This window comes from Callorhinus ursinus, unplaced genomic scaffold, assembly GCF_003265705.2.
Source record: "Callorhinus ursinus isolate GAN/ISIS: 27379988/994484 unplaced genomic scaffold, GSC_fseal_2.0 scaffold2, whole genome shotgun sequence".
Lineage (NCBI taxonomy): Eukaryota > Metazoa > Chordata > Mammalia > Carnivora > Otariidae > Callorhinus > Callorhinus ursinus.
Genome location: NW_027397064.1, coordinates 4579187 through 4651275, shown reverse-complemented (window position 1 = coordinate 4651275; position 72089 = coordinate 4579187). Strand labels below are relative to the sequence as shown.

The 72089-nt window shown below is 45.9% G+C and overlaps 1 long non-coding RNA gene across 2 annotated transcripts; it reads left to right on the top strand.

Annotated features, from left to right (window-relative positions):
• The first annotated feature begins 32338 nt into the window (after window positions 1-32338).
• LOC112837101 (uncharacterized) lies at window positions 32339-60981 on the top strand. 2 transcript variants are annotated; one of them, XR_003211634.2, is made up of 4 exons: window positions 32339-32648; window positions 40527-40703; window positions 59877-60060; window positions 60565-60981. It is a non-coding gene; the product is annotated as an uncharacterized lncRNA (long non-coding RNA). The 2 variants fall into 2 exon arrangements; XR_003211633.2 differs by lacking the exons at window positions 59877-60060; window positions 60565-60981 and adding an exon at window positions 46161-47593.
• The last annotated feature ends 11108 nt before the right edge of the window (window positions 60982-72089 follow it).

The following is a 72089-nucleotide window of genomic DNA, read 5'->3' as shown; positions in this document are numbered from 1 at the left end:
ACATAAAAATACATAAAAATAATATATATACATATAAATATATGTAGGGTATGTTTTATATATATATATATATACACTCTTTGATAAAATTTATTGTAAAAAGTCATCCTTGTCTAAGTTGAACTAGGAGAAACAGAGAAACAGTTACGGAGACCTAGAGAAATCAGGGCACTTGTCCAGAGCCGGGGTGCAGGGCACAGCTAACCCCCGCTGGGTTCAAGCTGGGGCCTGAGGAATCCCGTAGCTCATGGAGGTGGCCAGGACACTGAGGGCTGGGCTGGGCATGGCTCCAGTCTGCATTCCTGTCAAGATGAGAGTGATCCTGCCCCCATGTGACCTCGTTTGCTGATCCCACCAGGCCAACCTTTTTGGAATAAATGCCACTCTGTCAAGTACTGGTCATGTCCTGGCCTCTCAAGAGACTGTGGGTCTCTCCATGAGATGGGGGGGTGCCTGCCTGTCTGGGGTTGGCTACCCTCATTGGTCTCTTTGTCACTGACTGTCAAAATCATGGAGGTCTTGCTGTGTTACCCTTGCATGTGATAGAAAGTCACTGAAAACAGCTGAAGCTTTAGTGAAAAGTCACTTCTTCCTAATGTACCTGTTGACAGACACCCAGGGATGGATATAGACTGCAGCCAGCGGGACCTGGGTTCAAATCTCTGCTCCTCTGCTTATAGGTAAGAAAGCCTGGAAATCTTGGTTCCTTTGAGGGTAAAGATGCAAATGACAGCAATGCCAATACCAGAGGGTTTTGTGTGAGTTAAATGACAGAATCCAGTGTAGAGTGTGTACCACTGGGTCTGACATGTAAAAAGCATCATCATCATCATCGTGGAGTGAGTTATGGTGACTCTGGGTGGGAAGAGGCCACAGAAAATGTTCCATTAACTTCATGAGCTTAGGACATTTCAATATGAATTTTGAAACATCAGCCATCACAACACTTACCAAACCCTTACCACAGGCCAACAAGATTCAAGGGTTTGGGCAAGAGAGTTGGTGTCCTGCCCTCAGGAAGCTTATGTAATAATACAATAAAAAAAAAAAAGAAAGAAAGAAAATTTAACTCAGGTGAAGGTTCAAACCCTCGGGCATTATATCAGGAATGATTTTTGCGAATCCTCTCTAGTGACTACGCAACTTAGCTCTGGTCTTGTCAGGAACACCGGCTTGTGTCCTTATACGGAATTCCTTACCATCGAGGCTGGAGGTGTGGAGACAGCACCCCTAGACGCTGCCAATGGCGGGGGGGAAGGCCAGGAAGGGTCCAGCCTGTGTTTGAAGAGCCATCTACCTCCAGCCAGAGCTGTCTCTCGGCAATCGCCATTGCCATAGTGAAGAGGGTGGAGGTGAGGATGTCACCCCATGGGGAAGAGAGAGTGTCAGCTCATAGCCAGCATTTCTGACGTCTTTGGGGGTTCTGCAGAGGCATAATGCTCTCTCAAAGTGGAGGGATGAGAAAGGCAGTTTTCACCCTGGCTTGCTCTGGCACTTTTTTTTTTTTAAGACTTTATTTATTTGACAGAGAGAGCACAAGCAGAGGGAGAGAGAGAGAGAAGCAGGCTCCCTGCTGAGCAAGGAGCCCCATGTGGGACTCGATTCCAGGACCCTGTGATCATGACCCGGGCCGAAGGCAGCCGCTTAACTGACTGAGCCACCCAGGCGTCCCTCTCCGGCACGTTTTAAGGAGCATGTGTGGGATCCGTCTCCTGACAAGGAGGATGCTGGCACTGGCCGAGCACGTTCGGTATGGGATGGTCTGTGTGACTCACATGCAGGTCCTGCGAGTCACAGATATGAAGCTGAGGGGAGGTGGAGGGCAGGGGTCGGGGGAAACACCGAGAACGGGCAGCAAAAGGCGGAGGGTACATGTTCTTTCACTGGGCGATTTTCCAACGACCTGGATCAAGTTAACGAGCTGCTTTCCCTAGAGCTCTGGAAGCCCTGGGTCCTTTGACTGGGGGAATCCAAAGACGGAGCTTCAAATGACAACGCACATTTTAATTTGTCATTTGTAATTTGTCCCAATCGGTCTGGGTCTTTGAATCATGGCAAGAAATGATTACGTGTTGGAAAAGCTATCGTTCGCAGCAAAAGGAAAGGAGCTTTTTGGCAAAACTTCAGTTACTTCAAGGAGGCGTCATTCACCCAGAATCGTCTTTACTAGCAGGGAGGGACATGTGCCCAGACAAGCCCTGGGCTGGAAGAAGGAGCATGCGGGTGTTGGACCTGCCCCATGCTTGCCTGTCCCAGGAGCAAGGCATGTCCAACCCCTCGGCCCGTGCCCTTCCCACCTGTGGGAAGGTGGGGACACTGTGGGGACCAGGTGAAAGAGGGCCTTCGAAATCCACGGTCACAACAGGAGAACGGAGGGCTCAGTACACTTGAGTTTTTGTAGTGCCCACTGATGGCAGCACCATACCCAGAGGCCCACGCACTTTGGCTCTTTGGGGCTGACACAGGGAGCAGGGGAGAGACAGACATATGTGGAAGATGAAAGGGGTAAGAAGGTAAGTTGGGCCTTTTAATCAGAATAAATATGAATTTGTCTGATCGTTATTTGCATCGTCTGCAAACACTTCCTTGGGCTGTTGTGTTCTCTGGGGTGACTACGGCCGAAGCAGACGCAGGCCCACCTGTCAAGGCATTTATCACACGGTAAAGAACGCACCTGTGTGGAGCACAAGCCCTGGGAGCAGGATCACTCGGGCCACTGCCACCAGGAGTAAAGACGCTCCCAGGAGGGGTGTCACTGCCCTGGGGGCTCTCAGCAGCTTCTTCCTGCGGGCTCTGGGCCTCCTCAGGTTCTCCTTGCGTGTTCAGAAAACTTGGTCCCTGGTCTCCTGCTTGAGGTCCACCATGTGCCCCCTCCTGATGAGCTCTCCGGGCTGTTCCTGCGGTGGTTCCGCTCCCAGTGCCCACAGGAGACACCTGCAGAGAGGACATCCATGACTTCCATCTGGGGCCTCTCCCACCTCCCCCACCCGTCTGATAATTGGATCATTTTCTTTGGGAAACCGCTCCCTCCTTTACTGTAGCCAGGTCACTGTGGTGGGGTTACCGATTTTTGACCTCAACCCTCTGGCTGCATTGATTGCTCTGTGCGGGGCGCAGGGGTCCTTGTCAAGCCAATCCCATCCCTACATGTACTGAAGTGTGCAGAAGGCAGTTCTCTTGGGGGCGCTGAGCTGGGATCCCCACTGTGTCCACGTCTCCTGCAGCATAAAGGGAAGCACATTGCAGGTGAAGTGAAAGAGCACAATGCAGGGAAGGAGGAGAACGGAGACACAGTCATACCGAGGATATCATTTGCCTGCTGGGATCGGGCTTTCCCAGAGACCAGCCCCACCTCTGGCCTTCCCAGATGTGTTGGCCAATACATCCTCCTCTTCAACTTCAGCTGATTCAACTTCACTTTCTTGCATTTCCCGTCATGGTCTCTGCTGCCACCGGATGACCTGGATGTCCCCCCTGGAGCTGTCAACCCTGACACCCAGGCCTCTGAGGTCTGCGCTCACCCCTCGGGGCTGGTCCTCACCCATAAGGTCAGCTGTGATGCAGCTGGAAATATTTTCACGGATTCTGATGCCCAGATGCCTGGTGTCTTCAGACCCATTGTCATTGACCTCTTGGTGGCCTCAGCTCTCTTCCCGTGGGATGAGTTCTTGCTAAGAGGCTCCACAGTCTCCCAGATAGATAGATCCCTGGTAGCTTTTCCCCCTGTGCCCTGAAGACACTCCCTGGCTGGCTGAAGACCAAGATGAGGTGGCTCAGGCCTAGGATGGGAATCCTGGTGCAGAAGGAGCGCTGTGGCAGTCAGAGGAGAACGAGGAATGATTTCTGAGGGATAGGAATCTGGTGGCCTCATGCTTCCTGGAGGATGTGGCATTTGCAATGAGTCTGAAGGAAAGATAGCATTCTCCCACTTAAGGCATGAGCAAAGGAAAGTGGGGATATATTGTAGCAACCTGGACAAAGAGCACTGTGGAAAATACGGAAGTGCCCGATCACAGCTACAATGTGGAAGGCCTAGAATGCCATTTGGAAGGTTTGGGTGGTCTTGTGTGGGTAATGGGGAGCCATCAAAGGCTTTAGGAGAAGGCAAGGTTACCAGAGGGGAGTTGGGGAGGGTGAAGTTATCAGAGCTCTGTTTCAAGCTCACAAGCTCACAAGGCTTTGGTTGCAACTTGACCCGAGTCAGCCTCTGGTCAGACCCATCACCTCCCACTACTGGACCTTTTGTCCTAAGCCAGCCACCTCAGTCCAAGTCCAAGCCCAAGTCCAGGGGGCAGCCCACAAGGAGGGAAGGCTTGCACAAGGGGACTCAGTGTTGTCCAGTTTCCTCCTGTAGGAGCGGGTGGATCCAGGATGCAGGGTCAGCTTTCACAGGGCAGTGAGGATGAGCCCAGAGACGGGCTGAAGAGCTGGCATGTTTCTGGAGGCGGCCAAAGCAACATGTCCAGAGGGACCACTGGCTTGAAAAGAGCCATCAGGCAGTGCTCAGATTCCTTCCACCTGTTCTCCCTCAGGACCTCACTCTACTGATATCTCCTTCCACTTCTGTACCATCGACGTTCCCTCTGCTGGTTCTTTCCAGTTACCATTTGAGTGTATTTAGTTCCTCTCCTGAAATAAGTGGAAATAAGTTCCTCTCCTGACTGCCCACACCTTTCCCTCTACTTCTTAGCACACTGTTTCCCTTGGCACTCTTGAGAGGGGTATCTACACCCCCTGTCTCCACTTCCTTATCTCCCATTTGTTCCTCAGCTCTTACAAGGTGGCTTCCATTCCCACTAGCCCTTATAGAACCAAAATACCAGTTACACCCCTTCACTGATTTTTACAACATTTTCATTGTATGCATTAGCTAGTCTATAAAATCAACAACAAAATCTTGCTTTAGGAGTTCAGGATCCAGGACATTCTCATCAAGGGTGCTGCTGACAAGCAAGAACACATCTGGCAGCCTACTTCCTAAGTCCTGGGGATAAATTATAAGTCAGGGCTGTCACTGTTCTCTTCAATTCTTACTTTTGCCTACTTACCAAGCGACATGTCTCTTGCTTTGGAATTAATCTTTTTGGCATGATGACTACCTCTTCATATTTCAGAAAGTTAACTCGGATCCTACTGCAAGGCAAGCCTACATGTTCCCAGTGTACAGCACCATTCCTTCCCACAATCGCCTCCTTGAAGCTCCAGTGGGCAGTGGTGGAAGTTTGGTGGGGGTGAATGAGAGTTCTCAAGTTTTACACTCCAGAAGCTCCTGATATGTTTCAAAGAACGTTAGCGGTGGAGCATGTCTCCACCTGTTCCCCTGTCACTGCTGCAGGCTCTGGGGCTAACTGTGGAGCCTTGGACATCCTACACTGAAGATTCAGCCCCATCCCTGCCCTCTCCTCCTTCCTGCTTCAAGAGATGAGATGTCCCTCTTTCTGTTTAAGGCCATTGTCTCCACCTGTGCTTTGGACCACATCCTCTCTGGGAAGATGCTCCATAGGAGGGGTGACCACATAATGTATTATCCAAATGGGGACACTTTGGGAAGTGAAATATGGTGCCAGCTCATTTGGATGCTGTGGTAACAGGTGAATCTGAGGACGGTCCCAGGAAACTGGGATGTGTGGCCACCCTATCCAAAGCAATCTCTTCCCTTTTTGGTGCCTACAGTCTGATCTCTAAACAGACTCTTTTTCCTTCCATAGTTGAGTGTGGCCAGACCACTCGCACCTTTGTGCCTCTGTTCTCTCTCCCAGCCCTTTCTCTTCCTCTTTTCATCCAAACTTTTTGGCCCCCTTTCAGTGTCTCATTTCTTCAGCTCCTATTCGCTCTATAATCCAGAGCAATTTGTTTTCTGCCTCTACTGCTCCTTAAAACTGTACTTACTAAGGTTACAAATCATATTCTAATTGCTGAATCAAGCAAATTCATCCTTTTCTCACTGAGTTTGAGACTACTGCGCATTCCTTTCTTCAGTCCAGACACTCTCTCACCCTTTGCTCCTCACTGCATTTGCCGTCCCTGCATTCTCTGCGACCCACCGTAGCTGCTCTGCTAGGAAAGTAGGGATCCAGTTCTGCTTTCTCTTGCACGGAGAACCGGCCGTGTCAGCACTGTGTATTAAGCAACGAGTGCTTTTCTGACACACTTGTCATACATTTAGTTCTCAACTGTACTGGAATCTATGACAAAATTTGCTATTTTCTTTTACTGATCTTTTCTTTTTTTAAAAAAGATTTTATTTATTTATTTGACAGAGAGAGAGAGCACAAACAGGGGGAGCATCAGATAGAGGGAGAGGGAAAAGCAGGCTTCCCACCGAGTGGGGAGCCTGATGGGGGGCTCAATCCCAGGACCCTGGGATCATGACTTGAACTGAAGGCAGGTGCTTAACCCACTGAGCCACCCAGGCGCCCCTCACTGATCTTTTCATTCTTTTCTTAAATACTCTCTTATATATGAAAAATCTCAATACATCCCCCCAAACAAGAATGATCTACGTTGTCTAACTATAATGCAAAAGAAGATCAAGAATGACCAATAAACTACCAATAATAAAAATATAAACAATTGGAGAAAAAACCTGTTCGCATCAAAGAGAAATCATGATTTCAGTGCAAATATGTAGAAAATATTAACCAGAATACTACATATGAAATAGATGTAATTCAGCCAAAGTTGTTCCTAGAGATAAATTCATAGCATTCAACATGTTCATTAACTTTTAAATGCATTAAAAATTACACACTCAACTCAAGAAGTGGGAAGGCAGTAAGAACAAAACAGAAAAATCAATAGGAAAGCAGAATTGATGAATAAATTTAAGTGGTGTTTCTTTGAAAAAATCAATAAAATAGAAAAACCAACATGTATTCTAATAAAGAATAAATGGAAGAAGAACTAGTGATTGTTAAACTTTCTTGTCTTGCTTTTTTTTTTTTAAAGATTTTACTTATTTATTTGACAGAGAGTGAGAGAGAGCACGCACAAGCAGAGGGAGTGGCAGGCAAAGGGAGAGGGAGAAGCAGGCTCCCCGCTGAGCAGAGAGCCGGACGTGGGGCTCGATACCAGGACCCTGAGATCATGGTCTGAGCTGAGGCAGACACTTAGCCGACTGAGCCACCCAGGCACCCCTTTTTTTGTCTTTCTTAACTATTATGTAAAGTATTAACCAAGTCCTGCACAATACTTCTTAATTAGGAGCACAGCACTTATTTTTAAAAGATTGATTGGTTCGTTGCTTTATTACATCTCAGTACTGGGAATGGTGTCTCGCACATAGTTGGAGCCCAAGAATCAAGGCAATTTCAGACAAATGAGCACCTCCAATTGCTCTGCAGAGTGGTAAGTCCTGACCACCTAAGCAATCATTGCCTTTAAGATTATAGACTAGCTCATGCACACAATGACAATGTAAAAACCAGTGAGGGGAAAATCCTGGGAAAGTACGTGCATCTCTAAGAGAAGAGAATGAATGAATTACTGTAGAGTCAAATAGAAGAACACGATGAAGCCATTAAAAATGAGGAAGATCGACACACACTGGTCTAGAAATAAGCCCATGATGTTAAAAAAAAGTAATTCTATTTGTACATATGCAAACATCACACACATACATACACACACCCCCCCACACACACATCATGATTCTGTTTTATATAAATGTGTCTGCCTAAGAATATAAATAGATCTGAATGAATTTAGGCCGAATTCAGGAAGGCTACCCACCACCTGTTAAGAGTAGCTACGTGCTAGGCAACAGATTGGAAGGGTGAAGCATTTTTTTTCCACTTCTTACTTTCTATGACTAAATTTGAAAACAAGAAGAGGTACGATGGCTGATCTTCAAAATAAAAGAACAGAAGTAGATGGAGATGGGTCAGGCTTCAAAAGAGGAGCTGCTGCTAAGCCACATGACAGCCACGTGGGCCACCAGCCGCCACCTGTCCCTCAGAGGTGTGGTGCTAAAAATGCCCCCAACCCAGGCTCTCAGAAATCAGGTTTGGCAACCCCCCGCCAAGCTGGCCCAGAGTTTGACAGACTACAGACCCTCCATGAAGGCCAGGAGAGTGACAGAAACTGCGCACGTGGGCAGCAGTATGGGGGAAGAGCCTGGCACGAGACAAGGCTGTCCCCTCCCTGAGCTGGAAGTCCCTGCCCTCCCAGATCTCTGAGGCTTCTACCACCTCCTCCTTCCAGTAAGTGTCCCCAAGAATCCTGGACTGGAGGCAGAAGCAGCCTATTGATCCTCAGCGAACGTTAGCGATTCCATGCCCAAAACAGCAGGGGCAGACGGCTTTTCCTTGGAGAAATTCAGAAACAATGACAATTTCAAACGAGTCTTTTTTTCTTTCCTTTTATGCCACATCTTATCACATGAAAACCCTAGAGTTTTCAACACCAGAAGCTTCTTTCTTGGAATTATTTCCTCCCCTAAAATAATACCTTAAAATATCTCATGGCAGCACAAAACAGAAAAATAAATCCACACACCCAGCAATTAAGTGGGAAACTGGAAGAAAATGAAATTTACAGCGCGACTTCTTCCTGAGCACAGACCGCATGCGAGGTACTGAGGATGCTCATCACAGGGGTGAACGCTTTGCTCCTGAAGGAACCCAGACTTAAGGGTGGGCTTGTGAGCGGGGAATATGGCATCTGATCAGGTCACCACTATACCCCAGAGTTCTGGTGGACCTGCCGTCACAACACCCTCCCATTAGAAGGCTGTTAATGCGCACAGCAGACGAGCTAGCGGGCTCCAAGCCTTAGCAGATGGCACTCTGAGTTATAGATGGCACTTCACCACTTTCAAAATACAGGGGCGGGGGTGCCTGGCTGGCAAGCGGTAGAGTGTGCCACTCTTGATCTCAGAGTCATGAGTTCGAGCCCCACGTTGGGTGTGGAGCCTACTTAAAAAATATGTGGGCATGGGTTCTTTATTTCATCCCCAATATGAGGCTGTAACATGGGCAGGGAAGGTGTCCTTATCTCAGAAAACTTACCTTGCTTCAAGTTGCAGAACTAGGGGCTGTTTGATTAAGCTTTCTTCTTAGGACTTACTAGTGTCCGATTTGTCATATAGTGTTTTGTTTGTTGTTTATCTCTCCCATCAGAATGTGATGGCATCAGCAAGAACTTTATCTGCTTCACCCACTGCTGCCTCCTCAGCGGCCGGAATAGAACCTGGTACTTTGTAGCCAGTGAATAAAAAAATGTAGCTACTTCTGTTGCCAGTCTCAGTCATTATCATCCTGGTGGAGGGCTTTCTGCAGAAAAGTCATGTGAGCCGAGATGGAAGACCAGGGACAGGGAACAAGACCAAGGGGAATGTGTAGAGGCTGTCGGGCAAATGGACACACATATGTAAAGGCCCAGGGGCAAGGAGGAGCATGGAAGAGCAAGGGGCCCGGAAAGGCAGTGGGAGCCGAGATGGGGAGCACGGGGTCTCGAGAGGGGTGGGTCACCTCTGGGACTCCTCATCACACATTCTCCCCACAGCTGCTCTCCCAACACACACAGGCTGTGGCACAGGCTACCCACCTGCCTCGACCACCTCACACATCTGCCATGTGACCAAAGCTGACTTTTAAAAATTCAGACATATGCAAACCCCACTCTCCTTAATGTCCCTTCAGGCCTTCGTGACACACTGCATCAGGCCCTGCCAGGCCCGCCCCTCACCAAGAACAGCCACGGCAATCCTGGGGGACAGAACCGGGTGCCCGGCCACCAGCTCTCCTCGCCCACCAAGCTGTAAACAGGAGGATGGTATATTGACAAAAGAGAGGATGGACGGACGGACCGATGGGGTAGAATGAAGTTCAGAAACAGACCACACATGCACAGTCAATTTAATTTATGACAAAGGTGACATGCCAGGCAAGCGAATTGGGAGATTAATACACTTCTCAGTAAATTTTGATGGAAAAAATTAATCTTGACGCCTCTCTTAGAGCATCCATAAAAAATCGCTCCCAGACACCATTGCAGATCCACATGTGAAAGCTAATGTCAGAACATTTTGAGATGAACACAAGAGCACATCTTCATGGCTCTGGAGTCATCACGGATTTGTTAAATAAGATGGATAAAGCACGTTTTCAGCCCAGGGTCAAACACCCAGTAGCTTTAATAAAGACTGACTGATCACCTAAATGGTTAAAGAGATGATAATTACACCAGCAGAAGGGCTTATTCCTACATCTCTGGAGTTGTTACCAAAACAGACACCGGGGGGGGGGGGGTGCATCCATGTCCTAGGGTGGCGGGCGATCCAGGAGTACTGAGCGTAAACCTCGGAGAAGAGCCACTGTCAAAGAAATTTTGTGGTTAATTAGCACAAAGACAATTAGAATTTCCACGGCCCTTTGCCCAAGTGGCATGTGGAAAAGCTTAGTGCTTACCAAACTAATGCTTACTTTTTTGAAACCATTTAGAGCACCACGTGTAATATCTATCATTTCCCCACAGTCCTTTCATGGTTCAGATATGCTCTTTGTTTTCCAGAACATGCTGACAGCTCTTTAGAGCAGAGCAAACTCTTCTACTCAATTGTGACTTTTAGAAAAAATAGTCAGGTTTATTTTGCTGAATTTCTGCATGAAGCTATTCAGTGCACACATCTAGCTTGTGATGTAGCTGGAGCCATAAATGGCTCTTCACTCTATAGATAAAATGACCTCAGGTCCTGCTTCAAGTTTTCTGCCTAAAGCTCTTTGTCTGATATTAATTTTGCCATACCTGTCTTTTTAAAAATTATTATTATTATTATTATTATTATTCTGTTATTGCTGGTTTGGGTCTAGAGTTTAGGTTTAACCTTCTGTTTCTCTTAAAGGGATTTTTTATAGAAAGCTAGTTAATGAAGTTTTAATGATCTAATACAAATCATGCTATTCCATAAGAGAACAAAAGCACTTTTACTGCCATACTATTTTTGCTGGACCTTCTCTAATCTTGTGAATACGTTCTTGTTCTACCTTCTCACGTTTTTCCACCTTTTGTTACAAGCGCTATTCTATCTGCTTTCACTTCTGCAGCAATCTAGAAGTTTAAAATCTGATTTTAGTTTTATGAGGCTTTACTTTATAGCTTTGCAAAAAGGTCTGGAACCTAAGTTTAGGGATTTTCACACTGAAAAAGAAACCAAGCACATTTTCCTTTCTTTCATGGGAGATTGAAGATCATCAAGCTTTGACTTATTATTCCAATATTACCCAGTCTCCTGTGATTTTATCCAAGATTATAAACCACATCGTATCATTATTTAGATTTTTACAATTAGTTTTTTATTATTTTTATTGACTATTTGTTATGATTTCAAATTCATGCGCAAATTTAAAAAGAATTACCGTGATTTATCTATATGTTGAGTGGACTTTAATCCTTATCACCTACCCGATTACTTTCAACAAAACTTCATCATACTTAAACTTTCAACAAAACTTCATCATACTTAAATATGATTCTGTGTCTGGGGTCTTAAGAACATTTGTATGTTATTATTTTAGGAAGAGCATTATGATGTCTCATCACAGGAGAGGACATGTATGAAGAAGGTTTTTTGCCTTCTTCATTGCGAGCTTCCTGCTTGCAAATGTCAATCACAGATTCTCCAGACAAAAAAGGATTAAGGGTCACATCTTACTGTTGTTGTTGTGTTTTTTTTCCAAAGCAAATTAACTTTCTTGGCTTGAACTGGCAAAGAAGTTTGTGGTTAATCTGATTTCTATTTTTTGAAGGTAACACATTACCCATTTGGGTTTTTTTTCTCCTCCCTGGATATTTATAAAATTCTTTTAAGACCTTTGACTTTTTTATTTTATTTTATTTTTTTAAAGATTTTATTTATTTATTTGACAGAGACACAGCGAGAGAGGGAACACAAGCAGGGGGAGTGGGAGAGGGAGAAGCAGGCTCCCCGCCGAGCAGGGAGCCCGATGCGGGATGCGATCCCGGGACCCTGGGATCATGGCCTGAGCCGAAGGCAGACGCTTAACCAACTGAGCCACCCAGGTGTCCAAGATGTAAGTTTTTATTTAGCTTTTGATTCACATGCAGGTCCTATACTTATCTTTTTGTAATCCCCATTCTTCACAATTAATATAAAAATAAAATTTTCCTAAAATTTCTTTTGCTTTCCAATAAAAAAATGAGTTTATATTCGGAGGGTGCCCCCTTCTTGGAGAGCTGTACAGGTGCTACATAATCGCTGTGAATCAGTGTCTACGAGAGGCCCCTGATTTCCATGACTTCCCTTGTTAACGCCTGCAGGGTTCTCCCCGCAGCGGGACTGGGTATCCCGTCAGGACCCTTAACACAGTGAGGTAATGACCACAGAGCTCTCAGTTTGGGGTTTTAAAATTAATCTTTAAAGCAGAGGCTTCACAGATTGTATTTCCACTTCTCCAGCTATTTTTATGCTATTTGCACCTGCACAGATGAGGTGACCACTAACGTGTAGACTGTGGAATACAAACCGACTCGGCAATTTGCTGCTTCATGCACCTGCTACAACGTGAAGTGGTGGGCACATTGCTCAGTTCTTCCTGCTCTTGCCTTCTTGTTCTCAGAAGCCATTTGCCCTGGTTTTCAGGCACTGTGAAACATCTCTCTCCCCAGAAGCTTTTTCAAGGATTAAAAACCCTTTGCCGATGGGCATTTATCTCAAAGAAATAAAAATGTATATACACGCACAAACCTGTACACAAACATTCCTAACAGCTTTACTCATAATAGCGAAAGATTGGGAGCAACCCAGATGTCCTGCAATGGGTGGATGGTTACACAAATGCAATGCACCCATACCCTGGAGCTAGGTTCACCCATACCCAGAAGGGAGGTGCACCCACATCCTGGAGGGAGGTTCACCCATACCCAGAAGGGAGGTGCACCCACATCCTGGAGGGAGGTTCACCCATACCCAGAAGGGAGGTGCACCCACACCCTGGAGGGAGGTGCACCCATAACCTGGAGGGAGGTGCACCCATACCCTGGAGTGAGGCTCACCCATACCCTGGAGGGAGGTACACCCATACCCAGAAGGGAGGTGCACCCATACCCTGGAGGGAGGTGCACCCATACCCAGAAGGGAGGTGCACCCATACCCTGGAGGGAGGTGCACCCATACCCAGAAGGGAGGTGCAGCGATACCCTGGAGGGAGGTTCACCCATACCCTGGAGGGAGGTGCCTCCATACCCTGGAGGGAGGTGCACCCATACCATGGAAGGAGGTGTACCCACACCATGGAGGGAGGTTCACCCATACCCTGAAGGGAGGTGCCTCCATACCCTGGAGGGAGGTGCACCCATACCATGGAAGGAGGTGCACCCACACCATGGAGGGAGGTTCACCCATACCCTGGAGGGAGGTTCACCACACTCTGGAGGGAGGTTCACCCATGCCATGGAGGGAAGTGCACCCATACCATGGAGGGATGTTCACCCATACCCTGGAGGGAGGTGCACCCATACACTGGAGGGATGTTCACCCATACACTGGAGGGAGGTGCACCCATACTCTGGAGGGAGGTGCACCCACACCATAGAGGGAGGTTCACCCACACCATAGAGGGAGGTGCATCCATACCCTGGAGGGAGGTTCACCCATACCCTGGAGGAACTCCCATACCTTGGAGGTACACTCTACCATGGAATACTACCAGTGATGAAAAGGAATGAACTATCTATACACAAATAACCTGGATGAGACTTCAGAGAATTATGGTGAGTGAATAAAAGTTTATATACTATGATGCCGTTTATATAATATTCTTAAGATGACAAAATCACAGAAATGGAAAACATATTAAAGGTTACCAAAGGGCTAAGAATTAGGTAGGAATAGGAAGGAAGCAGGTGTGGCTATTAGAAAAGCAACACGAGGGGCTCCTTGTAGTGATGAAACGTCCTGTATCTTGAGCACATCAACGCCAATATCCTAACTACAATAGTAGACTATAGTTTTGAAGGATGCCATCACGGGAGGGCAGTTTTCAACTGCCTGAGAACCTACAACCATCTCAAGATAAAAAAAAAAAAATTTTTTTAAAAGACCCTTTGCCTAATGCCTTTCAAAGACTCCACATTTTTGGCGTTTTTATCCCCCATTTTCATTCCCATTACCCTAAAGATGTGCAATGAATCATAATCAACACGAATATAATCTGATTGAGTGAGTCTGATTCATTAGGATCCACGCCAACTACTCACTCTACCTCAGCATGTCCTTATGCATTTTTTCACGCAAGACGGCGCTGCAGGAGATGTGCGCCAGGCAATGTGCACAATGGTGCGGTCTTCTCTCTCAAGGAGCCAATGTTATCAATGGACCACAGGGTAATTACGTGAACCATTAGGGTGCGAGTATCACAGAGATGTCCTGTTCCAGGTATAGGGACCACAAAGCTGAAAGCATGAGTTTCAAATAGCGCACATCCTGAAATGGGCTGCCAATTCGGGAGGCTGCCAACTAGGCTTTTAAAGAGGTCTAACTGAGTCAGCCACAATGATGGGCTCCTGGGGAATTTAGTTCTCGAGGAAGGGTTGTTCCTCCCAGAAGGCTGGGCAAGTAGTGGACACAAAGTTCTGTTTGGCTCTGCTCTGGAGGTCAAGAGGTAGAACGATTGTCAGAGAGACTTACAGCAGGGCAGGCGGCCACCGTAAGAGCGTGCCTGGGGGAACCGATGTGGAGAAAGCCCAAGACTCTTTTCCCTTCTCTCCTGCCCCAAGGAGGAGGTGCCTGCAGCAGGGCAAGGACTGAAGAATTTCAGGAGGAGGAGGAGGAGCACCATGACTCACTTTGACTCACTTGGGCCACTGCTGTTCCGATTCAGCTCCCCAGATATGGGGGGAGAGAGAGTTCGACAAAGTGGAAACCAAGCCCAGATTGCAAAGAAGTAAGAATGGAAGCCAGGAAGACAACTGTCACCTTTTCTGTGGAGATGCGCTTTCTATGAACAGGAAGGAAGCAAAACAAGTGAAGACCCGGTGATTGGATTTGCTCTGAGGAAACGACTGAGGGGGCTTCTGAAGCTGGAAGGCATGAAGGAGGCCGATGCAGGGCTGAGGGAAAGAGCAGGGGGTGCAGCCCGTCCTGCAGGAGAGGAAAGCAAGGACTGAGGGGGCGTGGAGGGATTCACACTGGAAGTGATGGGGGCACCAGGGCGATTTGGATAAAGCCGCGAGTTGTAAGTGCGGGACCTGGATACCCATCCCTGCAGCTTTGTCTGAGTCAGAGGAAGGGAGAGACACCAAACTCGAAGAGAGTGGACAAAGTCAGCGGGCCACACCGGGCAGCCGTGGGCTCCGCAGTCAGACCTGTGGGCGCGAGTCTAAAATCTGCCACCAAAAAACTAGCTTGTCCTTGGACAGCTTAGTTAGCCTTTCGGGCCTTGGTTTCCTCGTTAGCAAGATGGGTACATTACAGGGTTGGCAGAGGATTCCGGTGAGATAAGTCGATAATATAAAAGCGGGCCTGGCACCTAAGCACTTGGCACACGGTGGTTCTCGGCTTCCTTCCAGGGTGCCGGCCTTTGCAGGAGAGTGGAAGGAAGGTGGAAGCCTCTGGCTCTTGCTGATGGGAGGGCGCCTGCAACACTGGCATGAATGCGGCCTTCCAATCACCACACTGCTATCGATTGTCTGGAGAGCGTTGACTGCGCACCAGATGGAGGCCGTTTGAACCGATTCCATCTTGCTCAATCCTTTGAAGGTCTGACCTCCTAGCTGCCACGTCAGGGTCGCCACGCTAAAAGGGAGCTCTAGAGAAATAAGGGAAAGAGGAAGAGATAAAGTCAAGAAAACTTTTAAAAGATGTCTCCAGGCCAAACCCATCTGCTGCCTGCTTCCTTCTCCGTGGAACCCGCTGGTTTGGCCCCGGCTGGGAACCCCTCCGTGGAGCGCCAAGCAGCACTGCGGTGCCGCCTTAGTAGTAGCTCCTCCGAGCAGCAAACGGGGAAGTCCCCTGGGGTAGAATTGCAGGGTCGTGGATCTCAGGTAAGGGCTCTCCTCTGTCCCTGGAAACCTTCAGGTCTGGATCACCCCTCTCTCAGGCCTGGGGCTCAAAGAGCCAGGTTGCTACAGTTGACACTTAAAAAAAAAAAAAAAATCTCATTGCATTCTCATCTTTGGATAAACACACAAAGAAGTAGAAACAAGATTGGAGCTCCGCCAAACTCACTTTGCCTGGAGGCCAGGGAGAAGAAGCCAGAGGGATTCTTTTCCCCATTATGTTGGTCCTTAATCTACCTCTTCATCTGCCTGAGGTCCCGTGGGTGGCCCTGGCATTTCCCCTACTCAGCCTCATATGTGTGTTTTGAGGCTCATTCCCTTCTGTGCCCCACGCTCCCTCCTACACCTCCGACTTTCTTTTGCTTATTTGATCCCAAATAGGATATTTCCTCCCCATTCAGCGTGTTCCTCTCCCCAACCCCCAGTGTGGCTTTCCCATTAAATAAGGTGAAGGACCAAGGAAGACATCACCTTAGTGGCAGGCGCATCAGGCAGGGGAGGATGCCAGACTGGACGGCATTGATCTTCTCTCTAAAGTGAGTGGACTTCCCAGGAACACCTGAAGGAAGGAGCCATGGGATGATCACGGAGCTCTGTGACAGGTGCCACCGCTATTGTGGCCTCTTAAGCTCACGTGTGCCCAGAGCCTGCCCTAGAGTGTCTTTGCACTGCTCGGATCTGAGACCCTGGGGCCACGGTCGCCTGATGCCGGCACTGAGTATCTTTTTTTAGGACATAAAATGTCCATTTTTCATCAGTGGGATTTTTGTCTGGCAGGGCCTAGGGTGGCACCTCGTTTTACTAGTGCAAGCCCTTGCCATCCCGGGCCTGTGTCACCTGCAAACCTCCACCCCTCCATGAGTGGAGTGAGTTCACTAGCAGCATGGCATGGAAGGAAGGATGTGCCGTGCCCGAGGGAGCCCGAGACCTGCTCTTCTGGACATTCCTAGGAACCTGTTCAGTTCCAGTACGTTAGAATTTCCAGCCTCCGCGGACCGATGTTGATTTGATCAAGAAATGGATGTTTGCAGGCCTGCTAATACCCTCTCTCCCAGCCACCGGGGAAGATAATTCTTTGTTATATCAGAGTCACCTTGGTCAAAACTGGACACATTCCATACTAAGGGTTGGTGACCACGAGCCTCCTTCTCAAAGCTGCTGACCAGGAGCCCAAGGACACTGCATTCCATGGTGCTCCCAGCAGTCCCGTCCCTGGAAGTGACCTCCTGCTCACTTCCACTCACCTGCAGGTTTCTTCTTGCCACTGCTTTGGCATCACGAGCCTGATGGGATGATGGAGACACGCAGTGTGCCAAATTTAGGAAAGTGCGTAGTTCTGGACTTCAAGAGCGAGCGCCTCCATCAGTGTGGTGCCCGGATGCCTCATTCATGCCATCCTAACCCTGACCCTGTAGGACAGCCTCCTCCTAGGTCTGCTCCCCTGGCTACCTGCCTCTGTTTCTGCTGAGCCCTCAGGAGCACTTTCTTATTCTAGCTCTGCACCTGAGCTGAAGCCAGGCTCCCCAGCAAACGACTGACACTCACCTCGGGAACACCGTACTTTCTGAAGCCAGCAGCAATGCATCTCCCTGTGCCAGGCTCTGCTAGAACCCAGCTTCTGCTCTGCCTCAAGTGGAGCCTGATTCCCCTCCCACTGTAGTCTAGGTCCTGTTTTGTTTGCTTGCAGTAATGCAGTCAAAGCCATGCTGACTTGGAGGTCAAGTCCAAAAAGATGATGCAGCCCCGACCTTGCTTGTTGGAAGACTCGTCACGGCCCAGGTGGCAGAAGAGCTGATGTTGGCTCCTTCGTTCTGCAGCTGCCTCTTCGTGGGGAGCCAGCACCTTCTGGGTCACCGCGCAGGGAAGCTCTCATGATGCTTCCTACTTCTGCCCGGAACTTAACCTCCATCTTCAGTAGCATTTCGCTCAGAGAAGGCACTCAGTATATTTTGTAGAATGAATGGATGAATTTTAGCTTCATAATTCATGTTAATATCTGGTAAAGAAACATATCCCTTTTATAATTTTTCTTTTTCAGCGATGTCCTGGCTATTCTATACATATTTCTTTTCCCCTACAAATAAAACCTAAAATTATTTGGCCAAGTTTCAAAAATTCTGTTGGGGTACTGATTGGGTCATATCTAACATAGGTGAGAATAAACAACATTTTTCATAATGTTGGGTTTCTGCTCTGTATTGATTTTATCTTATTTTATTATTTATTTTTTAGTAATCTCTAAACCCAACATGGGGCTCAAACCCACAACCCCAAGATCAAGAGTCGCATGCTCCACCAACTGAGCCAGCCAGTCTCTATCTCTATATCTCTTTTTAACAGGTTTTTCTCTGAATGCCCATCAGCAGAGTTTATATATAGTTTTCTTCATATAAATCTTGTACCTTCTTATTTATCTTATTCCTAATTATTCTGCTTCTGTTGCTACTGCGAATAGAAGTTGTCTCCTTAATATTTTTTTAATAATTTTTTATTGTTATGTTAATCACCATACATTACATCATTAGTTTTTGATGTTGTGTTCCATGATTCATTGTTTGTGCATAACACCCAGTGCTCCAGGCAGAACGTGCCCTCTTGAATACCCATCACCGGGCTAACCCATCCCCCCACCCCCTCCCCTCTAGAACCCTCAGTTTGTTTTTCAGAGTCCATCGTCTCTCATGGTTCGTCTCCCCCTCCGACTTACTCCCCTTCATTCTTCCCCTCCTGCTATCTTCTTCTTTTTCTTTTTTCTTAACATATGTTGCATTATTTGTTTCAGAGGTACAGATCCGTGATTCAACAGTCTTGCACAATTCACAGCGCTCACCATAGCACACACCCTCCCCAATGTCTATCACCCAGCCACCCCATCCCTCCCACCCCCCACCACTCCAGCAACCCTCAGTTTGTTTCCTGAGATTAAGAATTCCTCATATCAGTGAGGTCATATGATACATGTCTTTCTCTGATTGACTTATTTTGCTCAGCATAACACCCTCCAGTTCCATCCACGTCGTTGCAAATGGCAAGATCTCATTCCTTTTGATGGCTGCATAATGTTCCATTGTGTATACATACCACTTCTTCTTTATCCATTCATCTGTCGATGGACATCTTGGCTCTTTCCACAGGTTGGCTATTGTGGACATTGCTGCTATAAACATTGGGGTGCACGTACCCCTTTGGATCCCTACATTTGTATCTTTGGGGTAAATACCCAGTAGTGCAATTGCTGGATCGTAGGGTAGCTCTATTTTCAACTGTTTGAGGAACCTCCATACTGTTTTCCAGAGGGGTTGCACCAGCTTGCACTCCCACCAACAGTGTAGGAGGGTTCCCCTTTCTCCACATCCCCGCCAACACCTGTCGTTTCCTGACTTGTTAATTCTAGCCATTCTGACGGGTGTGAGGTGGTATCTCATTGAGGTTTTGATTTGGATTTCCCTGATGCCGAGCAATGGTGAGCACTTTTTCATGTGTCTGTTGGCCATTTGGATGTCTTCTTTGGAAAAATGTCTGCTCATGTCTTCTGCCCATTTCTTCATTGGATTATTTGTTCTTTGGGTGTTGAGTTTGATAAGCTCTTTATAGATTTTGAATACTAGCCCTTTATTTGATATGTCATTTGCAAATATTTTCTCCCATTCTGTCGGTTGTCTTTTGGTTTTGTGGACTATTTCTTTTGCTGTGCAAAAGCTTTTTATCTTGATGAAATCCCAATAGTTCATTTTTGCCCTGGCTTCCCTTGCCTTTGGCGATGTTTCTAGGAAGAAGTTGCTGTGGCTGAGGTCGAAGAGGTTGCTGCCTGTGTTCTCCTTTAGGATTTTGATGGACTCCTGTCTCACGTTTAGGTCTTTCAACCATTTGGAGTCTATTTTTGTGTGTGGTGTAAGGAAATGGTCCAGTTTCATTCTTCTGCAAGTGGCTGTCCAATTTTCCCAACACCATTTGTTGAAGAGACTGTCTTTTTTCCATTGGACATTCTTTCCTTCTTTGTCAAAGATGAGTTGACCATAGAGTTGAGGGTCCATTTCTGGGCTCTCGATTCTGTTCCATTGATCTATGTGTCTGTTTTCGTGCCAGTACCATACTGTCTTGATGATGACAGCTTTGTAATAGAGCTGGAAGTCCGGAATTGTGATGCTGCCAGCTTTGCTTTTCTTTTTCAATATTCCTCTGGCTATTCGGGGTCTCTTCTGGTTCCATACAAATTTTAGGATTATTTGTTCCATTTCTTTGAAAAAGGTGGATGGTATTTTGATGGGGATTGCATTGAATGTGTAGATTGCTCTAGGTAGCACTGACATCTTCACAATGTTTGTTCTTCCAATCCATGAGCACGGGACGTTTTTCCATTTCTTTGTGTCTTCTTCAACTTCTTTCATGAGTATTTTATAGTTTTCTGAGTACAGATCCTTTGCCTCTTTGGTTAAATTTATTCCTAGGTATCTTATGGTTTTGGGTGCAATTGTAAATGGGATCGACTCCTTGATTTGTCTCTCTTCTGTCTTGTTGTTGGTGTATAGGAATGCCACTGATTTCTGTGCATTGATTTTATATCCTGCCACTTGACTGAATTCCTGGATGAGTTCTAGCAGTTTTGGGGTGGAGTCTTTTGGGTTTTCCACATACAGTATCATATCATCTGCAAAGAGTGAGAGTTTGACTTCCTCTTTGCCGATGTGGATGCCTTTGATTTCTTTTTGTTGTCTGAGTGCTGTGGCTAGGACTTCTAATACTATGTTGAATAGCAGTGGTGAGAGTGGACATCCCTGCCGTGTTCCTGACCTTAGGGGAAAATCTCTCAGCTTTTCCCCATTGAGAATGATATTCGCTGTAGGTTTTTCATAGATGGCTTTTATGATATTGAGGTATGTACCCTCTATCCCTATACTCTGAAGAGTTTTGATCAAGAAAGGATGCTGTACATTGTCAAATGCTTTTTCTGCATCTATTGAGAGGATCATATGATTCTTGTTCTTTCTTTTGTTAATGTATTGTATCACGTTGATTGATTTGCGGATGTTGAACCAGCCTTGCAGCCCAGGGATAAATCCCACTTGATCATGGTGAATAATCCTTTTAATGTACTCTTGGATCCTATTGGCTAGGATTTTGGTGAGAATTTTTGCATCCATGTTCATCAAGGATATTGGTCTGTAATTCTCCTTTTGGATGGGGTCTTTGTCTGGTTTTGGGATCAAGGTAATGGTGGCCTCATAAAATGAGTTTGGAAGTTTTCCTTCCATTTCTATTTTTTGGAACAGTTTCAGGAGAATAGGTATTAATTCTTCTTTAAATGTCTGATAGAATTCCCCTGGGAAGCCATCTGGCCCTGGGCTTTTGTTTCTTGGGAGATTTTTGATGACTGCTTCCATTTCCTTAGTGGTTATAGGTCTGTTCAGGTTTTCTATTTCTTCCTGGTTCAATTTTGGTAGTTGATACATCTCTAGGAATGCACCCATTTCTTCCAGGTTATGTAATTTGCTGGCATAGGGTTGCTCATAATATGTTCTTATAATTGTTTGTATTTCTTTGGTGTTGGTTGTGATCTCTCCTCTTTCATTCATGATTTTGTTGATTTGGGTCATTTCTCTTTTCTTTTTGATCAGTCTGGCCAGGGGTTTATCAATCTTGTTAATTCTTTCAAAGAACCAGCTCCTAGTTTCGTTGATCTGTTCTACTGTTCTTTTGGTTTCTATTTCATTGACTTCTGCTCTGATCTTCATGATTTCTCTTCTCCTGCTGGGTTTAGGCTTTATTTGCTGTTCTTTCTCCAGCTCCTTTAGGTGTAGGGTTAGGTTGTGGATTTGAGACCTTTCTTGTTTCTTGAGAAAGGCTTGTATTGCTATATACTTTCCTCTCAGGACTGCCTTTGCTGTATCCCAAAGATTTTGAACAGTTGTGTTTTCATTTTCATTGGTTTCCATGAATTTTTTTAATTCTTCTTTAATTTCTTGGTTGACCCATTCATTCTTTAGTAGGATGCTCTTTAGCCTCCATGTATTTGAGTTCTTTCCGACTTTCCTCTTGTGGTTGAGTTCTAGTTTCAAAGCATTGTGGTCTGAAAATATGCAGGGAATGATCCCAATCTTTTGGTACCGGTTGAGACCTGATTTGTGACCTAGGATATGATCAATTCTGGAGAATGTTCCATGGGCACTAGAGAAGAAGGTGTATTCTGTTGCTTTGGGATGGAATGTTCTGAATATGTCTGTGAAGTCTATTTGGTCCAGTGTGTCATTTAAAGTCTTTATTTCCTTGTTGATCTTTTGCTTAGATGAATTGTCCATTTCAGTCAGGGGGGTGTTAAAGTCCCCCACTATTATTGTATTGTTGTCAATGTGTTTCTTTGCTTTTGTTATTAATTGCCTTATATAATTGGCTGCTCCCACGTTAGGGGCATAGATATTTACAGTTGTTAGATCTTCTTGTTGGATAGACCCTTTAAGTAGGATATACTGTCCTTCTTCATCTCTTATTACAGTCTTTGGTTTAAAATCTAATTTGTCTGATATAAGGATTGCCACCCCAGCTTTCTTTTGGTGTCCATTAGCATGGTAAATGGTTTTCCACCCCCTCACTTTCAATCTGGGGGTGTCTTTGGGTCTAAAATGAGTCTCTTGCAGACAGCATATCGATGAGTCTTGTTTTTTAATCCAATCTGATAGCCTATGTCTTTTGATTGGGGCATTGAGGCCATTTACATTCAGGGTAACTATTGAAAGGTATGAATTTAGTGCCATTGTTTTGCCTGTAAGGTGACTGTTACTGTATATTGTCTGTGTTCCTTTCTGATCTATGCTGCTTTTAGGCTCACTTTTTGCTTAGAGGACACCTTTCAAGATTTCTTGTAGGGCTGGTTTCGTGTTTGCAAATTCCTTTAGTTTTTGTTTGTCCTGGAAGCTTTTTATCTCTCTTTCTATTTTCAATGATAGCCTAGCTGGATATAGTATTCTTGGCTGCATATTTTTCTCATTTAGTGCTCTGAAGATATCATGCCAGTCCTTTCTGGCCTGCCAGGTCTCTGTGGATAGGTCTGTTGCCAGTCTAATATTTCTACCATTGTAGGTTACATATCTCTTCTCCCGAGCTGCTTTCAGGATTTTCTCTTTGTCTCTGAGACTCGTAAGTTTTACAATTAGATGTTGGGGTGTTAACCTATTTTTATTGATTTTGAGAGGGGTTCTCTGTGCCTCCTGGATTTTGATGCCTGTTTCCTTCCCCACATTAGGGAAGTTCTCTGCTATTATTTGCTCCAATATACCTTCTGCCCCTCTCTCTCTTTCTTCTTCTTCTGGGATCCCAATTATTCTAATGTTGTTTCGTCTTATCGTATCACTTATCTCTCGAATTCTGCCCTCGTGATCCTGTAGTTGTTTCTCTCTCTTTTTCTCAGCCTCTTTATTTTCCATCATTTGGTCTTCTATATCGCTGATTCTCTCTTCTGCCTCATTTATCCTAGCAGTTAGTGCCCCCATTTTTGATTGCACCTCATTAATAGCCTTTTTGATTTCGACTTGGTTAGATTTTAGTTCTTTTATTTCTCCAGAAAGGGTTTCTCTAAAACTTCCACGCTTTTATCAAGCCTAGCTAGTATCTTTAAAGTCATGATTCTGAATTCTAGGTCCAACATCGTACTAATGTCAGTATTGAGTAGGTCCCTGCCAGACGGTACTACCTCTTGTTCTTTTTGCTGAGGTGATTTCTTTCGTCTTGTCATTTTGTCCAGAGGAGAACAGATGAATGAGAGAACAGAATGCTAACAGGTTAACAACGTCCCCAGCAAATATACTCTATACAAATCAGAAAAGACCTGAACCCAGGGGACAAGAAAGGGAAAGAAAGAAGAGAAAAAAAAAAGGAAAAAGAAAAGGATAAAAACAAACAAAAACAGAACAAAACAAAAAAAAAACAGAATATGATCAAATATGATCAGGCTAGTGCATAGATCAGTGCCACACACTAGCTTTTGGGCATATTTTGGTCTGTTAGAAGAAAGTGCCTGCTAAAATTTTAAAGGAAGAAAGACTTATATATGAACAAAATAAGGGTTGATACAATGAAGGGATGGCAGATGACTGTAAAGATGAAAAGTATAAAAGATTTTATAAAAGGAATTGATAAGATAAGAAGTTGTTTTTAAAAAGGAAGAAGAAGATTTAAAAAGAAGAAAAAAAAAAGGGAGAGAATGTGATCAGGCAGGAGACTAGAACAAAGCCATACACTAGTGATTTAGGATATATTTTGATCTGTTAGAAGAAATTGTATCTCAAAATTTTAAAGAGAGAACAACTTATATATATATATGCCAAAAATAAGGGTAACTACTATGAAGGGATAAAAATATGACTCTAAAAATGAAAAATAAAAAATGTTTTTTTAAAAAAAGGGATTGATAAGATGTTGTTTGAAAAAAGGAAAAAGAAAAATTCAAAAAAAAAGTTAAAAAAATTAACTTTGAAAAACTAATGAATAATGGTAAAAAAGCCATGAATTCTATGTGCAGTATTCCCCTAGCACTGGAGTTCTCCCGTTCTCCTTGATCGGTAAACTTGGTCTTGGCTTGCTGGCTGTTCGTGCTGATCTTCTGGGGGAGGGGCCTGTTGCCCTGGTTCCCAAATGTCTTTGCCGGAGGTGGAACTGCCCCGCCCTTGTCGGTCCGGGCTAAGCAAGCTGCTCGGGTTTGCTCTCAGGAGCTTTTGTTCCCTGCAAGCTCTCGGTACAGCTTTGGAGGATGAGAGTGAAAATGGTGGCCTCCCAATCTCCACCCGGAGGAGCCGAGAACTCGGGGCCCCGCTCCTCAGTGCGCCCCCAGAGAAAAGCAGTCAATCACTCCCGTGTCCCCGGTCTCCGGCCGCACTCCGTGCTCACCCGGCCTGTGAGCGAGCGTTTCTGTCTCTGGCACCCGACCCCGGGTGGAGTCTCCAAACCCAGCAGGTCCCTGCGGTGCACTCCCGCGCCGCTCCTCCCGGGGGAGGAAGGGGAGTCTCCCCGGCTCTGCCGCTTGTTGGGTCCCTGCTGGAGGAGCAGTGGCCCGACTGGGCCGCGGATCACAGTTTATGGCAACCCCGAGCTGAGAGCCCGCGCCTCGGCTCCGTCTCTGCAGCCGGCTTCCCTGCTCCGATCCCTGGGAGCTCTGCCGCACTCAGGCACCCCCGGTCTTTCTGTGACCCCGAGGGTCCTGAGACCACACTGTCCCGCGAGGGTTCCACCCCCGCTTAGCCACTGCAGCGACGTCCCTCCGCGGAGCCGACTTCTAAAAGGTCCGATTTTGTGCTCCGCGGCTCTAGCACTTGCCAGAAGCGGCCGGCGGAGGCCCCTCCCCCGCCATCTATCCTCCCGAATATCGCCTCGGAGTCACTTCTCCGCACGTCCTACCTTCCAGTAAGTGGTCGCTTCTCTGTCCAGAGAGTTGTTGCTACTCTCCTCTTCGATCTCCTGTTGAGTTCGTAGGTGTTCAGAATGGTTTGATCCCTATTCAGCTGAATTCCTGGGACCAGACGACACCCAGGTCTCCTACTCCTCCGCCATCTTGCTCCGCCCCCTCTTTTTGCCTGGGTTTTGAGCTCAGTAACAAGCTATTGACTTTCCTGCCTATAACTGTTATTTTAAATAAGCACTCATGGGGGCTGTGGTCACAGCACATATTTATTCTTGTCTCCCCTGTCCTTTAATATCCCCTTAATGGGGGAAGATTTTCCTCTGCCTGTGAGAAACCCCTTGCGTGTTACGTGCTTACTCTTCTGTGAAGGTAGTCCCGGGGCCACTTTTAGTGAGAAGGCAAGTCGTGATTTAGAATTTAGGGTACCCTGTCACCTGTTATGGCCAAAACACTGACCTTGATTTAGAGACATCTGCTCCTCTTGACTAACAATGTTAAATAAAAGCGTAGGGTAGGTTGTTCGTATGGTGTTCTGGGCTCATTTTTTCAATTTAAAAGGAATGCTTTTAATATTTCCCCATCTAGGAAGACATTCGTTCTGTGTTTTTCATGCATACACATTATTACATCAAGGAAATATTCTTTGTTCAAGGAAAATAAAATCATGATTGGGTATTTTCATTTATTGTGATATTCCGAATTTACTGAGATTACCAGATTGATTTCTCTTTTGACGGATTAACATAGTCAATTCTATATGTGCCTCTTCTGATATCAAATCACTTTCGCATAACTGTATAAAATGCAAATTTATTGTGCTGGATCATCTTTATATATGTTCTTGGGTTCCATTTTCCAGTATTTTATGTCTACAGGCATAAGTACTTAAATAATAAATAATAAAGAACAGGATAATATTAATTAATACTTTAATAAGGAATTACATAAGCCCAAATATTCCCTTTCTGTGATGTCATTGAGTTGTATTAGCACCAGGTTATGATGACTTCATGAAATGAGTTTGGAAGTAATCTCTCTTTTTTTTTATTATCTGTCAGAATTCGTATAAAATTCGTTCCTTAAAGTTTTGGTAGAATCAGCCTATAACCACATGGGACTGATGTGTCCAAATTTTAAATATGTAAGCCTTTTGATGCAGTAATCCCAATTTTATTTATTTATTTATTTTTAAAAGATTTTTATTTATTTATTTGAGAGAGAGAGCATGAGAGGGGAGAGGGTCTGAGGGAGAAGCTGACTCCACGCTCAGCAGGGAGCCCGACGTGGACCTCGATCCAGAGACTCCGGGATCATGACCTGAGCCAAAGGCAGTCGCTTAACCAACTGAGCCATCCAGGTGCCCAACAATCTGAATTTTAGTAATCTATTCTATTGATATAAAAAACATGCTGAGCATCAAGGTTTGTGCATAAAGATATTTATTTCTAGAGAACACAACTGGAAATAATCTAAGTTGCCTCTATGCAGTGAAACGGTCACATATAGTATATTTAACCACAAATTATGAGACCACTACTATAAAGCATCTCTCACCTCTCTATGCTTACATCTGCAAAGATGTCCAAATACATTGTCAGGTAAAACAAGTAATGCTGCTATAAAGAAAGAGAAAAGAAAGAAAAGGTGGTCATCTGGACCTGCGTAGGTTCATCCACGTCTACGTGTGTTTATTTAAACAAAGAGCATTAACATCTGCAGAAAGTTTGCCCAGAAGGATTAGCAGAGGAGAGTAGCTGTGACCAGGGGCTCCGGATGGAGTAGCTGTGACCAGGGGCTCCGGATGGAGTAGCTGTGACCAGGGGCTCCGGATGGAGTAGCTGTGACCAGGGGCTCCGGATGGAGTAGCTTGGAGTAGCTGTGACCAGGGGCTCCGGATGGAGTAGCTGTGACCAGGGGCTCCGGATGGAGTAGCTGTGAGCAGAGGCTCCGGAATCAGAGATTGCTGTTGAGATCCCAGCTCGGACATGTCCTGACTGTGGGACCCCGGGCTTCTTACTGTCTTCTCTGTACCTCCATTCCCGTACCTGTGTCCGACTCCTCTACTTTGTGGATGAATGGACTCAGCTGTGTTCCTGGCACAGAGTAAGCACTTCATGAATGGTGGCATTTTTTATTATTAAAGTATTAATTAATATTATCCTGTTCTTTATTATTTATTATTTAAGTACTTATGACTATTTAAGTATTACTCAAGAGTTGATGGAAGGAGGGAATATCTGGCCTTTTAAATCCATTACTGTGGCTTTTTAAAAATGTCAGTGATTTACTTCTGTCACTGAAAAAAATAAATCAAATGGAAAGAAAAGGGCCCACCAAGTGTATCAAGGGTGAGAATGGTTTCTGGGAACAGCTGAATCCCTGGGCAGACAGATAAATCTGTGGGAGTTTTGATGTTTCTCAAAACGGAGCATTAAGCTGAGTCACAGCCTCTCCTGTAGCTTTGTATCATTCCTAAGTTGGAATCTGTCTCATTCCTACCCCAAATCATCAGCAATGACATGCTCGCTTCCTGGCATAGTAATTAGGAGCCTATATAAATAAGCATTTTTATTTCCCAAACGCTTGGCTCTGGGATGGGAGCCCTGAGTCATAATTCCTGACTCTGGGGTGACATGGCCTTTGGGGACACGGCAGTTGGAGTCGGACCACAGTGGTCCTGCCATGTTCGAGCTCCCGGCAGCTCACTGCGCCTGACAAACTGTGGTTTGGGGAGCTGTTTCTTCCTGATAGGGGCTGCAGTGAAAATTTCAGGAGATAAACGTACACTCAAGCTTTACAGAATGCCTGGCACAGGAGACTCACTTGACTCTGATGAAGATGATAACAGTGGCTGATTTCCAAGATTGGAACAGCATGCAAAAAATAAAATAGTAGATTTGGCTAAATAATAATTGAACAACGTTCATAATTCAAAAACATTTTAAATAAGAGGAAAAGACAAATAAAAATTTAAAAATGACTCAACAAAGCACTTGTGCACCTCAAGCTCAGCAGAAAGTGTGCACTAATAGAAGGACGGACAGTTGGCTGTTAAAAGCAGTAGAGAAGTGTGACCCCTCCTCACTCTCCAAACACCCTAACAGGGCGAATTCTCCCCAGATGAACTGATGTCACTGCAGCCCCTTCCTAATGCTCCCGTAAGAGAAGAGGACCGTTCTGAAAACTAAAGAGGGGTGCTTACTCACATGCTCCCTACTTCTTTTGGGGAGCCAGATGCCTACGGGGTGGGGGGACCCTCCTCTGTCCCTCCACGCTGAGACTCAGCAGGCAGTGCCCACGCCAGGGAAGGTCTGTCCCAGCAGACTATCCGTCCATCTGTCCAACTGGTACTACTCGGGATGCAGAGAAGTGGGGCTGTTGAATTCATAATGCAGTTCACAGCCATTGAGCCCTCACATGAAGCCGCCTCCTCCCTCTTCACCTTTGTTAAGAATAGAGGTGATATTTTAGCCCCTCTGTCCCTCTTAGGTCTTTCTGCAATTGTCAGACCGCAGGCAGGGGAAAGAGCTGCCATTTTGTGGGCTCCTTCAAGATTTCAGCCATACGTGCAGAAAATGTCCAACCTGACTGATAACCAAATAAATGCACCCTGAAACAAAAGCAAAACCCGCGGGCCCCTGGCCACCTGTCAGTGAGGTGGGGCGGGGAGGGGGCAGCGGGAGAGCTGCACATGCTCACACCTGCTTGGTACAGTTGGGCCATGACTGCCAGGAACTTTACAACTGTTGGGATCTTCTGACCAGTGATTTCATTTTCAGGACCCCACCCCAAGGACCAAGATTCACCTCCAAGCTTTTCCATATAGCACTGTTCGAAAGAATAAACTTGAGAACACTGGCAATGTCCAATAAAGGAGAACCGCTGTGTCATAGGCACCAGCTACGGGCCGCTCTGTGATAAGACCATTGAAGAATGTTTGGAAAAATCTTCATAATATGCTTGTAACATAATGTTAATTAACAAAATAGACGTTATTACTAAATTATAAATTCAGTTATGTACTTAAATTTGGAAGGAGATGATACAAATTATAATGGGATTTCTATCTCAGGGGTTGGACCACAGGTGATTTTTACTTTCTCTTCTGCATTTTTCTACATTCTCCACCTTATCTGCAAGGTGAACATACTTTTTTAATAAGAAGAAAAATCATTTTTAAAAAGTCTCAAATTGATCCGTTATGAAATGTGGGATATTAAAGGCCATGACTTGAACACAGAAGATGGGGCAGCTGGTCTGGGTTGGTTGCTGGGGCCTGCCAGGAAGAAGGACAGAAGGACGTGTGAGCGGAAAAAGAAAACGATTCACCTGTCCGAAGAAGGGAGGAAGGTTTCCCAGGGAGAGCCGGGCTGTGGAAGACACACGCGGGTGCGCCGGGACCAGCTGTGTGGGAGGAGTCGACCTCTCCTTCCGTTGAGGTAGAAATGTTCCCAGAGATTCAGACACACAGGGCTCTGTCTCCATGGCCAGAATCCACCTGTTGTAAGGACCCCATCGTCCAGGTCACACCAACCTGCCCCCTCCCTCTGGCTCCCAGCTCCGAGTCCGAGCCGCTGAAGGAAAGTTTCCTCTCTGGCCAGAAGGGGGCGCTGTGGAGCAGGACGCTAGTCCAAGTCTCCAGAGACAGGTTCAAGTTCTCATTTTGCCCTTTCCTGTAACCTGCGAAACCCACGTGGGGGACGTGGGATGATAATAAGGCCTTTATCACCGGCTTCCTATGGAATTAAATAAAGCAATATACACGGATGTTTATAAAGCAATTATACACAAAAGAATAAAAGATCTGCGGGTAGGAGGGGTTATTAATTCTTCAGTGCTTTCTTTGTGAGGGTTAGACTCTCTGTTGATACCGCCCGGGCTCCCCAACCTTTCACATCCCAGATACCTGTTGGCGTAGGCCTGCTTGTTGGGCTGTGACCCTGCCCTTGTTCTGCCCTTTGGGCTTTGGGGCCTGTGTGTTGCCAAGACCTGGTGAACGCTCCTCTTGACTCAGTCTGACCACCAGGCCAAGCTCTAGGTGCCCCCGACCACCAAGGAGGGATGACCGTGAATGCCTGGCCCAGGTGTTCCTGCGCTCAGTGATCAACATCTTGAGCCATGGCCTCCTGCAGAACCAACTGCCAGAAGAACCCTCCTCTCCTTTCTGGGGAGAGACCCTGCCGGCCACTGTCTGAGCTCCAGGGCAGCCTCCTGCTTTTGGTTCCACCATGAATCCAGCCTGTGCAATGGGACCTCCTTGTCACTATTGGTCTTTGCCCTAACTCTGGCTCAAAATCTCTCTGTATGGCTGTGTGGTCTGTGCACTGCACATCCCTAGGTGAAGCTGTTCATATTGCAGTCTGCAAGGAACAAGGCCTGAACAGCCACAAACAGCACCCCTGCTCCATTGCAGTGATCATGCTGTGATCCAAGTGCGTTGGTCTTGGTTTGTTCATGAAAGTTCCCGGCCTTTTCTAGCTGTAAGACAGAGACGACCTCAGAATCTCTCTGAACCTTGTTTTCCTCCACTGTGAAGTGTGGAGCTGGATTGGTTGATTTCTAAGCTCAATTACCTAGACATGCCAACCGGTACCATTTACCTGGTTCTAGAATCTTTCAAACCTACCTGCATCGGTCAAAATGGGTTCTGGCCAATGCCCTTGATGTTACCAGGTGTGTGCCAGTGCTCAGCCTCTGGATTCAGGATCCCAGCCCAGTCCTTCTCCAAATGCGGTCTTAAACTTGTTGTTGCTTCTGGCCCTGTTCCAGCACCTTCCACCCACCATCACAGGAAGCTCTTCCAAGGCCCCAGTAATAGACGTTTATATCCTACCAGCTCATGCCTTCATGCTGCACCTACTCTGGAGTGGGGGCATGCATAGCCTATTCATGGGCAAGAAGGAGCGGGGAGGGTATGGAGATTGTTGGGAAGGTTCGAGACAGTCCAACTGTACTGAATCAGAGAACTCATGGTAGATATTATGGCCTGAAGTCTGTGTCTGGACCACTACGCTTGCTCTTGTCAAGGTGATTTCAAGACTAGTAGGTTAGGAGGCAAAGATCTTTGGGGCAGGTGGCCTCTTGGTGGCCGGCAGTCACACATGTGACCTGCTCCCTGCCCCCACCCTGACAGTGAGAATGCACAGAGACAACTGCCATCCAGCAGATATTACACCCTGGGCGCTATGGGAGGAAGTGGAGCCTGGGTGAGGATACTCTCCCAATGTCATAAGACACTGGCAAGGATACCAAGCTCACATGCTCCCCATTATGAACTCTGGGGCTCCACGGAAGCCCTTTGAGTGGGGCTGGCCTGCATGTGTCTCATACCTGTAGCTGGAGGGTGGTCTGCAGAGGGAGGGGCTGAGAGGCTGGGCAGGTGCACGTAGTCAGGTCAGGGAGGGCCTTGTGCCTTATTCCGATTCTATCCCGAGGGGCCACTCAAGGTGTTAAGCAAAGGAGGGATCTTTTGAAGGGATCACTCTGGCTGCCTGCTGAAAACGGGTCTGAGAAGGGCCAAAGGGGACTCAACAAGATATTTGGGAGTGTGTGCAATAGTGCAAAGAGCGGGTGGCTACAACTGAGACACAAATCACGTGCACGGGGCAATGGGGACACCAGCTACATCATCCAGCACGTGCAGAGCGCCTTCCAGGAGTCAGGTGCCTGATGATGGAAGAGGTTGGGGCTCGGGGGTGCCTTGAGACCAGAGAGGCCCTGGCAGAGCCAGGAAGAGGCAAGCCTCTGGTGAGACTGCTCTCTGCCCCAGCAGCCCCCCACCTCACCCAGGTAAGGCTGCAAACAGACATGGAGCTGTCTCCACCAACCACGCAGCTAGGGCTGTGCATCTGCACTTGTCACAACAGTCAGGGGCTATGCTGATTAAACCGGCATCCTCTCCACACCGTCTGGACTGGATCGTATCAAGGTAAACAAGACTGTACTATGTTGCCGCACAGATCGCTCAGAAAGGATTCATCTTTCTCTCCTTTGAAATGATGGCAAACCTGCTAGGGGCTGAACAAACCGCATCCGGAGAGGAAATGATAAAGCCCAGAGCAGCGGTGACAATAACCATGGTGATAATCTTGCAATTTGGAGGTCGTAAATAAGAGGTGTGTTTACTTTGGAATTGCAACCCAAAAAGAGAAAGCCACAATGACAACAGCAAAGAGGCAGCCTTCTCTTCTGGGCACATCTATAAAGAAGAGACGGGGAAGGAACCGTTTCCCAGGGGCTGTAGGTAAATCCAAGATTTCCTTTTGACATTACAGTGTGAAAGGTCTTCAGTTAGGAAGATGAATCATTCAGGGTTTGGTTTGTTTTTGTTTTTTGTTTTTTGTTTTTTAGCTTTCTATTTTGAGATCATTTCAGATTCACGTGCAGTTGTTAAAATATAGTAGAGAGATCCCATAAACCCTTCCTAGTTCCACTAGTGATAACCTTCTGCAGAGCTATAGCATGACATCTCAACCAGGAAATGGACATTGACACAATGATTCAGTTTGGAAGTGCTATATTGTTACTTCTGAAAATATAAAAATATAAAACTTCTGTATTCAAAAAAAAAAATCAACCCTAAAATTAAATTACGAGATAACCAGACAGGGAGAAAAATGTTTTTACCTTAATTCTAGTAAGAAGTTTATGTCCATAGAACAGGCATGTTTATAAGAAAAATATTAAGTGGCCCTTGGAAACATTTTGATAGCCTGTAGAATTATAACCAGAAAGAATACAATACAGTAATATCTAAGGAAATTTATGAGTCATCATTGGATGCATTTACTTTACTTTAAGAGGTTTGGGGCACCTGGGTGGCTCAGTCGTTAAGTGTCTGCCTTCGGCTCGGGTCATGATCCCAGGGTCCTGGGATCGAGCCCCGCATCGGGCTCCCTGCTCCTAGGGAAGACTGCTTCTCCCTCTCCCACTACCCCCTGCTTGTGTTCCCTCTCTTGCTGTGTCTTTCTCTGGCAAATAAATAAATAAAATCTTTTTTTTTTTTAAAGAATCTTTAAGGTTCTTTAGAGGTATTACTGTTTATCTCCTTTCTGAAGTCTTTCATTATTCTCTTTTATATCTAGGAACCCACTAGTTCCTTCTAGTTTATTACATTGTAAATATCTTGTGTCTTTTGGCTGATTCATTCATTCAACAAATATTTATTCACCATCTGTTGTGGCCGGTTATTTTTCTAGGGTTAGGAAAACAGGAGTGATCAAAAAAGCCCTTTGATCAAAAAAGTTGACATTCTAATTGGTCCCCCCCATTTCATCTCAACTCTGATGGCCTTGTTTCAGATTCCATCGCCTTCCAGAAGGACCACTGTAGAAGCTTCTGAATCCAGTAGTCTCCATATAGTCTCCCTCCACCCCACCTCTGTGTTCATTTTCTGCTCTGCTGATCCTTCTTGGGACTGTCTCATTTCCACTGTGGCCCTAACTGTCAATAAAAGTGATGTTCTTTTTTTCTTCTTCTTCTTTAGAAGACACATCTGATTATGCACCATTCTCACTGGAAATCCAGTATTCTCATGCCTCCTGCCCCGCTCTGTACAGAACCAGTTCTAAAACCTTTGCAGCCCTTAGGGGTCCAGCCCCTGTTTTCCTGTCCACATTCTCATCCACCCACCTTCTCTCCAGCTCTCCAGCTGGCTGAGACCTCCCATCTTTGCACACAATCCTTCCTGGACTAGTGTCCTCCCCCGGCTGTTCTACCTGAAACAGTCCTGCTCATTAACCTTTTAGTCTTAAACATGACCTTCTCTGCTGAATGAAGTAGAGTAAATTCCATTTAGTAGGAGATTTTATTTACCTGGAGGTCACCAAATAACTACCAATTGATTGAGTTTATGTGCTGACACTCAGTTTTTTATGAACAAAGAGGTATGTTTGTCTGTTTCCCATTGTTGGTATCTTCACACCCTTATCCTGTTACCACATGGCAACAGTGATTCCCTTGGTGATGCGGAGAATGCACTTAGCATTTCCCATTTGTTTTATCAATCCTTTTTTTTCCCCCCTGAAGATAAAAGTCATTTGAAAATTAGAAAAGTATAGAGAACACCAAATATGAGATATAACACTGCAAGGTTTGGGTGTCTTTTATTTACTTTCCCTAGTATTTTTATTTACTTTATATTGATTATATGTACTGTTTAAACACTTGTGTTTTTTCTACATTTATTAAAATGCTTTGAGCTTTTGACACAAACAGCTAAATTTATTCTCAAAAAGATGGTTCATTAGATTTAAAAAATGCACGGCTTATCTGCATCTTTACAAACTCTAGTATTACTAGGTCAGGAGGCAAAAATTGGCCTTTATCTTCAACTTTGCTTCTCTTTGATTCTTAGTAAGATTGCCTAAATTGTCATTTGTTGGTGAGCTTCTTGTACTTACCTCTATGAGTTTTCTATGCGTTTTCTTTTCCCATTTCCTTAATGGAATATTCCAGCTTTTCTCATTGATTTATATGAGCAATTTATTTATTGAAGTTTTAAACCCTTTCTCAATATTGTGTATTTAAAAAAACCATTTTAAACCTGTAATTGGCTGTCCATTCTTTTGTGATGTTTGACATGTAATTTTTATATGAATTCAAATCTATCTTTTCCTTTTGATTGCCTCTCATTGAGTTTAAACTTAGAAAGTCCTTTCTCCATCCAAAAACCAAGGAGCTGTTTTTTTCCCCCCTATTTTTTTAAAATAACTGAGCTGTGATCAATCTGCAGTTTATTTTGGTGTGTGGTAAAGTTAGAAGCGGACATTTTCCCCAAATATCTTGCCAACTATGGTATCATCTTTGATTGAGAAATCTTTCATTTTCCATTGTTGAGTGACACCTCCCTTAACATATGTTAAATACTGATCAGTTTCTGGCCATTCACGGTTCATTGATCGGCTACTGCTTCTTCTATCAGTGATGCTCAGGATCACTTGTTTCAGGTTTATCACACGGTATAAAATCTAGTAGAACCAGTTCTGCTTCATTTTTCTTTCTGTAGAAGATTTTCTTGGGTGTTTCCTCTTATTTACTCTTCCAGTTTCAATTGGGAAAGGTATTCACTTTAAAACCTAGCATTTTTTTCCGGTGCAAGACATGGCTACTCCTTCTGAAAACAAAAATATTTGTCAGCTCGGGCGCCTGGGTGGCTCAGTTGGTTAAGCGACTGCCTTCGACTCAGGTCATGATCCTGGAGTCCCTGGATTGAGTCCCGCATCAGGCTCCCTGCTCAGCAGGGAGTCTGCTTCTCCCTCTGACCCTCCCCCCCATGTGCTTTCTCTCTCTCTCATTCTCTCTCTCTCTCTCAAAAATAAATAAATAAATAATCTTTAAAAAAAATATTTGTCAGCTCAATTTTTAGTTTTATTTATTTTGTCCCTTATATTTATTATTAAGGATATTCTTAGCTATTCTATTTGTGGGTGCTGTTATAAGTGGGATTTTTTAAATTATATTTTTAACTGGTTAAATGCTTCTAAACAGAAAAGTTATTTACTTATTTACTTTGGTGTACTTACAGTGATTTTGGGGTTATTTTATTAATTTCTATTACTTCATCAACTAGTCAGTGATCTCTTGAGTTTCTGTATATAGCTAGAAGAAACTGAGAGTGGAGAACTGGTATACCCCCAGGGCCAGGTAGACAGCATTCCAGCCACATAAATTGCAAAGCCAAGCAAAGCTGGTGGATAGTGGCAGAGGTCAGGATGGAGGCCGACTCTGGGAGGACGACAGGGGATGACGAGGAGGGGGCGTCTGTGGGGACTCTGTGCAGTTGTTCTGGGAGGTGCTTACACGAGGGTTCTCCATGTACAAAAATTCACTGAACTGTCCACTTATGATTTGTGAACTTTTACATGTATCCCTGTCTGCAGCGGGGTGGACAGTGGTCCTCACAAAGATGCGTCTAAGTCCTAACTGCCTCCCCACCAGCTGTGAATGTGACCTTATTTGGAAAATGGGTCTTGGCTGATGTAATCAAGTTAAAGATCTTGAGATGAGATCATTGTGGATTAGGGTGGGCTCTAAATCTGGTAACTAGGGTCCTTTTAAAAAAGAAGGAAAAGGCAGACACACAGAGGAGAGGGTGCTGTGAGGAGGAGACAGAGATGGAAGTGATGCATCCACAAGCCCAGGAGCACCGAGAACACGGGGGACTACCTGAAGCTAGAGGGAGGCGAGGAAGGGTCCCTCCCCTAGAGCTTTCGGAGGGAGCGTGGCCCTGCCAAACACCTTGGTTTCAGACTTCCAACCTCCAGAGCTGTGAAAGGATAAATGTCTGGTTATAGTAATTTGTTATGCCAGCCAAGGAAAGCAAAACAACGCCATACTGTAATAAAAATTTTACTTACACAAACAAACACAAAACACAAATAAAGCCAACAAGGACCAGTGTTGGCAGGGATGTGGGAACAGGTGCTCTGATGCATGGTGACTGCGAGGAGCTCTTTGGGGAAGCCATGAAATTATTGATCTGATCACTAAACACATCCTTTCACTTTATTCCATTCACAGGACAATGACCCAAGGCACAATTTCAGATGGCCACAAGGATTTTCATTCCCACACTGACTCTCGCGGGCCTTTAGGACACCTACTGTCTGACACCAGAACTTGCTCTTGCTGTTCTGGGCTGCAGTCCTGCCCCGATTCTGGTTCTTCTCTCTCTCTTCAAGGTCACAGCCCCAGGGACTTCCCTTTGCTGCTCAGCTCCTCCATCCTCTGCCTGATATGGTCATGGGCCAGTCCTGCCTCCTGCCCCTACCCCCTGCCAGGCAGAGCTCCTGTCATGGACTGAAGGCATGTGCCCCACCAAATTCGTATGTTGAAGCCCTAACTTCCATGTGATGTTATGTGGAAGTGGGGTCTTTGGGAGATGATTAGGGTTAGGTGAGGTCATGAGAGTGGGGCTGTCAGGATGGGTTCGGCATTTGTAAGAAGAGACAGGCGGTCACTCCCCCACCCCCCACCCCACCACCTCGACCACATAAAGAAGAAGCCATCTGTCGGTCCTCATCTAGAACTGACTCTGCCACCTCCTTGACTCTGAACTTCCAGCCTCCAGAACTGTGACAAACAAATGTCTGTGATTTAGATCCTCAGTCTGTGGGAGTTTGTTACGATGATTCACGCTGACTGGGACAGCCCCCGAGCCCCAAACCCCATCCATTGGTCGGGAGGGGGCCAGTTTCTTGAGAGTCTCCTGTCCAGGGAAGAAGCTTCAGTGTTCTACCGCTCTGCCGGCTCAGCCCCATGGCGTTACCCCGACGCCCTTCCTGCCCCTTGGGCAGGCCTGCTTCTCTCTTTTCCCATGACCAGGGACTTCATTCTGGCCCTCTGCTCCCCACCTGGACGGAGCCCATTCTCCCAGCCTTCTGTCCTTCAGCCTCTACCAGGGGGATCCTTTAAAACCAGGGGTCTCATTAAGCCTTTTAGTCATTACTTTAATGGTCTTTTCTTTTCTTTTTCTTTTTTCCCCCTTCATTCTTCCCCTCCTGCTATCTTCTTCTTTTTTTTTTTTTTAACATATAATGTATTATTTGTTTCAGAGGTACAGATCTGTGATTCAACAGTCTTGCACAATTCACAGCGCTCACCATAGCGCATACCCTCCCCAATGTCTATCACCCAGCCGCCCCATCCCTCCCACCCCCACCACTCCAGCAACCCTCAGTTTGTTTCCTGAGATTAAGAATTCCTCATATCAGTGAGGTCATATGATACATGTCTTTCTCTGATTGACTTATTTCACTAAGCATAACACCCTCCAGTTCCATCCACGTCGTTGCAAATGGCAAGATCTCATTCCTTTTGATGGCTGCATAATATTCCATTGTGTATATATATACCACTTCTTCTTTATCCATTCATCTGTCGATGGACATCTTGGCTCTTTCCACAGGTTGGCTATTGTGGACATTGCTGTTATAAACATCGGGGTGCACGTACCCCTTTGGATCCCTACATTTGTATCTTTGGGGTAAATACCCAGTAGTGCGATTGCTGGATCGTAGGGTAGTTCTATTTTCAACTGTTTGAGGCACCTCCATACTGTTTTCCAGAGTGGTAGCACCAGCTTGCATTCCCACCAACAGTGTAGGAGGGTTCCCCTTTCTCCGCATCCCTGCCAACATCTGTCATTTCCTGACTTGTTAATTTTAGCTTAATGGTCTTTTCTTATTTGTAATTGCATATTTACTATGCTGACCTTTTGAACACCACCAGTCTCTGCCCACCCCCCCTGTAACACACCCACACCCACACACACGGCTTTGATGGCAGAACCACAGCCCAGTTCTGAGTGATCAGCCACCTGCCTCAGTAAAGTCGGGCACAAGAAGCCACCCCAGCTGAAGATCATCACGTGCAGTCGTCGAGAGGAAGTCATCCTGCTGTGACCTATGCTGGTTTCCCCAGGCTCGTCTCCCTCCACTGTGTTCCATTCAGCCAACACTGCACTGTCACCATGGGGCATTCCCACAAATGTGCCTCCAGGCTTGTGCACGCTGCCTCCTCCACGTGAGCCTCTCCTCCTTGCCCACCTAGCTCACACCTCTTTCTCCTAGGAGATTCTGCCAATGTGTCATCTAGCACAGGAGGCTGTCCTGGTGTCTGGAGGCAGAGTGAGGTACCGCCTCTTCCATCCTTCCTTAGCACTGTTCTCCTATCTCTACACAAGGCTGCTACTCTACTCTTGTTGGACAGTGAGCCCAGGTGGCACATCCTGTGTGTTCCCAGTGCCCCATACACCTCCCAGACAAGGAGCCTTGATGGAAGTGTGTTTTGTGAATGGATGAATTTCAGATTGACCCTGATTTCTGTGATCTGCCTGCCTGCAGCCTGCTGGGCTATCTCTCATGGCCGCCTCCTTCTCTGCATCCTCAGGATTCGGATTTACACTAACAAGACTTTGCATTTCTTCAAACATTTTTCATTCATCAGACAAACATGAGTCGTGTGTTTGTGATGGAAGTTGTAGCACAAGAGCTCTGAGGACTGAGAGCTTAGGTTTGGTCTCAACTCCGCCTTGACCACATGCATGCTCTGGGAAAGTCATGCAACCATCCCCATGCTTCAGATGTGTCCCCTGCACGCAGGTTAGTGACAACAGCCCAGGTCCTAGAGTGTCCATGAAGAGTAAATACAATCATGCCTGCAAAGCATTTAGCACAGGTCAGCAGCTCATTGTCCTGACTTGCGAGGTACAGAGTCAGTCCCAGGTAAGGGTTCCTGGGTCACTAGAGAGACAAGACACAAGATGACCCTCTGTCTCCAGAAGAGCTCTGTGTGCTTCTGGCAAAGCCAAGTCCTCTTCAGCCAGGATAGTTGTGGTGTCCATTCTAGTGGTGACAATAGTATCTCAGCAGAGTGACTGCCCTCTGAGATAACATACAGGTCCCCCTGGAGGTGTTCACATCTCTCTTCAAGAGAACTGGCTACAGGTAGACCAGTAGGTAGAACCTGCTTGGTAGACACACACCACCAGCTGCTGCAGCTTTGGATTCTCCACGGCGTTAGCTCCATGGCCACACTTTCCCAAGGTGGCACTCAGCCAATGACTAAACATGCTGCCAGGGACCAGAGCTGGGCATTCCATTGCTGGGCACCATTGCCCAGGAACCCCCACCAGCTGAGGTTGTAGTCCGAGGTCCTTCTTATGTATTCCTTCCTTCCTTCTCTTTTCCCAGATGTTAGACCTGCATCAATCTGAAGGCTTTCCCCATCTCCCTGCCCCTCTCTGTCTATCCTTCACAGGCATATCCTCCCATAAATCTCTCATCTGCCTAGTCCCATCTTGGCTTCTGCTTTTTAAAGGACCCAGGCAGACAAATCAACTTTGCCCTGATTTGTGAATTCAGAGTATCTGCTCATGAACCTGTGGTCGTCCACCTCAGGTGTCGCAAACCATTGGCATACAGAAGCAGAATGCATGCCCATCCCCAAAGAGGTGCTGTGGCTTGAATTAGCAGTTCTTGTACCTAGACTAACATGCTGTCTCATTACAAAAGGGTAGTTTCACAAAACCTGAGTGTCAAAATTTCATTAACAAATTTTTCAAACTATGATTTCCTAAAGAGATGCTGAATTTCTATTTCTTACCCTAATTCCTTCCTAGACATCTCTACCCTGTCCATCCCCTACAACCTACACCCACATGTGAGGATCAGTCATCAGATGCCCATGCCATGCCTGCCGTTCACATGGTGGCAGTCCCCTGAGCCACACACACAGAGACTGTTCTGGGAGGGGACAGCATGAAAATCTCTGAGGGGATGGTGTTCTCACAGACATGGTAAGTGAGGTCTGAAGCTTTAATGATTGGCCTATTACCCATTTAAAGACGAGTGGTAATCACACCATCATGTTCTACACCTTAAATGTATACAGTGATGTATATTAATCATTCCTCAATAAAACTAGAAAAAAAGAAAAAGACCAACGGTGTCCACACTGCCATAGAAACAACAGACTTACAGGGAGGACAGGGCAGTAGAGCAGACCCAAAAGGAATCCCAAAGGGATCCTGATAATGTCCTGCTCAGATCTACTGAACAGTAAGCAAGAAAGGAACAAACAAGTTGGGATTTTTATCTGCATTTGACTTAATAAGTACTCCTAATCTCCCAGTGTCATTGCCGAAATTATGAAGGAGTTTCTGAGCCTGAAGATATTCAGCATCGAGAGGCAATTTCATAAAAGGCATCGCAATTTAATAGAATGACTACAATGTCACGACTTAATAACCAAAAATATCTGATTAAAAAATGGGCAGAGGAACTGAATACACATCTTTCCAAAGAAGACATATAGATGGCCAACAGACATATGAAAAGATGCTCAACACGGGGAAATGCAAATCAAAACCACAGTGAGATATCACCTCACACTTGTTCAAGTAGCTGTCATCAAAAAGACCAGAAATAACAAGAAATAACAATTGGTGAGGATGTGGAGAAAGAAGACCTGCTGTGCACGGTTGGTGGGAATGTAAGTTGGTTTAGTCACTAAGGAAAACAATATGGAGATTCCTCAGCCAATTAAAAATAGAACTACCCTATAATCCAGCAATTCCATTACTGGGATATGTCCAAAGGAAATGAAGACAGAATACCAAAAAGACATATGCACCCCCATGTTTACTGCAGCATTATTTACAATAGCCAAGATATGGAAACAACCTAAGTGTCCATTGATGGATAAATGGATAAAGAAGATGTATATAAAGGAATCTTAATTGGCCATAAGAAGAGGGAAATCCTGCCATTCGTGACAACATGGATGGACACTGGGGGCATTATTCTAAGTGAGGGAAGTTCCAGACAGAGAAAGATAAATACTGTATGAGCTCACTTATTTATGGAATCCAAAAAAAGCTGAACTTATAGATAACAGAGTAGAATGGTGGTTTGGAGAGAAGGAATGTTGGTCAAAGGGTACAAACTTGCAGTTAGAAGATGAGTAAGTTCTGAGGATCTAATGCACAGCCTTGTGACTATAACTAACGAAACTGCTCATATACTCGAAAGGAGCTAAGAAAGTCAATCTTAAATATTCTCACCACAAAAAAGAAATGATAATTTTGTGATGTGACAGTGGTGTTGGTTAACACTACAGAGGCAATCATATTGCAACACGTAAGTGTATCAAATCAACACGTTGTACACCTTAAATTTCCACAATCTTATATGTGAAGAACATCTCAATTTTTAAAAATGATCACAATGTCAGAAAAGACTTAAAAATGATATAGGAGTTGTTTTGCTCAGAGACCAAGGGAATGTCCTCAAACCCTTGAAAAAGCACCCGAGATTTCAGGGGCCATGAGTGTCCTGAATATACCCAGGGAGACTTCTGGGGATCTATGGACCTCAGTTCCCTGATCCGAAATTTGTATCTCTGAAAATATAGCCACAATATTTTCTTAATTGAAAATAAAGTATGTTGCAGACAGTATGCATAGCTCAACCCATTTTTCCTTTCACCATTATGTACATAACCCAAAGGGCGTTATCTGAGAGGAGCAAGATTAAGGGTTTCTTGTATTTTATATACAATTTATATATATTTTACCTTGTATTTTATATACTTCTAAACGCTTTGAAGTATTTAAAATATCAAATATGTTACTTTTGTAATAATAGTTTCCAAACAAATTTAAAAAAATGATAAATATGTTTCCAACAAACCAATACTTGGACCTAGTCTTGCATCTCTGATGGCAGAAAGCAGTGGACTGCACCACCATCCACCCCAGAGCAGCCCAACCACCTGTCAGATGTCTGTTCACGGTGATTCCCCATCTCTTGCCACTCTTGTCTCTTGGTCTGCTCTGTAATGTCTTCTGCCCCGCTGGCTACTGCTTGACCAACTTCCTTGGAGGCTGATATGGCCAAGGGCGTTTGAATGTCAGGTGGGTCTCTGCTTTACTGAACTGATTCCACTGGGCCACCTGCAGTCCTGTCCTGACATCAAAAGGCTGAATTTCTCAGTAGTAAAAGCCCTCATCTGCTCTTGAAGACTTATTTATTCATTCATTATTTTTTAATGCAGACATTGGCTCAGCAAATATTTTTATAGCACCTAATGTGTAGGGGTTCTGTAGAAACAGAGAAATTAGCTGTAAAAATTAAATAGAAAAATACATCCAGCTGGAAATTAAAATAGCATGTTCCTAACAGCTAACAGCCGCTATGCTAAGAAGCATATAAAAAGGGTGTTTCTCACTAGAAGGCAAGGAAATAAATGCACATTAAAATAACAATGAATTGACACTTTCACTTGTCAGGGGTTAAAATAAAATCATAAAGCTCATTGCTGGTGAAGATATGGTAATTTGGGCAATTGCTAACCACTGTGGGAGACCAAGTATGAAATCAGGTGTGGCGGGCTAATTCAGTGCGATATTAATTTGTGTTCTTCCTACCGAGTTTTTCCTTTCTCCTTCAGAGAAGGTAATTAGACTATATTAATGTCTTATTGTTACATAACAAATATCACCAACTTAGCAGCCTAAGACAAAACCCATTTCATGGTTCACAGTTCTGTAGGTCAGAAGCCCAGGCAAGGCTCAGCTGGGTTCTCTGCTCAGGGTCAGATAAGACTGACACGAGGTGGCTGCCAGCTTGGGTTCATTTCTGGTGGCTCTGGGAGACAACCGACTTGCAAGTTCATTCAGGTTAGTGGAGGAATTCAGTTCCTTGGGGTTGTAGGACTGAGGTCCCTGCTTCCCTGATGGTCATCAGCCAGGGACCATTCTTGTCTCCTAGAGGGTGCCTGCATTCCTTGTCATGTGGCCCCCTCCATCTCCAAAGCCAGCATCTGTCTCCCCCCCACACACAGGGTCCTTCTCATGCTATTTCTAGGAAGGTCCCAGTCTCCTGTAAGGACTCATCTGATTGGTTCAGGCCCAATTATTGAAAAGACACGGGCGCCTGGGTGGCTCAGTTGGTTAAGTGACTGCCTTCGGCTCAGGTCATGATCCCGGAGTCCCGGGATCGAGTCCCGCATCGGGCTCCCTGCTCCGCAGGGAGTCTGCTTCTCCCTCTGACCCTCCCCCCTCTCATGTACTCTCTCTCTCTCTCATTCTCACTCTCTCAAATAAATAAATCTTTAAAAAAAAAAGAAAAAAAAGAAAAGACACAAAATAATAACACGAATAAATGACATGATAAGTAAGACAAACACTGAGTTTTGGAATGAAATTTGCACCATATTTTTGTGGCAGAAGGATTACTGATACACTGACCTTCCTATACGTAAGACAAAGATAGTCTGGCCTCAAACTCTGGACCCAACCAAGAAGCCGCCAAAGATGGTGCAGAAGGATTGTTAGTAACATGTGGAATGGTGGTTTCTTTTTCCCTCTTCCTGTCTCTTGAAAGTTAATCCCATCTGTGTCTCTCACTTGTGCCCCCTCTACACACACACACACACACACACACACACACACACACACACACACACACCCTTGCCCAGACAGATCAACAAGGACTAACAGCTTGACCAGCTGGCCACATTTGGAAGGTTTCCTGCCCCTGCTGTAAATCCCAGAAACCCAAGCAACCAAATCAGAAGCTCAGTCTATTTCAGCATGCCCTAGCCACAGAGGCTCAACTTTTAGATCACAAAGACGCAGGGGCTGTGGAGAAAGGGGAAGTCCAGGGCTGATGCCTCCCGTGGGGAACCCAGCTAGGAAGGCATTTAGCAACCACAGGTTGAAGCCAAAGGACTACATCTCCTTCTCACTTCCTCAGGAGGAAAGGAACCGAGCTCTGTGACGCGGGTGTCAGTGATGTTGGGGCTGGGGTTTCTAGCAGGCGTCATAGCAAGAAAACCAAGGAATTTTCACTTTGGATTTGGCATCCTTCTCCTGAGGGCACGCTGCTCTAATTTCCAGCTCTGACTTCGGCCCTTTGCTCAATGATTCTATTTAGGGGTCTCGTTTTGCTTCTGCCCCCACCCTATACAAGTGTATGCACACACACACACATCCACACGTGCACACATAGACACACACTAGCTACAGACATACACATATGTGCAAAGCCACATAGACACACAGCAACACATAGATGCTTACATTGGCAAACTTACCCACACGGAGGCACATACATGCCAACTCACTCAGATACTCACTGACACGTCTATCCACATCCACATCCACGTGTTTGTATAAAGGTAAATACACCTACTCTCGGACACAGACACACACACAAATATACAGTGTTCATGTGCGCACACACAGACACACAACTTCTTGGCAGAAATTCCAACCCACATGTCCCATCAGCTGTGCATGTGGATTTTACTTCCCAACTGTTTGTTGACGCTTCTTATTTTCCTTCAGAGTTAGGTAATTATAGTTCAAAAGAAGTGAAAACTGCTAAGCAAGCGGAGCCACCGACCCGGGGGGTCAGGGAGCCTAACGCCAGCCCTCAGCAGGGCCTGGGGCAGGGCGCTCTGCAGACACCAACTCTGGGTTTGGATTGTGAACCCCTTGGGCAGTGCTGGTTATCTTCCCGGTGCGAGAAGCTGAGCAGACCCCACACCCTTGCAGGCCAGGCACGTGCAGGGTTGAAAATCCTGCAGGCGAGGGGCTGGATTCCCGTCACAGGGCACAGCGCCACGCTGCCTCCTAGTACCCCACGACCTCTCTGTGGAAGGAGGCTTCTTCCGCATCGGGGTCGCCCTGTGGTGCCTGGATATGGTCCATGGCTCCCATGCTGTTGAGATGCACTGCAGCAGTCTGGGTATCATCATGGGACTTCCTGATCACAGGGAAGAAAGAAGTTGTCCTCTGCTTCAACTGGATGCGGCTTCCCTTGGATTTGGAAATTCAAACCATCAGGGGTAGTTTTTATGTGAAATTTCCGTCTGTAAGCACAAAAGTGCGGTTGGTGGAGCCCCGTGTCCCTGGGCGGCATCAGCAGCCGTACCCTGGAGGTCCCTCCGCCGTCCTTCTTCGCTTGGGCAGAGCTCCCCGAGGACAGCTTCTGTGACAGCTGTGCTTTTTGGGACTGGTGCACTCATGCCTTATTTTGCGGAGGCAGTGACCAGGGCTCTACCTGTGAGGGTGAGGGTACTCTGGAGGAAGGTGCAGGCACCAGGGACCCTGTTTTCCTTCCGGGGACTCATAGAGCCTATGCATGGTCTGCCTCCTTCCCAAGACCTCCCCTGATGTCATAGCCCCCAGATCCCAGCCCAGGAAGACAGCTGGGCTAGTTTAACTTCCCTATTTCCCCTTCTCCAGCCGAGCACCCAGGACCCGCAAGGACAGGCGTGTGCGGGGAGCTGGCTCCTTCATGCCAACACCTGGGCTGGTGGAGGCAACCAGAGCTCCCAGCCCTTTTCCAGCAGATCTCCATCCTGCAGGACCGGCTACTCCATCCTCACCACCTCCTCAAGGGCACGACTGCTTGGAGCCAGGGGAGAAACCGCCTAAAAATCTCCTTAAGAATCCTAAAACTCCCTCGCTTGAAAGTTGTGGGCCCCTGCCCCCATATTTTTTAATCTGGCTTAGGAACCAATGCCTCCAGATGTCTATTCTGGAAATGTCCTTTGGGGTGGGGACCAGGGGAAGCAAGTGAGGTACCCCAGAAGCAGAATCAGAGGAGGTGCTCACTCTCGGTGAGGGAAGGACAGAGTTGTGACCCTGAGATGGAGGTCCCCTAAGTCTCTCACCCTGGGCTCCTAACCTCGTCTCTACTCTGGTGTTGTCCAGATCCCGCCAGGCCCATTAGCGGGTGTCTGAGGGTGAGGGGTTTGATGGCAAGGCTAGACGTTTATCTTCTCCTCCTCAAGGGTTCAGAGGAAGCCCACAGAACAGGAGAGCCACTCAGTTTCTTAAAAAAATGAATGCAATTACCAGACAACCCAGCGATTGCACTCTTGGGCTTTTGTCCCAAGGGCATGAAGTCCCAGATGTCCTTCAGGGGGTGAATGGCGAAAGAAAGGGAGGTACATCCGTCCCCTGGACTGCCACTAGATGGTAAAAGAAACGAAGCATGGTTGCATGCAACATCTAGAACGGTGGGTCTCCAGGGAAATACACCGAGCTGGAACCCATCCTAAAATGTTGCGTACTCTATGATTCCATTTACAAAACATTGTTGAAGTGACTAACTCACAGAAATTGCAGAGATTAGGGGATGCCAGCATTGGGAGTTGGGGGTTGGGAGGGGCCAGCTGTAGTCATAACAGGGTCACATGTGGGGCCCTAGTGGTGTTGGAACCACTGAGTATCTTGACTGTGGCAATGGACACCTGAGCTTGCATGTGTGATTAAGGTCTGTGGAACCAAATGCACAAACACGAGTGCAAGTGAAACTGGGAATTGGAAATAAAACCTATGTTTGGGATCAATGTCAGTATCTCTGCTGTGATGTTGTAATATAGCGTTGCAGGAGAACTACCTCTGGGGGAACTGAAGAAAAGGCATGTGGGATCTCTCTGCATCATCTTTCGGTTGCATGTGAATCTACAATGATCGCAAAATAAAAGCTTAATTTTAAAAAAAGAGGGAGACACAGGGGTACCTGGATGGCTCAGTCGGTTAAGGATCTGCCTTTGGCTCAGGTCATGATCTCAGGGTCCTGGGATCGAGCCCCACGTCCGGCTCCCCGCTCCGTGGGAAGTCTGCTTCTCCTTCTCCTTCTGCCCCTTCCCCTGCTCACACTTTCTCTCTTTCTCTCAAACAAATAAATAAATAAAATCTTAAAAAAAAAAAAGAGGAAGCCACAGGTCTACCATCTTGCTCTGGGCTCCCTGGTAAGCCTGCACTCTTTGGGGCTCTTTTATCTTTCTTCTTTGGATTTTCTTTGTCTCCTTAAATGAGTGAGTTTATTTTGTCCAGTTTTCCCTGGTTGTGACCTGGTGTTCCCTGAGGAGACTGGTGCTAGTGACCGTCCAGGAGTTATTCATGCTGTAAGCAGAGGTAAGAGGTGTCCTTATCTGGTTTCCCGCTCAGAGCATCCTCGGCTCCTGCCTGTCAGGGAGACAGGCTGTAAAGCTTTTCTAGAGTCACTGTGCCTTCAACAAACATCTCCTGGGCACCGACTTATGGTCCATCATGGTGTTAAACCTTAGGAGGTGGACTGCTGGAGTACAGAGGCCTGGCTTACAGACCCTTTGCTCAGGGATCCAGAGCTAGAGGAGAGATAAATAAGCAATCAGGAAATTATAACACCACATGGTAATGACTGCCACAGAGGTGAGCACAGGGATGGAGCTCTAACCCAGGCTGTGATGGTGGCCCTCCTGGAGGAGGAGACCCAGGCTGAATCTGTAGGGAGAGGGTGGACACTATCAAGAGAAGCCGTGAACATCACATTCACCGGGGCTTCCGAGTCTCTGCTGACTCGCCTTGACATTCATTCATGCCTCCTGGCATCTTCAGAGTAACAGAGAGTCCTTTCCATCCCCAAAGCCACACCTGCAGACCGACGGTGTCGCTTAGCACCAAACAGCATACGCCCTGGCGTGTTTTGTTTTGGGTTCGGCACACTCAATACCAGGAACAGTGAAACCGAGGATAACAGCTCAAAGGCACCGCTGAGGACTTCCACCCGGAAGGCGGGGGTAGTGAGAACTGAGAGGGTGGGTGAGCCGTATAGCGTGAAAAGACTTTAGCTTGATCATCTTGTCCCTCTGTCCCGTGAGGTAAGTCGGCCGGTCCTTCCAACCTACGTGCACCCAGTACAAAGACAATCACAACAATCAGAGCCCTCCAAACGCCGTTTCATGAACCTGTCCCTCCCTGTCCTCCCTCCCCCAACTCTGATGGTAGTGCTTGTAGACGTGGAAGGGTGTCTTGATGTACCTAAGCTCTGCTTGACTTCACTGGCCCCTTATACCACCACAACAGTCACCAGTAAGCTAGGGATGTCTTGAAATTTTCCAGATCAGTGGTTCTCCAACTCCCACACGCAACAGAATCACCTGGAGGGCTCATGAAAACACAGATGGCTAGGCCCTGCTCCCAGAGCTTCCGATTCAGTAGGTGTAGGGCAGAGCCCAGGTAACCAGGTGATGCTGAGGCTCTGAGGACCACACTCTGAGAACTACTGTTGCAGCAATTCCTAAGGGCACAGGTGATCCACCTGACACCATCTCCCCAATGTCCCACATAGTCAAAAGAAGTACAAGGATGGTACAGGGACAGGGACCAGTAGAATCCCTAAAAGCATTAATTGATACCTGATTCACTGCTCTCCATGATGTCACTTCCACAACTAACAGCTTTGGGGAGTTTTTTATTAACCACTGGAGCAGTCAGAGAACAGGAATGAGAACTCTAAACTAGAAGTGGGGTAACCAGGCTTGAATCTAGACTCTCTACTACTTGCTTGCTTGTTGATTTCAGGAAAGTGGCATATACTCTGTCACTCTTTGGTTTTCTTAGCTTAAAATCCCCTCCATCACATAGGGCTCTTAATAGGATGAAATAAAATAAAATAAATGGAAGATATTTTTTTTAAAATACAAGGTCTACTCTTGTTTGGTTTCTGTTCAGCTGCAACAAAACAAAGCACTAGAAACTTAATACTCAAAACCTGAGTTTCAAGACCTCAAACTTGACAATCCCACTGGAGTTAGGCACAAGAGAAGACCCAAGTGTAGGGGTGCACGGGGACATGGGCTGGCAGACAAACCCTCATCCTCAGCCCTTGGTAAGAAACATCAAGGATGCCCAGCGAGGATCAGTGGGTGGCTTGGTGGAGGGTGAACATACAAAGAGGAATCTCAGAGCAGAGTACATGTTATGATGCAGGCAGGCAGTTGAGGTGACATTTCTCAAAAATCAGCAGGTGCTAACTTGCAGGGCAAGGCTGGAGGACTTTGCAAGCTCCTCCCACCCATTTCAAAGCAGGGTGCATTTCCTCGGCTGGATGCTAGATACTAACCAGGCGAGCAGCCTGGAAGCAAGCCTGGTGACCGATGTTGGGTCTGCACCAAACTGGGAAACCCAAAATCCCTTCTGACTGAGAACAGAATTGAGGCCAAGCTGAGCCTGAACTTGCCAAAGGTATGGGCTCCAAGGCATGACAGATCAGGGTAATGAACCCCCTCCTTCACCCTCCCTATCACGTCTTTTGCCATGCAGTACCCCACCCCCAAAAAAGGCAGAATCCATTTCTCCACCTTGAGTGTGGCTTCGACTGTGAGACTAGCTCTGTCCACTAAGATGGGGTGGCAGTGACAGAGTACTACCAAGACCCGGCCTGCATCTCAGGGCCCTTGCTGGTTCCTCTTACCCTTTTGCTTTTCTGCCATCACTGTAAGGAGGAAATGCCCAGACTAGCCTGCTGGTCATGTGACGAAGATGAGAGACATGGGGAGCAGAATGGCTCCAGCCAAGCCCAGTCCAGAGCAGACACCCCAAATGACCCCACATGCATTAAGGAACCTAGCGGAGATCAGCCAAGTACAGTCTAGATTAAGCAGCCTACCCCCAGCAGGTCCACTGACCAGTGAGCTATAATAATAAGTGATTGTTGTCTGAAGCCACAGAGTGGGGCAGTTTGTTACCTGGCAATAGCTAGCTGAAACAAGTGGCTACTTTGTCAGGTTTGGGACACCAAGATGAATTAAGATGAAATATTTACCCGCAAGGAGTGTGTAATCTGACAAAAGAGGCAGTTGCCATAAGATGTGCTAAGTAACACGGGAGGAACTAAATTGGTGTGGTAAGAGTTCAAAGACCCAGGGACCTAGTCAGAGGTTTCAGGGAAGGCTTCTCAGAAATCACTCTTGAGCCAAGCAGCATGAGGACAGGAGACTGGGAGCTCTGAGCATGCCCTACATTGAACACAAGGCAGGGTACTTATGGGTGAAATGGAAACAAGTGGGACCAAGCCCAAGGTTGGATTCGCATCAGAACCCGTTCACATCTTAGGCTCTGGGGACACAGAATGCCACCTCGCCTCCCCTAGGCACCTCGCACATGGCCCACATCCACGGCCACCCCTGCTGGGGCTCTGGCAGATGCCCAGAACCCAAACTTTGTCAATGAGCAAGTAACTCCTTGTCCAAACACCAGGGGCCAACACCACTAGACCCACTGGACACTGTAGCAACAAAACACATTTTCTCCGGAGAACCTTCTTCATATTTGATCAACTTTTCTAGTAGTCCTTTTTGAAAAAGTCTTGATTTGTATCGCGTTTGTAAGATTCTTTGTTTGCCTACAATAATATTTGGGCACAGGACTAGGGACAGGGAGTGGGGGCAAGGCAGACAGAAAAAAAAAAAAGCAGAAGAGCTTGTGACTTCCCAGTAATTGACATCTTTGCACAATTTTATTTGAGTCTGTAAAACAGAATTGCTGTAAAACAGAATTGCCGGAACAAAACATCAAGCTAGTGCTGTGCTGAGCCCAGTGTCTTGGGGAGCAGCCTGCTGTGCTTTGTGCAAGCTTATTGCTCCAGCAACTTCCCAGCAGTCAGACCTTCTCAACCAGGGGCTCGCATGGATAGAGCAGAATTGTGGGTGGAGCCCATGGTGGCCAGTAACCCCACTGGCCTCTCCTTACCCACCGGCTACATATGAAAGTTTAGCTCCCCATCTGAAGAGCGTTTTGACGGGTCCTCCCCCAAAAGCTGATGCAACTTCTCTAGACTTTGCAGAAGGAGTCATGGCAGACTGCTTAATTTTATGTCATTGATTTGAAACCATGTAGCTTCTAGAGATATTTCTCAGGGTGTTACTATGGGTCACAGAAATACAGCATGACTCAGGGAATAACCGCTTTCCCTTTTTTAAAAAAATAGAGAAACCACGGGACAGACAAAGGAGGCTGCTTTGCTGGATCATGTGGGAAGCTCTATGCCAGCCTCCGAGCCGCTGAGGCAGCTCAACCTTGCTCAGCCTCCTGAGGCAGAAGTGGGAGTCTGTGCCACAAAACCCAAACCCAGAGTCAAAACTCTGTGTGTAAGGAGGAGAGCTTCCAGGCTGAGGGCTCCTGGTCTCACGAGAGAGCCAGGTTCACAGAAGTCGTTACAGAAAAAGAGAATGTGCTGTCCGTTACATAAAATGGTGGATGGAGGGGCTCTTACAAGTGTGCTTGCTGTCCTTTCAACTCGCTGGGTCACCAATTTAATTGTACACAACCAGAATAAGGGCAAAAGACGTATTTCCTAGAGAGTCCACAAGTTCAGCTGGGGTTAATGAGCAACTCCTATATATTCTGGTCGCCATTTTGCAGGAGGAACGGATTCTGGAGATAGATTGAAGGCAAAGTGGACATAATTTGCACATGGCGGAGATGCAGGGGTGGGAGGGAAAGGAACAGCAAGGATGAAGCCAAGGGCATGGCCTGGACCACTTCTGTGTCTTTGCCTCCAGCTGTATAGGGGTGTGTTCGCCTCCACTGCCCCCTGTCCTGGAGCATCTCTGTCACAAGCCTTCCCTTCTTCCTCCAGAATGAGGGAAAAGGGACAATTTTGACTTCATACAGAAAATATTAGCTGCCAACGTAGAGCCAGTCACCCCTGCAGGCATTGCCACTGGGCTGTGAGTGTCCGAAGTGAAGTCATCCATCAACCACACTCAGGCCTTGAAAAAACCGATTTGCAAACATTCCCACCGCCCGGCTCCAGTTGCTGCTACCAAGGAGATGTTTGATGGTGAGAGACAAGGGACAAGCATGGGAGACAGATCTCCCAGGGGACCGGGGGAGCTGGCTATGCTTCTCAGCCCCTTTGTGGTTGTGACCCACAGTAAGAAATACCTTTTACATCAAGAGCCCAGTATGCACACTCACAACCTTACTACTGGCGAAAACCTCGAGCTTTTTGCCTTCTCTTCTCTCCCATGTAGGTTTGTTTTAAAAAAAATGCTGCTCAAAACCCACTAAATCGACTATCCTGCTCAGGTCTTGACACACAGTTTTGAAAATCCCTCTTTCAGACAACGCTGGACAAGAATATTCTTCTTGCCTGAAACTAAGGCCATGATATGACTGCTTCTGACCTCAGTCACCTGTTGGAGGTGCCCACCCTTGGAGGGAGGTTGCAGAACCAGCAGCAAGGAGTACCTTTAGGAGATGCTCGTTTCCTGAAGTCACTGGACTTGCCTGAGATTTCCAAGAGAAGTGCCAAGAAATCTGACTTTCCTCCTGCTGAGCTCCCAGCACCACACCCTTGGGCTCAAGTTGTCACTTTAACCCCGTGGTGGTTGCTGGGCTCAGAGGGGGCTACACAAACCACCCTTCCGGGGTTAGTGCTCTGGGTGCTGAGTGAGGCACCTTCTTGCCTGTTGACTCATTTTGGGATGGCCAGAGAACCAGCTCATAAGTTAGTTTTCTTACTGTTTATTTTTTAAGAGATAATCTCTATGGAGACATAGACAGAGGGCAACATCAATAACCAACAAAGAAAGAAGCTTGAGAATTCTCACATCACAAGAGTTCATGTTGTCTTGGGACTAAGCCCACTGGAGAATGGCAGCTTCGATTGTCACCTTCCAAGTGTCCCTTCCTTTCATGAAAGTCCAGCAAGGCCCCCATTCTAACCACGTTCATCAGCCACCTGCCACTAACATCCTTGAGGACCTCAGCTCAAACTTTTTTTTTCCAGCTCAAACTGTTTTTATAAGCCAGACTTACTATATTTTATAACCATTGATTTGTGTTCATAATCTGAAGTACAGCCTTATCAGCGGGCTCTTCTATTCGTTTTGATAATTTTAAATGTGTGACTCTTGAGTTTTCTAGGTACACAATCATATCACAGGCAACTAATGATATTATTTTCTCTTTTATTCTAAAAACTATATCTTTCATCGTTTCTAGAACTTCTAGAGCAATGTTAGGCAATAGTACATGGCAGGACTCCATTCCTGATTTTATTGGAAATACTACTAGTTCTTTACCCTTAAAACATAAAACTGTCCATTTGGTGTAAGACATACTCCTGGAATACTTAGCTACTTTCAGAGATTATTGTTTTCCCCAATAAGAATAATTTTTGAACTTTATTAAATGCTTTATCATCATCTACTGATATTTTTCTGTTTTTATCTTTTTAAAAATACTTTTATTTTTTAAAGTGTTCTCTATGCCCATTGTGAGGCTCGAATTCACCACCCTGAGATCAAGAGCCATGTGCTCTGGGGGCGCCCGGGTGGCTCAGTCGGTTAAGCGTCTGCCTTAGGCTCAGGTCATGATCCCCGGGTCCTGGGATCAAACCCCACATGGGGCTCCCTGCTCAGCAGGAGCCTGTTTCTCCTTCTCCCTCTGCCCTTCCCCCCACTCACTGTCTGTCGGTCTCTCTCTCAAATAAATAAATAAAATCTTAAAAAAAAAGTCACATGCTCTACTGACTGAGCCAACCAGAGACTCCTCTGCTTTTATCTTTTTAATTTGAAGTATGCATTCATAGATTTCCTACCGTTACAGTACTCTTGTCTCCCGGGAATAAGCCTTCAGTGAGGCACTGAAATATTGTAACATATCTATGAGTTTATGTGCAAGTACTTTATTGAGAATGTTTGCATCCATGTTACTGATATGCCATCTTTGACAAAAGTACTATTATTGGAAAATAGATTATTTACATGAAAAGAATAGTATCATGATCATCTTTGGAAGAATTTATAAAGTATGAGAAGTCTCTTTCCTTGAAAGTTTAAATGACTTCTCCAGTGAAATCTTCTGAGTCTGGGGTTGGGGGAGGAACAATGCTTTATCTTTATTTTCTGTTGTTTGATTTTGTTTTAAATTTTCTTTTCATCATGAAAAATGTCTTCATGCCTTTTCCTGGGTTAAAATTTTTCACTTAATACATGAGCAGAAAAGGGATGTCTCGTGATTAACAGTTTCAAGTTGGTTGACTGATCATCCTGCTTCGTCTTCTCACGTAGCTTATATCCACTTTTTTTATTTCTGCTTTTTATGCATGACTTTTCTTCATGAGACTTACCAGAGATCTCCCCAACAAACCCTCAAAGAACCAGCTTTGGGTTGATTTATTAATTCTCTTTTTTTATTCTCTTCATCTTTTTTGTTCTTAAAAGTACATGAATACATTGGGGAGGGTATGTGCTATGGTGAGCGCTGTGAATTGTACAAGACTGATGAATCACGGATCTGTACTTCTGAAACAAATAATACAATATATGTTAAGGAAAAAAAGAAGAAGAAGATAGCAGGAGGGGAAGAATGAAGGGGAGTAAGTCGGAGGGGGAGACGAACCATGAGAGACGATGGACTCTGAAAAACAAACTGAGGGTTCTAGAGGGGAGGGGGGTGGGGGGATGGGTTAGCCTGGTGATGGGTATTAAAGAGGGCACATTCTGCGTGGAGCGCTGGGTGTTATGCACAAACAATGAATCATGGAACACTACATCCAAAACTAATGATGTAATGTATGGTGATTAACAGAACAAAAAAAATTATTTTTAAAAAGTACATGAATAAAAATATTCTTGTTGTAAATATTTAAAGAACTCAGGAGTATTCAGAACAAGAAGGGGCAGCCTCCCTCCACTACTCCCGCCCCCTCAGTCCTGATGCCTCCCCTGTCCCAGGGTGACCACAGGCTGGGCCAGGGGGCCCTCCCTCCTACCCTCTCCCTAGTTGCTCTTTCTATACACATTTGATATTTTTTACCACTGATAGTTCACGCCATGCAGATTGCTCTCATATGCGAATTTCACTTAGCAATACATTTCAGAGATCCATTCACTTAATCAATATTATTAAGAGATAGCTATGTGCCCGTTTCTGTTCCAGCATCCCAGGATCCATATGTGAGCAGAACAGAGATCTCCCTGCCCCACTTATGGAGCTTAGACTCAGCTCTCCTTCCATGTCAGAAGTTTGTCACCAAATTCTTTATAATGGCCACACGACTTCGTTAGGTTTACCCTTTTGAAGGTCATTGGGATGTCCCCCCAAGGGTTTTACAGTTACAGACAAGGCTACAATGAATGTCCTGGGACATACGTCTTAGCGCACTAACAAATATTTCTAGGGGATGGTCTTTAAGAAACACATTTTTGGGGTACAAGGTCAGCATATTGTAGATTTTGATAAAGACTCACAAACTGTTATTTGGGAGAAATTCTTCTTTTTATATTTCAAATTTCCAAATGGTTTAGGATTTTTTTATGTGATTAATTTTTTTACTTTGATGCACGGGGATAGAGAACTTTGCCTTTTTATTCTTTATCATTTTTTATCTTTGTAAAAGGTATTGTAAGGTCTTCGGTGTATGGCTGTACAAGGCAATAACCAGGCCATTTGTCTCCAAGGGATTCCCTCTCCAACCCTTCAGGTGGGGGAAACTTACTCTCTGCAGCTGCTTCTAAGCTTCTGGAGGCTTCCATTAGAATCTTTGTGCTGGCTGGGACCTGTCCACTGAGGGGAGTCCTTCCTTTCCCACCAGTGACATTCTTCTTCCCTGTTACGTGATGAAAATTGCTCTGCCAACATGGTGAGCACATGTTGCACCTTGGGCTAGAGATGTGGTCAGCCTTCCCTCGTACGTGCACCCTATTCTCCTTCTGCAATGGACCAAAGCACATCCCTCCACAACCTGTCCAGACTGACGTAGGGGTAGAAACATCCACTTCCTTCTTCCCTTTCACTAGTGGGGTCCTGGGGAACCCCTCGAATCAATGCCATTTGCGTCTGTGTACCGAATGCAGAAATCACGTGTTTCTTTATTTTGTTATAGTTGTTTATTTGCTTGCTTAAGTTCAACAAGTCTTTTCCCCAGAAGCTAATAAATAGATTCGTGTTTCTCTCTAAGACTTTCATCACATGACATTTTCTGGTAATATTCAAAACCATTGCATGGATTTTCAAGGAGCTGGGTTTCCTTCTGGTGGCATATAAGGTTGTCATTTATAAATGCTACAAAACGGTTTTATTTTTTCACTTATCCCAAGTGTGTCTACGTGATCTTTCATGGACTTATTGTGACCTAATAATGGCTTCTCCTATGTGTGTGATTCTTTCCAAAATGTATCTTGTGTTTTACCTGAAGCTCATGGATGTTATGTTGCTTGGTACATGAAAGCTCACGAAGGGCAAATATTAACCTAGCTTCAGTCAGATTGCTTGAATTTAAATCCTGAGTCCACCACTTACTACGGAGATCTTAAGTTAATGCAACATTTGATAAGTATTTGTGCAGTGCCTACAATGGGGCCTGCATGGGTCCACGTGCTGAGACTAGCTTGAGAAACAGAACCCATGAGGTCTCTGCTTAATGGTGCTCACACTGGGGGCAGGGATGGACGGGAGGAGGGGATCACAAAAAGGCAGCAAAGCTGTAGTAGGTCGGAGGGTGGTTCAAGCTACAGAGAAAGAGAAAGGAGAATGAGGGGTACCAGGGATATGGGGACTGCAGTTATGTATGGGGTTGCTGGAGTGATACTTGAGACAGATTGGTCTAGATGTTTGATGCTGTATGGTAACCAGAGTCCTGAAGAAGAGGAAGCTGAAAAGGGGAACCCTCCATCCCAGGTTTTGGTTTGAGAAACTGGGTGATGCAGGACAATCCAGAACCCCCGTGACTGGCAGTGAGTTTTAAGGTCCCAGGCCTGGGGAGGCCCCCAGGAGAATGCTCCTGACCAACAGAAAACTGCAGGCCAGCAGAGCCTGACCCGTTAGGATGAGCAGGTTCACAGATGGAGCGGGGCAGAGTCCACTGCTGTGCCAGGGTGAGGGGAGGAATTTGGAGCTTCTGGTCCCCACTCAAGGAAGAGGAGAAGAAGTGAGAAGGAAGAGAAGAAGGGGAGACGGGCCGGAAAGATGGCAAAGTCCCCCTCCCTGGGCCTCCTCCCCGCATCTGTATCTTCAGGAACGTCTCCAGCACGCGTGAGCTTAGAGAGAGAGAGTTCCTGAAGGAAGGGGCCGAGTTTCAAGCCTGGGTGATCAGTAGAAGGCAGAGGAGGTCCTGAGGTGGGGAAGGACCTCAAGACCGTCACAAGGCCTACCTCTGAACGCCAGGTTTGTGGGATTCCTGATTTCTCCCCCCAAACTTGGCAAAAATTCCACATGCCATGAAATTTCAGCGATCACCAAGAGCGTTAGGTGAGATGCAGTTTCTTCCTGTTCAAAAGGCAACCCAGCTCTGAGGGGACAACTAAGTCAAACAATTACTCCAGAGTCCTTCCCCACACCTCATGACACTCTTCATTCTTCCTTGCTTTTCTTCCTTTTTTTCTTTGTGTTTTCTTCTTCTGGCTCCTTTCTTTGGTAATACTTCTTCTAATCCACCCCTGAAGGCAAAATAGTCGCTTCAGGAACAACAGACCTACCTCTGCTCAGAACTGCATCTAGAGCCACGACTTCAGAAATAAGGGCACCTCGGCCTGCCTACTGCAGGTGGGGAAACTGAGCTCAGACAAGAGGCTTCTTCTTCTTGGTGTGTGTGTGTGTGTGTGTGTGTGTGTGTGTGTGTGTGTGTGTTTACCATGGTGTGAGCCACTGAAATAGTCTCTGCTGTTTTATCAGTTGATTCTCCTACATGGTTTTGCAGGGAAATATTTGATCTGAGAACATCTGTTACTGCCTGGAACATATTTTTTTTGCCTAGTACTTGACTTGGCACTTCCTATAGCTGTCAGAGAAGCATCGTCTTACAGATTCTGTGACATAGCTCAATATTCCCGAACAAACATCAATTATGCTTATGGCTGGAATTGTGTGAATCTGAATGCAAAATGTACCAGCTGTCGTCCTGGCTAGCAGGCTTCTTAATTACGCTGGCTCAATTATGCTGATATTGCAGTACTGTTCATTGTTGCTTTAGAAATAAAAATGACATCACTAGGTGATTTCTAAGGCTTTTCTAGTTGGGCTAGCTTTTGCACATTCAAAATACTAACATGCAAGACCCTGAACCACTCCTCAACTTGGGTCATTGCTTCTGATCCCTGCAGTCTACTGGTCTCCCTTCATCTGACCCTCTTGAAGCTTCCAGTGTGTAGGTCCCTCCCAACTGAGCTAATTAATTCTATTGTCAAGGTTCCTATTGTTAAAATGGAATTGTAGAGATGTATTGGAGAGGTTTCATTTCAAGCACTCAGGGTGTGACAAAAATATTTGCAGTGTTTCTTTCTCCAAACTTCTGTGGACCTGCTGCTTAAAATCTCTGTGGCTAGCATATAAATATGGCTGTAGACTTGTATTTACATTTGTGATCTACGGGATTAGCGTCATTCTTTTGATAAAGAACACAACTCTCTCTCTCTCCCTCTCTTTTCTCTCTCTTAAAAAAGTGTTTCATTTGAGAACCAATAGTCCTGTTCCTAAAAATTAATCTTAAAGAAAAATTTCAGACAAAAGCTTCTTGTATGCACCGAACATTCCTAGAAAAAAAATTTTTTTTGGTAACAGTAAAAATTATTATCATCGGGGTGTCTGACTGGCTCAGTCAGTGGAGCATGTGACTCTTGATCTCAGGGCTGCGAGTTCAAGCCCCACATTGGGTGTAGAAACTGCTTAAAAAGAAAATCTTGGGGGCCTGGGTGGCTCAATTGGTTTAATGTCTGCCTTCGGCTCAGGTCATGATCTCAGGGTCCTGGGACCGAGCCCTGTTTCGAGCCCTGCATCGGGCTCCCTGCTCAGCAGGGGAGTCTGCTTCTCCCTCTCCCTCTGCCCCTCCCCCCTGCTCGTGTGCTCACTCTCTCTCTCTCTCTCTCCTTCTTGCTCAGGCTCTCTCTCAAATATATTAATAAAATCTTTAAAAAAAAAGAAAATCTTAAAAAAATAATATAACCTAAATATCATTGCTTACAATTGTCACCGCAAAGGACACTCAGCTTATGATCCTTATCAACACCCCACTTTATTTTATGCATAGTACACCACTTGCCACATGTATGTAGTGATGATTTTCCTTGTGTATCATACCTGGCAAAACTGGTCATTGGGCACAAGATTATTCTAGGAGGATTAATCAATGATAAATGAGATATCACATTGTTTGACATTAAATACTTTGACTCTCTGTAGATCTGGAGCTCCGTGCCCATCACTCACTCATGCCCTCTGGGGACAGAGCAGGAGGCCTCCCCTCTGCACAGGAGGGCATGGTCTATACCCGCTATTTGCTGATTGGAGCCTGCACACTCCAGGCTTGCAGTGGACACACAGAACTTGCAGTTTGGATCTCATCTATACCAAGAACTAATCTCAGGTAAGCACATGGTTTACCAGGTTGGCCCTACATGAATCAGGAGGATGGAAGAAAAACAATCCTTTCAAACATATCCCAGGCAAAGCGCCACCTCCTCTCTACTCGCCCTGCTCCCCATCTGCCTTCTAGTTCTTTGCCTCTGTAGACCCATAAGTAATGTCAAACACAGGGTTAAAAGCGGGGGTGGGGGAGGAGGGGGAGTGGGGAAGCGCCAAACATTTTCAGCTTTGGCTAGCGTTCCCCCTTCCAATGCATGATATGGATTGAGCAAATGCTACAAAAATGCAAAGCAATACAATAGTGGCCAAGACAGTGAAATAATGTGCACCTGTTTACAAATGATAATTATACAGACATTGGCAACGGAGAATTGGTTTGGTCTAACGTCAGCTGATAAAAGCAGAATGTGAAATTCAGTGTGCCTTGCGTTGGCAGTTACAAAAAAAAAAAAAATAAAGAGAGGGTCTTATTTTGGTGATACTGTGGTTTTTTTATTTTCTCAAGATAGGGCTCAGGATGAGCTACCCCAAACTATGGCACCTTGTCGTTGCTATTTGAAGCTGAAGGAGTTTGAGAAAAAAGCAGAAGCAGGAAGGTCACTCTGACCTTCCCTCCCCTTCTTCCCTGACGCGGGTCACAGCCCCTCACATGCGAGGTGCACCTCCTGTGCAGAAGGAACGGAGCACCCTAGCCCCGAGGACGAAGGGATGCTGAGAAGAATCTCAACACAAGCCTTGCTGTTCCATCAGATTGCAACACTTAGCTCTTACTCTGCCTCATCACTCCTTTGACGACCGCCCACTCTTCATCAGACCCAGCACACAGTCAGAACACTGGGGGTCAAGCATTCCTCTGGGCCTTCATTTCCTCATGTCATGTAAAACTTACATTAAATAAACGTGTGTGCTTTTCTCTTGTTAATCTGTCTCTGTCATCTTAATTTTCAGACCCAGCCAGGGACACTAAGCAGGTCGAAGGGGACTTTTCCTTGCCCTCACCCTTGTTTAAGAAGGAAGGGAAAACTGTCTTATGATGTATTCTGTAGACTTCTTAATAAACTACGTAATCAAAGAAAATACTTGTCCATCCTTACACAGCTCTCATTTCACAAATGGTAGAAAGCCATGATACTTCAGAATGCCTCCAACATAACAACCAAATGCAGTGTACACACCTTATAGGGAATCTGATTTGAACAAACCAGCGATGAAGAAGAGATTTTTGAGAAAATTGGAGCCATTGAATTATGGAATGCATATAGGATGATATTAAATATTATGGCTAATTTTTAAAGTATGATAATAGCACAGGGGTTATGCTAAAAAAAGTCATCTGTTAGAGATATATTTACGTAAAAAAAACCTGATGTTTGAGATTTGCTTTAAAAATTTTATTTTTTTTTAAGATTTTATTTATTTATTTGAGAGAGAGAGAATGAGAGAGAGCACGAGAGGGAAGAGGGTCAGAGGGAGAAGCAGACTCCCTGCCGAGCAGGGAGCCCGATGCGGGACTCGATCCCGGGACTCCAGGACCATGACCTGAGCCGAAGGCAGTCGCTTAACCAACTGAGCCACCCAGGCGCCCATTGCTTTAAAAATTTTAAAAACTAGGCGCACCTGTGTGGCTCAGGTGGTGAAGCATCTGACTCTTGATCTCAGCTCAGGTCTTGATCTCAAGGTCATGAGTTCAAGCCCTGCATTGGGTTCCATGCTGGCTGTGGACCCCGCTTAAAAACAAAGTAAAAACTAGGAAGTAGAGCAACGTGAGACAAAATGAGGAAAATGATGGTAATGTTGAAATTGAAGCAGTAGGTTTATAGTTTCCAAGTGTGAGGTATGCTTAAAACTTCCATAATAAAAAGAAAAAAGGTCGTAACTCCAGCTGGCTCCAGTTATGGAAATGAAAATAATTCAATATCAGAATAATCTTACAGTTCAGAGCATTAAATCAGAATAGTTCAAGATTTTGTTGACAGTGAAAGATGAGATTTACTGGATTCTTTTTCTTGTTAACATTACCGTTTGTGCTGTTGATTCGTGCGTTCCGATGCTACGGATGTGTTTTTAGTGTTTGTACTGGGAAATGTCAAAAATTTCTTGACTTCCTTTTTACAAATCAAATTGATTTTTCCTTATGGCCTCCTTGACTTTATCAATATGTGCAGATAGAGAATCTAAATACTAGTTCGTTGTAAAGGGATTCTTGACGGTATAAGAAATAATCATAAAGTAAAACAGGAGAGTTGACGATTTGAAAATTCAGAGATTCGGATGTGGGAGATAGAAGGTAGACCGGGGTTGCCAGGGGCAGAGGAGGATGGGGTGGGTGGGGATGCTCAAAGGACACAAACCTCCATTTGTCGGATGAGTAAGTTCTGGATGTAATGTACAGCATGGTGACTGTATCATATACTTGGAAGTTGTTGAGAGAGCAGATCTTAAAATATCTCACCACACACACACGCCAATCGGTAACTATGTGAAGGGATGAAGGTGCTACCTAACCTTACTGAGGTAGCCATCCTGCAATACATAAGAGTTTCAAATGATCACACTGTACACCTTAAACTTAACACAATGTTGTATGTCAGTTATGTTTTAATAAAGCTGGAAACAAAATCCAGAGGTTATGTAAAATGAACAGAGAGAGCTGACATTTCCAGATATCTTTGAGAAAGGAACTTGGAGAAAGAACACTGTATTTATTTCTGAGTTTCCTGGTAACTGAGACCAAAAGTAAAACACAGATTACACTCAAGAGTTGAAAAGGAAATCAGACACATTTATCTGTGTTTGTAACGAAACCATACTTGTGATGGAATCCATCTCGAAGGATTATTCTTGGATATTGAGTAACATTAAAGACCCTGTTTTCAGTTGCTGTTTCATATAAGACACAGAGACACAACTTAAAGGAAAGCTTCCTGAATTAATTTCCTATGAAGTTTGAAAACATGTTGTTAATTACAAATCAGTAGCATTGGTTCTGCTGAAGGTTAAGAAAATATGCTCCATGCATTTTTGTTTTCCCAAGTTGTAACTAAAATGAATAATCTAGAAGAATGGACAAGCTGTGCATCCATGCCAGGGCTCTAGTGAAGTGTGGGCAGGGACCAGAGAAACAGGGCCACCTTCTCTCCCAGGCCCTTTCTCGCACACGCTCCGGCCGTCCATCCCTGTGTGTATTCTGGAAAAACATCAGTTTTGTTAGACACTCCCAGGGGCCCTACAAAAAAGGTTTCAGTGCCAAGTATTGAGATGTGCTGCTCTAGTGCTCGCTTTGGCAGCACATATACTAAAAATGAGATGTGCTGCCCTAAACAAAGTTAAGTCATTTCTTTGCCATAGGATATTCCTAGCCTTTAATACACCGCAATGTGTTTTGAATGTCCAAGAGGCATAGAATGTACCGATCCCCCAACATGGTTGATTATGACCTCTTCCTCCCTGCTTTTTTTTTTTTTTAATGCAGTGTACTTTATAATCCTTTTCTCCTCGACACGTAGTTTGGAAAATGTTGGATGGTAGTATCTGCTGAAATGAGGGCCCTAAGCTTTATATAACAAACATTGAAACCATGGTTCACATTCTGTCATTCAGAGCCAAACTTGCAGACTTCTAGAATCATATGGTAGCTCCCAGCAGGTGCCTGATTGCCTGATTCATCCTCTCCCGCTAAAAGACCCATGAAGGCACATGCAAAATTGCAAAATTGCAACTGCACCAGAAGCTAAGAATATCAATTAAAGCTTGGCCCCAGTCTAGGAGGGATTTCTGCCAATGGTGGTGCAGATGAGGACAGATTGAGGAACTCTCATTAACTGATGCACAATGTGGCTTCTGAAACAGAGTTCTGAGATCAGACAAGAGGGAGCCAAGCCCTTCCCAGGGGTGCCAGCAAGTGCTGGGCAGTGAGCTCTGGACATGACGGGAATGGGACCCTGAGGTGAAGAGAGCTATTTCCTCCCCCCAGCCACGGACATTCCTGCTAATCTGTATTTTTTAAAAGGAGGCACCCACCAGCGAAGCAATCTGCAGCTCCTGGTCATCCAGAAATGCTCTGCTCCTTCTCCAGGTAGGAAGGCCCAGATGATCACCTACTAACACCAGAAATGTGGCTAATGGCTCTTCCTTCTGCAAAGACTCGGAGAAAGGAATCTCATCAGCACCGGAGTGGACAGGGTGGGTCATGGGGATCAGATCCAGCAGGCTTCCGCAGCTTGGTTCTAACACAGTGGAGGAATATCATTTTAGTAGATATGAAGTCAGTCAGGAGATATCAGGTTTTGGACAGATGGCGAAGTATTTACAACTTAGAGGTAATGTTAGTAAAATTAAAAATAAGGACATGAAAAAGTAGCTAATGCTATTGTAGTAATCATATTGCAATATATATGTGTCTCAAACCAACACGTTGTACACCCCAAACTTACACAATGTCATACATCAATTCTATCAATCTAAGAAAACACTCTGGGGAAAAAATAAGATATATATATATAGATATATATATATATCTATATATATATATATTCCACATTATAGCAAGAAAAAAAAAAGATAGTCTACAGACAAAAAAAGACAAAAAAGAAAGGAAAAGCAAGGGTGGATAAAAAACCAAAAAGCACAACAATAAGATGGTAAAAGTAAAAGCAAACATACTTTTTGGGACAATTAACAAAATAATTAAAATCTCCTTTTCAGAGACTCTAAGACTGGATCGAAAAGAAAATTTAAATGCGAGTTGTTGATATAAAACTCTCCGGAAACAGAAGGACAGAACAGAAATTTTAAAAGATGGACAAGGATATGTTAGGGGCACACACACACAAGAAAGCAAGATTTTAAAAAATGATCTGAGACAAAATCAGATGCAAGGGACAATCATTAAACAGGAAAGATTTTTTTCAGCGTGGGAAAGATAAAATTACAGTGAAACTCTAATGATCATGAATATTTATGTGCCAACTAAAATAACATTGATAATAGTACTTAAAGCAAAGACTATTACAAATCTAAGAAGAAATTCACTACAAAAACATTTGGAGTAGGAGATTATAACAAACCAAGGTAAGGTTTTCTTTGTAAGTCAAGGGATGGCTAAAAAAGTTTAAGAAGCATAGAAAATTTGGATAATAAAATCACATGGCTGATTAAGGAATAATGATTAAAATGCATACACTCAAAACGAAAATGTACCTTCTTTCAAGCACCGAAGAACTATTTGTAAAAATAACTATTAACACATAGGAAAACCTTGAATTACAAAAGTGACTATACTGTATGAAGTTTGCAGTTAAACTAGAAATTGTAGAGTGCCTCAGCGGCTCAGTTGGTTAAGCGTCTGCCTTCCGCTCAAGTCATGATCCCAGGGTCCTGGGATCGAGCCCCGCATCGGGCTTCCTGCTCAGCGGGGAGTCGGCTTTCCCCTCTGCCTCTGCCCCCTGCCCCCCACCCCTGCCCATGCACTTGTGCTCTAGTCCTCTCTCTCTCCCTCTCCAATAAATAAATAAAATCTTTAAAAAAAATAAATAAATAAAAGTAAACTAGAAATTGTAACTAAAATTTAAGCAAAACAAAACAAAAGTAATTGGAAAACTTTAAAGACATTTCTAAACAACTCTGATTAGGAAGAAGAGTTAGTTCCTTGCTCCTATTTTTCAGCTAAAAATTAAAAAAACAACCACAAAGGACATGAACCAATTGTGAACACGGACCAAGAGGCAAAATTATAGGTGATTTAAATTTGCTTCTTTCTATTTTGTGATTCTGAAATTGTGGACAATGATTATGCAATTATACAAGAAACAAGCTATAGACCTTGTGTTAAGAAAAAATACAAAATTACAAGTGAGTTCAGGATGTATTGCCTCTGATTTGGACTCTGGGTGCTCTGTGGCTCGGCCTGGGGAGTAACCGCCCCCATCGCTCCAATCAGAGCCTGCTCGGGTGTCCAGGAGTGATGGAAGGCACTGCCCCCCAGGAGCCTGGGTCCCCAGGCAGACCCGGGTCCTTGGCACTGGCAGCGGTTGGCAGAGAGCAACCCCCCCGGGGCAGCAGCTTCCAGGCTCTGAAGCCCCATTGACAGAGCACAGCGCAGGACCCAAGAGGGAGGGAAGCCCCCAGTATTGCTGACCTCAGCTGAGACTGTCCCGGGGTCCTCTTGAAAGAGTGGGGGAAGGACCCTTCTAGAAGAAGATGAGTTCCCAGAACAGCTGGTGTAAGCAGATCCCTAGGAAAACTGCCTGTGCCCATAATCTTAACCCTGGTTTTCCCCATGATCACATGGCCAGGAAAACACGGATTAGACCAAGCCTGCCCGTTAGTCATTATTTCTAGGAAATAATCCCTTGGTGGGATAAACTGCAGCACGTTGCTCATCAGACGGAGAGGTTTCCTATGTCACAGTAGGAAGTGTCAGTGAATAAAAGGTACGTGTACTCATTCATTCACTGACGATCAGCAATCTTTTTTTAATTTTAAATCTTGCACAAGTTTTGGAGGTTGTGTGTGTGTGTGTGTGTTTCTATTTTGTTTTGTTGTTTTACACTGTGAGTTTGGGGCAGAACCAGCCCAGAAGTCAGCACTTAAGAGAAGTCCTGAGGGACTGCCCAGGACTCGTCCTCTAACCCAGGACTCTGTCCTCCTGCACAACCTGATAACACCTTCATTTCTGATAGGTGAAGGAAACAGATTGTTGGCCTGCCTGCCCCTTGATACTCCGGACCACTAGGTGGGCTTTTTCTCCTGTAACTAAGTTAGCCTCGGTACCCATCTGTGTCCCCTGGAGGCCTTCTGTGTGGAGATCCAGCAAGGAGGTTTATGGGGGAGCTCACTGGGGTCAGCACTGGAAGCTGGGGTGGGGGACAGCAGGAGCCCACCACGATGCCATCTCAGGGATGCCTCAGCTGATCCCACGGGGTAGCCTAAAGATACAAGGATCCCCAGAATATTCCACAGCATGGGCGGAGCCCAGTGCTCGGAGCTCGGGGAGAGAAAACTTCAGGATGGAAAGATAACTTGCGCACAGAAACAGGTAGTGAGGTCTGGAGGAAGCACTCTCCTCTTGTATTGTGCATGCACCAACGCCTGAGTCTGCTCTCCTCGTGTTCTGCGGTCCATTCAGTGGTGCGAAAATTACCTTCCCACTCAAGGCCAAGACCATGAGCACCCTCTGCCTCTTGCCTGCACCCCCCACATCCCAAGCATCAGCAGGTCTTGTTGGCTCTAACTCCAAACTGACTTCTGATTTTAAAAAAGGTTGAATGACCACTATTTTAAAACGTACTCTCATTCTGTCTTCAGTCACCCCCTGAAAACAGCACTGAAAATAGGGCATCTCCTAGTTATTCATTGTCTTGTAGGGCGGGGCATCCTGGCCGGAGTGTGCTAGGCTTCTGGGCCTGTGAGTCTGACCTGTGGCTCTGCCTGGATGGCTGGGCTCCATGTCTGCTCATCCATGCCCTGCCTGTGCTCTAGTGACACGAGGCTGAGGCGGGAATAATGCAGAGCTTCTTCCTCAAGAGGCTTTGCATGCAGTAAACCGGGGGGGTATTAATAGAGCCCAGGAGGGGGAAGAAACCAAAGTGAGTCCTGAAGGATAAATCAGAGCCATCCAGGTAGATGGGGGAGGAGAAAGGTGTTCCAGAGAAAAGGAGCAACATCCCATGAAAACAAGTGGTCTTCAGGAAAAACATGGGCATCATGACAATTCGTGTTTCACATACTTTGAGGTACATTGCCTGCTTTGGAGATTTCCTTCTAGATAAAGAGAGCTCCACGGATTTAACATCCCTGCCTCTCTTGACCCTTTCCATTCTTCCAGTGAAGGTTGAGGGATTTATCTGACTGGCCAGTTGGGAGAAAAATTGATAGGACAGCTTTAGGCAATCCCTCTCCAGCCTGACTCCCTGCCCGCAGCTCACCTGCCCCTCCATGAGGCACAGAGCTTGGGGTTCCCAGGACCACTTCTCTCTGGCGGGGGGTGCGGGCTGCCCATGCTGCCAGGGACAGCGTGCACTGTCCGTGTCTTCTGGGGTTCAGTGTCAGGAATCTCGTTGCGGCTGCTGCACACCCAAGCTTCTGTTATAGACTGAAGGTTTGTGTCCCCTAAACGTATGTTGCAGCTCTAACCTCCAATGTGACAGCATTAGGAGTTGAAGCCTTTGGGGGTGACTACGTTTAGATGAGGTCATGAGGGTGGAACCTTAATGATGGGATGAGTGTCCTTATAAGAAGAGAAAGAGGGGCCAGAGATCACTCTCTCCACCCTGTGAAGACAGCGAGGAGGCAGCCTTCCGCAACCCAGGGAAAAGGTCCTGCCAGACACCAAATCTGCTAGCACCTTGACATTGGACGTTGCAGCCTGCAGAACTGTGAGCAATAAATGCCTATTGGTGAAGCCCTGGGTCCGTGCTGTTCCGTCCTGGCAGCTTGATCTGAGGCAGCCCCACTGTCTACAACCAGCCTTGTCAGGACCTGCGTGGTTTCCACCGGCTCCGCACCGGTCTCTCTCAGTTGTTCCTAACTCAGCGTGCGATTTCCTGGGCTTACCCACCCCGAGGAATGCCATCCTGTCTCCCTTCCTGAGGCTGCTCAGGGTGCTGACTCCTTTGCCCCTCCTGTCCTCATTGTGGGGTCCCCCTGACTGTGGAGATCTTATTGGGAAGCTCTCTTCCTCCAATGCCCTCAGTTTCTAAGCGAAGAATTGAGGCGTAGGGCTTACTCAAGGTCACACACCCTGCAGGACCAAGGGCATATGACAGACCTTCATCGTGTCCAGGCACATTGGGCCCTGCGCTCAGAAGAACCCTGTGCTGATTTGAATGATCTGCTGTTCCCATCTCTAAATGCTTTAAGAATTTCTGAACAAGGGGCGGCGCCTGGGTGGCTCAGCTGGTTAAGCATCTGACTCTTGGTTTCAGCTCAGGTCATGGTCTTGGGGTCATGAGATCGAGCCCGCTGTCCAGCTTTGTGCTTAGCAAGGAGCCTGCTTGAGATTCTTTCCCTCTCCCTTTCCCTCTGCTCCTCTCCCTGCTCACATGTGTGCTCTCTCTCTCTCTCTCAGATACATACGATCTTTTTCAAAAGAGGAAGAATTTCTGAACAAGGCCCCCATTTTCTCACTGGGCTCTGCACATGTAGCTGGTCCTGTACGCAGAATCAGGGTTAGAGCTCAGGTCCCCTGAGCAAGCCTGGTGCACTTTCCAGTACCCCACCCTGATAGCTGAGTGCTGGTAACGCTGAACCAACACATTTCCTGCGATGACATTCAAAGCTGAAAGGCAGAGGCCTCAGCAGTTTCTTCCTTGGCCTGGAAGTCCCTGATGAATGGCGTCCCAGATTTTCTGGTTACTGTATCATTCCACCCCAGGCAAGACAACTGCTGCATTTTCCTCCTGTAAAAATTACCTCCTGGGACCCTTGATTGCTACCCGAGCTGAGGCCACAGGCAGCTACTAGCATCGGAGTCCTGGAGGGTCAAATTGGCACGACGTCCAGGAGGAGAAAAAGATCAGGAGAGCCCAGAAAGGCTCCAGGAGCGTACATAGGACAAAAAGGACCTAAGTGCTCACACAGCTGCTGGAATTGGAGACGTACAAGCCTAAAAAATGAGCCTCAAACCTCCCCAACCCCCTTTATTTCATGTCTCCTGCATGGAAACAGGGGGACGTAGCTCTTTTTAAGGACACAGTGATGAAGAGCAGCTTCTTTACAACGCCAAGGTAGGGCTTAGTCGCAGCAGTCCATCTGCAGCCGAGTAGAAGGGAAAGGGTGTCTCAGGTAGACCGGAATTTCCCACAAGGAAGAGCTTTTCTTGACAACTTCTTCTGCACGAGTTCCCCGTATCCCTGAGACGCCCGTTTTCGCTAATCCCTTGCACCACGTGCTTATTGTTGAATTATTATTAAACTGCATGTGGACCCCACGCCTCCCCGCCACGGGACCTCTCACCCCATCAGCTCAGACTCCCGAAGCTCCCGGAGTAAGTCACAAGAGGAGAAGGCAGGCTGCTTTACGGAGCTCCACGGAGCATGGTCACCTTCTTGTGGCACCGTCCACAATCTGGGGTCCAGTGTGGGAGTCTCATCCAAGAAGCAAGATTATCACCCACGTTATAGAAACCGCAATTTTGTAATATCTGCCTTTCAATGGACCGTCAATCAGCTCAACCGTTTGGGGAGTGAACGGATGAGAAAAATTAACTCAAAAAAATGTAAGACCACTAATTTCAAAACAAAACCTCCAGAACAAAAAGTTAAGGTTCTTAAATAATTCATGTTCTAGGTGGCCCTTTGGAAGATGCAGGGCTTCCTAAATGATACATATGGGAAGAGCTACGTTCTCAACGGGGAAACATGACAATCTGCAGGTAAAAGTTCAGGGGGACAGTCGAGAGCTGCTGTTGCCTGGGACATCACAAACAGAACAGTGGCAAAGTCACTTACTTAGTTGCTTGGCTAATTAGCTACTTGCCCTTAAGGAAATATTCCTAGATTCCTTGCTAAGACACAAAGGAAAATGAAAAATGTGACCTGATGTCTACCTATTCCTTCTTTTTTTTTTTTTTAAAGATTTTATTTATTTATTTGAGAGAAAGAGAATGAGAGATAGAGAGCACGAGAGGGAAGAGGGTCAGAGGGAGAAGCAGACTCCCCGCCGAGCAGGGAGCCCGATGCGGGACTCGATCCCGGGACTCCAGGATCACGACCTGGGCCGAAAGCAGTCGCTTAACCAACTGAGCCACCCAGGCTCCCTCTACCTATTCCTTCTAATTCTGTTTCAGTATTAGGAAAATATTAGAATATTCTAATGGGATTTTGTTGGGTTAGCGTCAGACCGCTTGGGGGTCAGCTGCTGAGTGCTACAGTGATGTTGTCCAAGGAAGAGTTCTATTTTCTGAAGTCATGGGAGTTTCCAAAGCAGCCGATTGACATAACGATTTGCAGTCTCGCCTCCCGAATTAGCAGGAAGCCACGGCCTACATGGGGGGCTGCCAGAGCTTCCTGATGCCCTCTCTAGAAACGAGTTCCTACTAACAGCCCACAGGTTGTTCCGCATCCCAGGGCCTGCGTGGGCATCTTATCAGCGTCCGCTCGGAGGGTGTTGTGTGCTAGACCCACAGCAGTCTGCTGACCCGATGGCCTTTGGATAAAGAAATGCATGGTTTGTCCTGGGGCACATGCAGGGACAGGGTGTGGGCAAAGGTCCTCTGCCTGTCCTCGGATGGAAACCACCAGCACTGTGTCCTGGACGATGTCATCATGCGATGTGTCTCCATGGAGCCACTCCGTGGTGGGCGAGAGGACCCGGCTTTCGGCGGCGCACCACCTGCTTGAACACCCCAGAACTAAGCAGGACAGCATCTGCCCGTATCCGGCAGCAGGCTCTATGCCATATCACATTCCTAGTGTCTGATGTAAAGACCAGGAAACAGGAAGAGGGATGAAAGCAAGCTGAGCGAGGCCATCATCAGCGGGACAGCGGTGCCTGAGGCCCTCCCCTGTCCTGACTCTGGTCCCCAAGTTGCCAGCCCCTGTCTGGAGCCCCTACTCTCGGGAATGAAGTGCTTGTGTCTCCTGCTCCCCGAATCACGCAGCAGTGCGGGTGGCTGGAGGAGAGAGATGTTGTGCAGCCTTCTCCATGTGGATGATGGACTGATTGCAGGGATGGGGCCTCTAGTCTCCTGTGACTTTCCTGTCCCTGCCCTTGCCCCATTCCAGCGCCTTTCCTTATCAATCTCATTCCGTGCCGCAGAACGCAGTTTAAACTGGGAGTCAGGGGAGCAAGGGACAGATGAGGGGGGAGGCTGGGGGTCTGACATCTGTCTTTGGTGTTCCCCGTTCCTCCCTTCCTGAGCATTCATTTGCCATCCTGAGGTAAGAGCACCCCTGTTCTGCCAGGAAGCATGCAACTAAGGGTACATGGGTTACACGAAGGGAGTTTTAATGAACTTACCAGGATAACCTAATTCTGGGCAAGACTGATACAAATATGAATGTGAGGAGTGCGTCTTTCCTTCGAAAGAGA